The following is a 72,089-nucleotide window of genomic DNA, read 5'->3' as shown; positions in this document are numbered from 1 at the left end:
AAATATCAAATTTAGCGCGGGTCATATCGTCGCTAAAAAAAAATTAAATAAAAATACTAAATTTAGCGACGGGATAACCCCCGTTGCTAAAAAATAAAAATAAATTAAAAAATTAATTTAAGGTTATTTATAAATTTAATAAAAATTATTAAAAAATATTTAGTGATGAATTTTTTGTCGTTAAATAATAAAAAAAAAATTGATGACAGAATTTTTCATTGCAAATTCGTCGTTAAAATTTAGCGACGGATTATCCGTCACTAAGATGTCTCTATTTAGCGACAGGAAAAGTCTATCGCTAAATCTGTCACTAAATTATTGAATTTTTTGAGTGATATAGGTATTTCATTTCAAATATTTGTAATACTTTACATCTCTACCTTTTAATGAGCTACATATTATTACAAATGATTCACTTTCATTCAAAACTTTATGAAATGAAATCTATGTAATTTAAAAAATCACAAAAAACATGAACTTGTAATATATAACTAAAACTAATTAAAATGTTCATCCATGTCATATTCCAAATACATTCCTTCATCCATCAATCTTTTCTTTGTCATTGGAAGATCCACTCACACATCTACGTAGATACTCATTTTGTCGAGGAAAAACTATATATATTGGGGTGAGCTATACATTTATCAAGCATTGCATAAATATTTGAAATGTATTGTATTTTCGATAAATTTCAAATGCATCAAGACATTAACATATAATGTGCTTTTTCCAAAAATATCTAACAAGTATATACATAATTTTTCAACATTTTAATAAGATAATCAAAATAGTATTCATGTTATGATTTTAGATTGTAAACAAACTATCAACCACAGAAATAAACATAAAATTTAACATAAAAAGCCTAAATTAGGAAAAACTAAGCGCAAAAAGGAGAAAATATAAATATAATAATATTGATACAATAATAGTGATATAGCTACAATAATTTCAAGACATTAGCTATCTATTTATAGATCTAACACTCATGTATATATATATACAAAAAAAGATTTAAACAAATTAATGCATATTCTAATAAGAAGATAAGCCATAAAGAAAATAAATTTTCAATTGTAGATATACCTCAATCATAGTTAAATTTGATATTTTAATCACAGTCTAATTTAAAATCTCAATTATAGTCAAATTTAAATTTTAGATCACAATTATAAAATTTATAAAATCAAATTATCCTATCAAGTAATTCAAGAAAAGTTTTACTCGCATCTCTTACCTTAATAATGTGTTTGAAAAAGAAATTTTTCCTTAACCAATGCTCCTTCTCCTTCTCTAGTTGTATCTATATATTATTTATATTATAAATATATATGTATATTTTTTATTTTTGTTGCAACACTGTTGTGCTACAGTGTTGCAGCAACGCGTCCTGCGTACACCCCCTCCCCCTCATTTATTTTCTTTCTATATTATATATCAATAACTAGTATATCTAATACCAATTTAATTTCTCACTTCTCCACTAACTCCAAAATAAATCTTCAAGTCTCACCATTTCTTAATGGATACTATTATTTGATTACCAATTGAATTTGTCTTGTATTAAATGATTGTATTTTTCAATTCATTTTCTTTGTATTTCTTTGTAGTTTGTTTGCTGTATGTTCGTTGTATTAGTTAGATATGTTGTATTAATTAGATAGTGTAATACCTGAGATTTTTAGACTAAAATATGATATAATACTCGAGATTTTTAGATTCGGATATTTGAAGAAATAGAATATTTCAAGGGATTGTGGAAGTCTTGAGACAAAAATTCAATTTCTGAGCCAGGGGCAAAATCGTAAATATTGATGTTCGGGCAAAAGTGTAATTTACCTAAAATTTTGGAGTATTAGAGTAATTTATCCTTTTTTCAGGGACTAAAATGTAATTAAAAAAATAGTTCGAGGACCAAGTTGCAAGGGATCTAAGTGCAATTACCCAAAAGTTCGGACCACGGTGTAGTTTTTGAAACTTCGCAACTAGATCATTAGAGTAATGAACTAAGCCAACTAAACCATTTGAGAGTCATAATTGCGAATTTCAAATGTTATTAAATATAGCTTTGGATGTTAAATGGATTTCAAATCTAACTTTGGATCATTTTTGAAGTCCAAGTCCAAGTCTTTTGCTTAGCCGCCAAGTTTGCTTAGCCTCCAAAGTCTCCAAACCTTATCCCCAATGACACATGACAAGCAACTATTAACCACTTAGAAGATAAGATAAGATCACATGATAGTTCATAATGACCCTCTGAGGTGGCATTGCATGATTGGCCAGAAGAAACTTACTTAGCCTCCAAGTTTTTTAAAGTCTCCAAATCTTATCCTTAAGGACATGTGGCAAGCATTTATTGTCCACACATGGAAGGTAATAATGAGGCATAAGGATGATAGGACATGTGACAAAATATGATTGGCCAAAAATGTCTATAAATAGGCTTTAAGGTAGTTCACAAGTTTTAGAAGAATTTGGGTAAGGTTGAGAGAATCAGAAGAGAAGATTTTGTGATAGGGAGTAAGGGGAAAATTCGGCAGAAGGAATGAGCAAATTTGGTGTAGAAACGGGAGCAAAATAGTCTCGCCGAAAAATTTGGGTCTTTTCCAACCAAGTTGAGGTAAGTACACTATGAACTATTTACGAAGTTTAAGCACGCTCATGAATCATGTTTATATGGTCTCTCATGTTATGTTTCAAGCAAGTTTTATGTTCTCAAGCAAGTTACGGGACCGGGGTTTAGTAGGCACGGAGGTTCTTAGACTTGCAAGTTGGTAGAACCTATCGTGTCCCCTTATGTTATACGTTCATGTTACAAGTTCATGTCATGTTTAAATATGTTTGATAGTTCTCTTGTACTTACTGAGATTTACGTAATCTCACCCCTTATGTTCCCCCCCTCTCCTAGGTGATCATGAATAAGGAGATCGGGACGTGGAAGTGGAGCGTGGTGGCTCGTTAAAAACAATTTTCAAGAATTTAAGTTTTAGTTTCATTTTGAAACAAAGTTTTCTAAGGTTAAACTCTAATCTTTTTCTATATGTATGCCATAAGGCATGTCTTGGAATTTTATTTAATTTAAAGAAAGTCTGGGTTTAGTTTTAAGCTCCGAATTTCTCTATATGGATGCTATTGCTACAAAGCATATTCGCAAAGTCTTTCTTTCTTTTGTTGAAATCATGTTTTCTATGTCAAACTTTATATTTACACGAAACATGCTTTGAATTTTATTATGTTTGAAACTTTACTTAAGTTTATAAAAGTCTTGTTCCTCAAGTTTTACTACGCTAAACCTTGAAATTTATATGAATATTATTATTATTAAGCATGTTTTTAAGTTATGGGTGTCACAGATAGCATTCTTGTAATTTGACCTATAAACTTTGCTTTAGTATTTAAGCCGAGATCTGAGAATGGAATGATTGATGAGGTATTTTTACATCTTCTTACATTTCTGGTCTCGTAACATGGTATTAGAGCTCTCTTCTTTGATCTTCAATCTTCGGGCCCCGACATCGTCCTCTTCTTCATCGGTCTTCGACATCAAACCCTAGGTATTCCTTTTGTTTATTGCGTTTATCATTTTTCGTTGATTTTAACACCATGTTATTCTTCTCCGGTGACTAGTAATCGGTACGAATCTCTTTTGTTCAGAGATTTGTAAATCCTTTCTCTTTGCTTTCTAATTGCCTATGGAACTCCTTTGTTCGGAGATCAATTACCTCCATATCCTTTGTTTAGATTATCTATTCGTTGTATAGCGATGAAAAATCCAAATTTATCTTTTTCCTCATTAAGGCTTAACTCTGTCGTAGACGATGGTTCAAGTTCGTTTTTCTTGCATTACTCAGACAGTCCAAACCTTTACTTAAATATTACCTCTTATCATGCTGACTCTTTCCCAACTGAGGTTAACACTCTTGATGTTGATTGCTCTCCTTATTCTTCTATTCATCCTCGCAAATCTACAAGGGTCTCGAGGCCTCCTTCTTATCTCCAAGATTTTCATTGCAATTTATTATAAGAATCCTCCATCCTCTACCAATTCTTTTGTATCCTCTTGACCGCTTTATTTCTTACTCAAATTTGTCTTCCTCACATAAACATCTGCTTCTTAACATTTCTTCTAATTTTGAGTCTCAATTTTATCATCAAGTAATGTACTATAAGTACTGGAGGGATGCTATGACAGCAGAGTTAGAAGCTATGTATATGAATAATACTTGGACAGTTAGTCCATTACCTCATGATAAGTATGCTATTGGGTGCAAATGGGTATATAAGATTAAGTATAAATCAGATGGCTCTATTGGGAGGTATAAAGCTCGTCTAGTGGCAAAGGGATACAAACAACAAGAGGGGTTAGATTTTTTTGACACTTTTTCATTCATTGCCAAGTTGATCACTATCAAGGTTTTGTTAGCTTTAACAGTTGTTCATAAATGGCCTCTTATTCAACTAGATGTTAATAATGCCTTCCTCAATAGGGATCTTTTTGAAGAAGTTTATATATATCTTCCTCTTGGTTATACTCCTAAGATTGATGCTCTAGCTAAGGGGGAGCAGTTAGTGTGCAGGCTTCACAAGTCCATTTATGGACTCAAACATGCTTCTAGACAGTGGTTTTCTAAATTCTCATATGCTCTTGTTGAGTATGGTTTAAATTAGTCCAAGTCTGACTATTCTTTATTTACAAAAGGTGTTGGTTCTTCTTTTATGGCTTTACTCATCTACGTTGATGATATAATCATCATTGGTTCAGATGTTGTGGCCATAGCCTATCTTAAGTCTTTTCTTCATAGTCAATTCAAGCTTAAGGATCTTGGCCGCCTAAGATATTTCCTTGGTCTTGAGATTACACAGTCTTCTAAGGATATTTTCTTCTCACAAAGGCACTATGCCTTACAGCTTCTTGAAGACACAAGTTTCTTGTTTAGTAAACATGCTACTGTTCCAATGGTTGCCAATGTAAGGTTGAGTTCTGATGAAGGTGATTTACTTGAAGATGTGTCTGCCTATAGGAGGCTTATTGGACGGCTTCTTTACTTAACCATTTCTCAATCGGATATCACCTTTGTTATTCATAAGCTTAGTCAATATCTCTCTAAGCCTATGAAGCCTCACCTTGATGCAGCTGTTACGATATCTTAAGGCCTCTCCCAGTTAGGGCTTGTATTTTTCTGCTTCCTCTTCACTGCATCTTAGAGCATTTTTTGATGCAAATTGGGGATCTTGCTCGGACACTAGAAGGTCTATTATAGGGTTTTGTGTGTTTCTTGGTGATTCATTGATATCTTGGAAGGCTAAGAAGCAGACCACAGTATCTCGATGTTCTACTGAAGCTGAGTATAGGGCTCTTGTATCTACTGTTAGCGAACTTGTTTGGTTACACCAACTTTTATTTAATTTCCAGATTTCTATTGTAACTCCTACTCTTTTATTTTGTGATAATCAGGTTGCGGTTCATATAGCTTCTAATCTAGTTTTCCATGAGCGCACCAACCATATTGAATTGGATTGTCATTTTGTTCGGGATAAGTTGCAGGAGGGTCTGTTTAAGCTGCTATCTATTCAATCAGTTCATCAACTAATAGATCTTTTTACCAAGCCATTACCTATTTCTCAATTACAGTCTTTGTTAGCCAAGATGGTTGTGCTTAATGTTCACAGTCCATCTTAAGGGGGAGTATTAAATGATTGTATTTTTCAATTCATTTTCTTTGTATTTCTTTATAGTTTTTTTGTTATATGTTTGTTGTAATATAATGACTCGTTAGAGGGCTTAGGAGTTTATTAATATTTTACTTACGGAGATTGAAAATTTTTGCCCTATCAAATTAAATGTTAAGAAATATTTTTATGTGGCAAAATTTATGTAAATAAATTATGTATTAAATTAATGGATTGGGCTTTGGAAGCTTGGGTTGAGCCAAGAGGAGGTTTTATATATTTTAATTTTTGTAATGTTGTGAAGCCCATTAGGCTTGAGGATATGTTGAGGCCTTTTGAATGGGCTAATGGAAATGGGCCATTATATTTAATTGGGCCTTGTATGGGCTTGGTCCATGTGGTCAAGTGGGTATTGATAATGAATTTGATTATATATATTTTTGTGTGTAAAGTGTTTGATTAAAGTAAAAGAGAATGAAAATGAAATGAGAAATTTCTATAAAGGGCATGAGATATTTGTGTGTGTGTGTGTGTATTATGTGGGAGTATTATGGTAAAAGTAGTGGGGAAAGTGGTTGGCAAATCACTCTCTCTCCCTCAACTCTCCATGCCACCTTATTTAATTGCTTTCTTCTTCATCTCCCAATCCCTCTCTCTCGTGGCTTTCATTTCTCCTTCTTCTTCTAATTTTCCCTTCTTTCTTCTTCTCCATTTTTTATGTCCATTGAAGCTTGAAGTGAAGTTGTGGCTGGGTGCATTCTTCTTCTTGGATTTTTCTTCATCAAAAGCAAGTTCTCTTGCACTCATTTTTTTAATGGTTGTGCAAGATTTCTTATCTGTTATAGCAATGAAATGCTTCATGGTTTTCTCTTCCTCAATTTTTTTGAAGTATGTCGGTTGCGGTTGTATATTTTTGTTATTTTTTTCCTTTGATCCATATGTCATGTCAAGCCTTGTTGGGTTTTGTTGATGGTTTCGTTGGGGTTTGTTCACCCCATTCTTCATTCAAGGAATGACTTTGGTGGGTTAGGAAGCTAGAATGAGAGTTTTTGAGTGTTTGGTGGCCATTTTGAGTGTTTTTGGTGATTTTTTGGCCTTTTTTTTTCGTTCTCGGCCAAGTCGACTTGGCCGCAACTTGATTGCTCTGCGCATGTCTCGCTGTTTTAGTCATAACTTTTGATGTAGAACTTAGAATTATGATCCGTTCAAAGAGTTATAAACTAAACTTCGAGGGCTTCGATTTAATATATGATGTCATATATTTTAGTTGTGATTTGAGTTGGTTAAGGCTTTTATTAAACCAAATCAAGTAAAATTATCAAAGTAAAGTGTTTTAAATGCTTCCTCCTATACCTCTCAATCCTCTAAAATAATAAGATGTGTTTGAAGATATAGATATATATATATATATGTAAATACATGGGGTTCATGGGATAAAAATATAATTGTTTTGCATGAGGAAAAATAATAATAATCATTTGGAAGTTGTTATGAAATGTTTTTGGTTGGTATGTCTATGTGGTCTCATGGGCGATGCATTGCTAACACTATATGAATAATTGCCCTTAATTGATGTGGTTTCCATAAATGGATGTGAATGAAGTCATATGCAAGATCATGATGTGATGTGGCTTAGAATCTTAGTGGGTGATTTTAGGCATGTTGTTGTGAAGTTGTGAATATGTGGAATGTGTATGCATAGCATATGTATGTATGTATTGAAGGATCATCCCGAGGAAACATAGTGTGCAACGGAAGCGGTTTTTAAGAAAAAACCTTTCCTCGTATTGATTAGAATCTAGGAGACTTACTTTTTCGACGGATTGCCGGACGGAATGGAGCGATAGGAGGAGGATGAGCGGGAGCTTCTTCGCGTGGTGGAGACGACGGCTGTCCTGCAATCCTTCGGCTCTTTCGCATCAGAACTTGAAGGCTCTCTTTCGATCTTCCGAAGTATGACTCGAACTCGTGGCCTCTCTTTCGGTGAAGAAGAGTAAAAGAACCCTAGATGAAAAATAACCAAAGAGAGAATATATATAGGGAGAACCCTAGGGTTAAAACCCTAGTGGGCCAAACCCTAATGGGCCACGTCCATTTAATTAATTTTCTAATTAGGTTAGCCCAATTAATTAATTAAAAACTAATGAACTATTATTTTATTCTAGCCCAATTAATTATGGACCATTCTGAATAAAATAATTCTCTCTCAATGTAATTCACCCAACAAACCAAATATATTAAATAATACATGAGTTATATCGAGCTACCCCGGGGACCAAAAGACAAATTATTCACGGCTACTAAAATGACCAAAATATCCTTGCTACCTAGTAGCTATATTTTGTCATTCTAAGTGTTCCAACTATCACCATATGGTAACACTGACCCCACGAATAATTTTGCATATGCCATGTCTTTGACCTACTAGTGTAATGACGAAAATACCCCTCTGCGTAACACCCATCATTTAGAAAGGAATAATGTACTAACACCTCTCTAAATGATTTCTATCATCCTTAGATCACTAGTCCAATAATCCGTGACTACTCGAATGTACTTGCTTATCACTGGGAGCTACCCAAAAGCACACACTCTTAAGTCACGTTCCCAGGGCCCTGGATTATTTGATTATTCTTGGACAATCACAAGGGGGTGAATCACAGAAACTATCTTGTATTAGTCTGTCTTAGCTAATTAGAAACCATACTCCCAACTCAAAAGGTTATTGATCTTTGATAGACCTCACCTACAGTGAATCTAAGAATATAGCTCTAGGTTCACTAGACCACCAACTAATACTCAAGTATTAGAGTACTCGTCCACGTAGTAGCAGTGATAGACTAGCTCCATGATGATTAGTACTTTGTCATTAGCTTCTATCACAGGTCCACTCTACGCATTCCAAATGCGCTTATACAATTAGAGTAAACGGACTGTTTACTGGCTAAGGCAAGCCATCTTCCATTAGGATCTATTGCACAATGATCTTATCATGATAGAATGCCCAGTTCTATCAAAAGATCAAGAGTAATATTTTCTTGCTTATTAAGTACCCATGATTCATGCCTAACTGTGAAGAACGACCCATCACATGAATCACTTACTTAATAGCATGGACACTTTTCCAACAATTAAATGCAAATAATATATGTGCCATAAACTGAATAAAAGAAACATCATTACCATAAATTAAACAAAACGTGTCTTTAGGGCATACATTTCCAACATGTATGTATATATATTGCCTTTGCGCACCTATTATTTTGTGCGGAAGAAAGTAAGTGGATATCCCCAAGGCATACCATGACAAGAAAGGCAGTTTGTCCGCAAAGAAAGAAATGTGAAAGAAGGCGACTCATCTGCATGGAAGAAAGAAATGGAAATATCCTACCAAGGCAGCTCGTCCACATTTGTGTATATGTGTGCATCATGTATTTTCTCATGCTATGGATTATGTTGATTAAGTGTGTTGCACTATGGCGTCAAGTGTGTGCATGTTACTTGTTGTAATTGTGCTTGCGGTTGTGTTGCATTGCATTATGTAATCATATTGCAAAAGGCGGTGTATTCAGAATAGGGCGGTGTGTTCGCATTATTTTTGTGCTATAAGCTATGTTGATAAAATGGCTTTATGCCATGGTCTAAGTGGGTGAATGTATTCTTCCATGATGGTAAAGTGTGTGAATTGTGGTAAGAAAAGAAAGCATGGTATATATATATATATATACACACACAAATTGAATCATGGTTAGTGAGAAGGCATGACTTGTGTGTCATCTATGTTTATAGAGATTGGCAAGTGTCCATATGTGTCATTTATGCTTGATGCTTGGGTGTAACACCCCGTTTTTCTCTTACCGAGCATGTTACTATACTAAGGCCCAAAATATATATAAATTATTTTCTTTCTTTCTTTCTCGGTACATAACTTAAACCTTAAGTATCGTGTTCCAAACAAAACCCCCAGCAAATCATTAAAAATGCGGAAGCGATAATCGAAACCTGATATGGTACATAATCAATTCACTTTATTTATAACATAAGAATCTGTACCATAGTTAACATCATATCCTCAATATTGAAATACATAAATACATGGAGATTCCATAATATTCTAACAAGACTAATCATCAATAAAACATCAGCTAAAACATATCTGAGTCAGCTCGCTGAATCCATCAGTCACGCCATCATGTGCCGTTATATCTCAACCTGCTCCTTACCTGAGCTGCAGGTCTAAACTGGAACCACGCCATCATGTCCCAAGGGCATAACCCATTAGAAGATGAAACTTCTAGTGAGGGTCCAAACATATATGTATGAATGCATGATGCGATAACATGAATAACATTTGCCCTTAATGTAACTTCCCAGGCCCACCAGCCCGACACAGAATCCTAGGCAAATCCTGAACCTTTGTAGGATAAGCCTAACGTTATTCCATCATTGCCCTAGAGGAATTAGGGTTACACTCTGGGGGCGACATCCCATTCCCATGCACAAATATCAATGTGACAATAATATCGTGCCATGAAATTATCACGACTTTCCATGCAATATGACAAAATGAATATTGTATTTATAACAACATACATATATGACAACCATATCATGAATATAAGTTCTTATGAGAAAACCACTCACAAAACCATAGTTAGGATATGAAAACTCGCATTTGCCTTAAAGATCAAAACACCTTGAAAAGCGTGCATCACCTCGATAGTGAGTTTCCCTTGACTCTTTGTTATTCATACTTTCATATATGGTGCTTGTTGTTATTTCCCTTTTGCTATATATACTTACTGAGCATTGCGGCTCACCCTTGCTTCGTTGTCATTCCAGGTAAGTGGAAGATAAAGTGTTTGGGGCGAGTTCTGGTTAGATGTATACAGAGATGTCTAGGCTTCAAAAATCCATGGGTGTAGAGTGAGGGCATGATTAGAGGGTTTCATTTTGTATTAAAAACCTTGATGCCCTTTATTTATTTATTTTTTTTTTATGTAAGGGTTGTAAGCCTTAGCTTATGATGTAAATAAAGATGTATAATGTTGATTTTGGCTCCTGTTGATAGTGAGCAAATATGGAAATGAAAAGAATTTTTGGTAAATTCAGGGTAATATTTGTATCTGTATCCATTTTGAATGGACTCTCTCTCGAACTTCCTATGCTAGTAGGTAATCTGGGAGTGGGCCCTGACAGTAACAGTTAGATATGTTGTATTAGTTAGATGACATTCTTGTAATTTGACCTATAAACTTTGCTTTAGTATTTAAGCCGAGATTTGAGAATGGAATGATCGATGAGACAATTTTACATCTTCTTGCTCTTCTTGTCTCATAACATCTTGAACTCAAGTTTAAAACCTTTATTTAAGAAAAAATTCTAAAATTATTTGTCATAATAATTATTTTTTCCAAACCTCTCAAGTACTTAAATTTTAATTTATTCATCAATTACATCTATTTTACTGATTTTTCTCATAAATTGATATTCCTAAATGTTGTAAAATTTTGGGTGTTACACTTGCACCCCTAAAAGAATTTTGCTCTGGAAATTCAATTTTTGTTAATTATAGAGACATCTAACTAACAAGTTTTTTCAAAATTAATAATTCAAAATATTATAAAATTTTGGGGCATTAGAGATCCATGTAAGCTCACTTGCTATGAATCCAAGCAATTAAGTTCATTATCAATAAACCCAAATCTATTGTCATGATTTATCTCATTTCTTTCTTCGAATTACTGTCGGCGGCCTGCAATCAGTTTGCGTTAGTTGTTTGTTATTTTTTTTTTTTAAATTAGAGAAGAAAAGAGTAAGAAAGAGAAGAAAAAAAAAATAAAGGTTAGGATGGCCATTTAGTCTTTTTGTTTAACAATAAGGGTGGTTATTGGTATGTCTCAAACATCATGGGTAATTCCTGCAATTTTACTCAACCTTAGGGGTGTTTTTTTACAATTTATCATATTTATTATTAAAAAAAAATTGAAATAGGTCACCAGGCTAACCCAACTAGGTTAACTGGGGTTGGGCTAACCCCAAATGGTAGAGTTATTGATGGGTCGAGTTTGACCTAACCCCAATTTATAATGGAACTAGACTAAACCCCTTAAAATCATTTATTAAATGAAACAAGTCATCTAAACACTGAAACACCCCCCTCCCCCGCGGCTCTCTCAAATCAAAGGTAAGATGGGAACTTAGGTGCATTTGATTGATCAAATTTTTTATAGAAAATACTTATTTTTCGTTCAAATTCTAATTTTTTGAGTATTTGATTGTTTTTTTTAGACAATTTATTTTCCAACTTTTACTTACATGACTTGATTTTTCTTCAAAATATTGGAAAATATTTTCTCATGGAGAGCTAGTTTTTATTTTCTAGCCAACTCTTCACACTTCCCAACATTCTTCTATCAGTCTCGTCTAAGTCCATCTCCAACGGCTTCGCCATATCTGATTGCCAAGCCATTTGTAGCAATCCAAACCCAAATTTGACCCTCAAACGTTGCTCGCTATCGCCAAAATACTTTGCCAAAATATTAGTGAAGCTCAAAACCATTGCCAAGGTTGATGACCCAATTCTACGCGTCAAGCTTGGTTATCTCTTCCCATCACAACGACCATCAATGCCGAAAAAGGGTCGATGTATATGGGGAAGGCAAAATTGTTTGTCGATGAAAGTTATAGACGCGACGAGAGCAAATTCGATGAAGACATGATGAATGATTGGGAAAGGAAAAATCAGTTATCAGCAAAGACGTGCTAAATGTTTGGCATCTACTCTAGGCTGGATGGAGGTCAAGTTTCAAACATCATGGAACCTACAAAACATTCTCACTTCTTCCTATGCAAGCTCGATGCCAAGAAAGGAATGGAAATTGTCAAAAAAAATCAATGTGACACCATTGGAAGATAAATCTGTTAAAGATGAACCTATGGTGTATGATAGTAAGTTGGGAGCAAAAGAAGCATTTAAGGAAAAAGCTTAGGAAGAGCAAATTAAAGAAGATGTAGAAGGAAAATTGAATAGAAAAATCATGATACGATGTAGAAGAAGATGGATCAGATCGTGAAAACAGGGCTTAGTTGAAGAATATTGGTCAAGCTATTGAGATTTCTTGGGGATAAGAAATCTTTTAAGTGAGAGTGAATGTTATGACTCCAAAAATATAATGGTAATTATAGTTTAATTGTAATTCACTACAAGAAAAATAATTTTTAGTGGCCACTTTTAGTGACAGCCAAAAGATATTTGTCAAAAATACAACTATTAGTGGCAGCCATAAACTGTTTGTCACTAAAAATGCATGTTTAGTGGCGGCTGAAAAAATTGGCTACTAAAGAGCTCATTATTTGTGACGGCCATGACTTGTGGCCACTAAAATTGAACTATTGTGACAGCCGGTCATAATGGCAACTAAAAGTTTTTGGGGTTGATGTTTCTTTTGTGAGGAGCTGCATTAATAGTTACTGAAAGAAGATTATTTGTGACAGCCATTTATGGTGGCCATTAAAAGTGGATTATTTGTGACAGCCATGTGTGGCGGCCACTAAAAATGGATTATTCATAACAAAAATAAGCAAGCAAGCTTATTTGTGAGGGTCGGTATGGGCGGCCACCAAAAGTACATTATTAGTGACGGTCACGGGTGGCGGCCACTAAAAGCTTGGGGATGTGAAAGTCACTCAAACAAGCTTATTTGTGACGACCACCAATGGCACCCACTAAAGGTTCATTATTTGTGACGGTCATGTGTGGCGGCCACTAAAAGTGGATTATTGTAAGGGTTGGTTTAGGGGTCACCAAAAGTACATTATTAGTGACGGTCACGGGTGGTAGCCGCTAAAGATCGAGTATTTGTAACAGTCGAACATGGTTGCCACTAAAAGCTTGGGGATGTGGAAGTCACTCAAACAAGCTTATCTAAAGGTTCATTATTTGTGACGGCCAGAATTGGCGATCACTAAAAGTATATTATTTGTGATGACTTGAAGTGGCCGCCACTAAAAACTTGGGAAAGAGTTTGAGTCATTATGCTTATTTGTGAGGGCCGGGGTTTGCGGCCATTGAAAGATGACTATTTGTGACGGTGTACTGTGATAGCCACTAAAGGTGAATTATTTATGACAACCAAACATAGCAGTGATGTGGGAATTTATTCACACATTTATTGGTCATAATTGAATAGTATTTTTAGTATTTTATATGTGTTTTACCTTGAATTGTCTAGTATTTTGAGTTTTCTTTGAATATATTTAATTTTTAGTATTTCTTATTATTTTATAAGAATACTACTTGGTGTTTGGTTTAAAAGAAAATAAAATAAATAAAATAAAAAGAAAAAAAATTATAAAGTTAATTTTAAAATTAATATTATAACTTAAATAAAAAAATAAATATTATAAATAATAAGTATTATAATATAATTAAAGTTAATTTAATTAGTAATATATTAAATATTATATTTAATGTTATATATTATATTACTTATATATATGATATATTATATATTATACTATTTATGTATATATTATATAAAGCAACGTGAACATGGGTGATGTGTGTGCTTTGTGTGATATATATATATATATATATATTATATTAACTTATGAATAAAAGTGCCGTGAATGTGGAGTGAGTGAGTGCATTTTAAATTATAATATTATAATAATATAAAGGGAGATGTGGATTAGGGCTCTGAAGGGTGTGCGTGGAACTGCTTAGATAGATATATAATAAATTGAGATGTGAAACAGGTAAAGAAGGCTGGGCGGCGCACAGAGAATTGGAGAAATTCGGCAAAGGCGCACAGGAGAAGGATTTTGGAATTGGGCAGCGCCGCACGGACTGAAGGATTGGAGCCTGAAGCCGTGCACAAACTGCAAGGAAATTAAGAAGGAATTGGAGAAGTTTGTGGGGACTTCAGGAAATCAAGAAATAAAGGCTTGCGGCCCATTGGTGGAGTGACGGACAGCAGTTGGAAGCCAGATGCACGAACAAGAAGGAATTAATAGAGCCTGGTGCAGCGGACAGAGAGAAGGCAGCCACACGGAAAAGCAAAGCAACCATGAAAATCATTAACTTTGAAGAAGAATTCTCAATTAATTTTCTTGACTGTTAATTCTTTTGTTTCTGAATTAATTCTTGAATTTTAATTATATTTTTCTGGAATTTTATTATGATGATTTCTGTTATCATGGTTGGCTAAATTTATTGTTAGCTAAGGTAACGAGATAGCCACGAGACAATGTTGTGATTGATATTATTTTCGGTTAATTTGATTGATGTTTATTTCATGTGATTATGTGATATGCTTATTATTGTTTTGACAGCCTAATCACCTGTTAAATGATTTTATGAACATAGATGATACGGACCAAGTAATTTTATGTTAAACTTTGCATATCACATAACTTAGATTGAATATTGAAACGGACCAAGTATGAATATTCATCTTTGTGGTAACTTGAATTTGCTTGAATTAGTAATTTGAGTTAGTGAATTTCAAAGAACTTAATGCGTCGTTAATTAATTGATTTTACATGGACCAAGTGTAGAATTAGTGATTAGCGATAGTTTTGTTATACCTGGACCAAAGGATAATAAATAAGTTATGAAATTCCGCTTTCACATGTAAGTAAAATCTATCTAATTAACTTATTTGGTAAGAATTACAATATTCTCGTAGGTGAATCGAATACCTTAGCTATCCTATCTCTCTGTTTTAACCTGTCTGATTGTTCTTTATTTTGCTATTTCCAATACATCATATTCTTCTTGTTTTATTTTATCTTTAGTTAATATTATCTTTAATTCGATTTTTCTGGATAAAGAATAGGATTGCTCAGTTTCGGTACTTGTTTCGGCAGTCCCCGTGGGAACGATACTTTACTCATTCACTTTATTACTTGATCGACTGGTGCACTTGCCATTGCATTTTAGGCACATCAAGCAGCTACTAAAAGTTTTTGGCATAACTTTAATTTCAATATATTTATTTGTGACGACAGTCACTAAAAGTGAATTATTAATATAAAAAAGTATAATAATATAAAATATAATTAATAATTAATAAAAAATATTTTTATTTTTAATAACATTCTTCTATTATGTTTTTATTTTTTAATAACATTCTTCTTTTGATATTCTTAAAAAGTATATTTTTTATTTTAATATACTTTTATAATTAATTATTAATAATATACTTATTCTAAAAAAGTATATTTTTACATTCTTAAAATATAAAATATAATTAATAATTAAAAACAAAGTATGTTTTTATTTCATTCTTCTTTCAATATTCTTAAAAAGTATATTTTTTAGTACTAAAAAATTTACGAAAAAGAAAAGAGATATTTTGCTAATTTTTCTTTTCCTTTAAAATATAAACAAAAGTTTAAAAAATAAATTTTAAAAAATATCTAAAATTTACAAAAATAGAAAAAGATATTTTTTTATTTTTTTTTCTTTCAAAATATAAACAAAAGTTAAAAAATAAAATTTAAGAATAACTTTAAAATTTTATAATTATTTATAAAACTTTAAAAATAAACAAAATATATTTTTTATTATCCTTTTCTCTCCCGCCTCCATTTCCCTCCATCTCCCTCTCTGTCTCCTTCTCTCCCGCCTCATCATTCCCCATCGCCTCCGTCTCCACATCTTGCCTCCATCTCCTTCTCCGTCGCTGGCTCCAGCTTCAGCTCCGTCGCAGTCTCCTTGTTGCCTCAACACTGTCACTGCCGTCGTCGCAGCATCCGCTACCTCAACGCCGCCGTTGCATCTGCTGTCTCAACACATTAATTTTGGGGTATAGGTTTCTTTGATTTATGATTCTGTGGTACAGATCTTACAGAACCAAAGGTTAATCAATTAATTACAAGGATCTTCTCTCTAACATAAATGTAATATAAAGCGACGAGGATCAGAACACTACTATATATATTTTTTTTTATTTGGCTTTATCATCATCATTAACGGTCCATCTTGTTGGATTAACTAAGCTTATATTTACCTTTGCATTATGAAAATTAACGGACTCAACTCTGTAGTTGTTTTTTATTCCATGGCTTCTTTTAAGCTAATTCTATTCAGATGGCAGTATGGCTAAGAAATTAATGCTTTAATAGATAAATTAACGGACTCAGCTCTGTAGTTGTTTTTTATTCTATGACTTCCTTTAGCTACAGTTCTTTATACTGGCTTATTGCTAGGATGGATTTGGAAAATATGCCTAAATTTCTGGATTTATGTCTGTGTTGCTTTATACTGGCTTATTGTTGGGATGGATTTTGAAATTTCCTAAAGTAGTTAGTTCAATGCCTGAATTTTAGGTAAAACTTTTGTCATTCTGTGGTTTAGATAGGTTCGGATGATCTCCCTTTTAGAAGTGCCTTTATAAGTGTCATCTTTCACAAAACTTGGAGCTTGGATATTGAAGGACCCTCGGAATAATTTTGGTGAGAAATGTAGTTGCAATTCAAAGTAACTGGATTTTTCCTTTTGAGATTTTTTTTTGGTTTGGAATCATCATCTGCTTTGATGTGTGTTGTTTGCATGTTAACATCATAAGCAGATTCAATAATTGTTCATTTTAAAATTTGATGCCCAAGTATGGAAGAAGGATCCTCAGGAAGATCTCTAACCTGGATGATATTACACAATTCTCTGCAAATAGTTGGGTACTTGCAGATTTTCTGGAAGATCTATTTTAATACGTGGAATTTATTTTAAGATCTATTTTTAATACATTGAATTTATCAACTGTTGACTTCCTCAATTTCAGCACATATATGTGTACATTTTTCCTCTTTTTATAAGTAAATCCATAATTTCTGCATATTTATGTAATTATAAGTTCTGTAATATTGGGGCATTGGAAAGTTCTGGAGGCACTTAAACTTAATACCGCTGACCGGCGAGCGGGGCAGCCGTCCGCTGACCGGGCAACGGAACCCCCGTCGGGGGGCGCTGCCCCCGAACCCCAGCCTGCTGACCGGGCAGCGGGACACCCGTGTCGGGGGCGCTGCCCCCGAACCCCCGTATCCCGCGCGTAGGGGTCACATTTAGTTGGGTAACATTTCAGTATCCCTAAGCTCACGTGGGCGTACCCGGTGTGAGAAACAAGGGTCCCCGAAGTATTCGCCAACTCCAACATTCTCCCACTTGGTGGATACTTTTCACAAATAAGAGCCCTTCCAATATCATTCTTCTTCAATCCAATTGCAGCTGAGCACCATTCAAACTTTGCACCTGTGACAGCTTTAGTAAGGAAGTCTGAACTATTTTTTACTGTGTCAACCTTTACAAGTCGAACCTCATTCTTCTCTACTCTTTCTCTGATGAAATGATATTGAATATCAATGTGCTTTGTGCGTGAGTGAAACGCCAGATTCTTGGCTAAATAAATAGCCCCTTGATTATCACATCTCACCTCTACAGCACCTTGCTCAAAACCAAGCTCCAAGCACAACCGCCGTAACCATATGGCCTCTTTTCCAGCATGAGTAAGAGCCATATACTCAGCCTCCGTAGAAGAAAGCGCTACCACACTTTGCCTTTTACTCATCCAACTCAACGCAGCACCAAACAGTGTGAAAACATACCCGCTAGTGGACCGTCTACAATCAATATCTCCACCCCAATCAGCATCTACATGGCCTACGATATCAAGCATATTTCCATTCCCTGTACCTTCATAACGCAAAGAAAAATTCAAAGTTCCACGAAGATACCTGAAAACTCTTTTGATCGCATTCCAGTGTTCTCTACCTGGGTTAGACATGTATCGGCTCAAGACTCCCACTGCTTGGGCTATATCTGGACGCGTGCACACCATAGCATACATCAAGCTACCCACTGCACTCGCATATGGAACTCGGGCCATCTCTTCAGCTTCTTCATCCGTTTTAGGACATTGCTCCGCAGATAGCTTGGTCCCTAAAGGCATAGGGGTACCAACAGGCTTGCAGTCACTCATATTGAATTTCTTCAAAATTTCTTTGATGTATTTCTCCTGCCCTAGCCACAGCTTCCGTTTCTCACGATCCCTCCTAATCTGCATGCCCAAAATAAAATTTGCAGGCCCCAAGTCTTTCATTTCGAACTTCTTGGCCAGTAAACTCTTTACGGACTTCACCATCTTCATGCTATTCCCGATCAACAACATATCATCCACATATAGCGTGAGAATGACAAACTGATCGCCCGTCCTCTTCACATAAACACAATGGTTAGAATTTGAACGCACAAAATCAAGCTGGAGCATATACGTGTCAAACTTCTGGTACCACATCCTTGGTGATTGCTTCAGCCCATATAAGGACTTTTTCAATTTGCACACTAGATTCTCATTTCCTTTTACTTCAAAGCCTTCTGGTTGCCTCATATATATCTCCTCCTCCAAGTCCCCATGAAGGAAGGCCGTCTTTACATCCATCTGTTCTACCTCAAGATCATATGCAGCTGCTATAGACAGAACAAACCGTATCGAGGTCAACTTCGCCACGGGAGAGAAAATCTCGTCATAGTCAACACCCTCGATCTGAGAGTACCCCTTGGCTACAAGCCTAGCCTTGTACTTCTCTACAGTCCCATCCGGTTTCAGCTTTCGCTTGAACACCCATTTACACCCAATTGCCTTTCTATCCTTAGGCAATTTACACAAGCTCCATGTTTCATTTTTATCAAGCGACTGCATCTCATCTACCATTGCAAGCTCCCACTGATTTGCATCATCCATGGATCTCGCCTCTTTTATAGAACTGGGATCATCTCCAGTAATGCTCAAAGCATGAAACGTACTCAAAGCACTAAGTGAGTATCGAAGTGGTACCTTTCTTTCCCGCGTCGATCTCCTGAGAACCGGCATGCTATCTGTATCTGAGTCTTCATCCGAATCTACATCCTCAACTTCATTAACCAAGTCCCCTTGCTCCGATTCAGAATCAGATTCTACTGGCGTGCCTGGTGAGACCATCTCCACAGTTTCAGCTTTTGGACTTTCTTCAAACACTACCACTTTCTTAGGCTCGTCACTTTTTTGCGTGCCAACCTGGGATTGTGATTCACGAAAGACAACATCCCTGCTGTATACAATGGTCTTTGATTCTGGGTTCCACAGCTTATAGCCCTTGACCCCTTCCTTGTATCCGACAAATATGTTCTTCTCAGACTTATTGTCAAGCTTACCTCGTTTCTCCTTGGGTACATGAACATATGCATCACACCCGAACACCCAAACATGTGACAGATTCGGCTTCTTCCCAAACGCTGCCTCATATGGTGTATGATCCTTCACTGATGAGGTCGGTGACCGGTTCTTCAAATAACAGGCCGTAGCTACAGCTTCCGCCCAAAATTCTGGTTCCAAACCTGCCCAACTCAGCATGCATCTCGCCTTTTCTATGAGTGACCGATTTAACCTTTCGGCCACCCCATTCTGTTAGGGTGTATATGGAGTCGTCTTCTGCCTTGCAATACCATTATCCACACAGAATTGCTCGAATTTATCCGAACAGAATTCACCTCCGTTATCTGTACGAAGGACCTTGATCTTCCTGCCCAATTGATTTTCAACCAAGGCCTTAAATTCACGAAATTTCTCGAATACATCAGATTTACTCTTAATAAAATAAATCCAACTATATCTCGAAAAATCATCTATGAATGATACATAGTACCTGGATCCTCCAATAGATGGAGTCGGAGTAGGTCCAAAAACGTCGCTGTGAATCAGCTCGAGAACCTCAGCTGCTCTCGTACCGGTGTGTTGGAAGCTAACTCTGTTCTGTTTTCCATGGAGACAGTGTTCACAGAACTCAAAACCCATAAAGCATTTTGGAACTCCTTCTACCATCTGACTCGAAGCTAAGGTAGATAGCCCCTTTTCACCGATGTGCCCTAACCTCTGATGCCACAACATGGACATATCATGTCCATCTTCCTTGGCCTTTTCAGAAACAAACCCGCTACCAACAGTCACTATTTTCCCGAGCAGCTTGTATAATGTCCTGTAACGAACTCCTCGTGCAATCACAATAGAGCCTCGTGTCATCTTGCACGAATCCTTATCACAGCTAAAAATAATCCCCGAATCAGCCATTGTACCGACTGATAACAGATTTCTACTCATCAAGGGTATGTGCATCACGTCTGGAATAGTCTTCACAGTGCCATTACTCATCCTCAGCTTCACCCTGCCACGCCCGACAATCTAAACTGCAGTATCATCTCCGAGCATGACATCCCCACCATTATATTGCTCATATTCACAAAACCAGTGTCTATGAGGCGTCATGTGATATGAAGCACCAGTATCGATCAACCAGATATCCTTGTCTGATTGCGCCATACATGCAGCAGCCAGATACATATCTCCTGCATCGACATCCTTTTTACCCGAAGATGATTCAGCTTCTTTCTTAGAAACTGGCTTGTTTTTACAGTCCTACTTCACATGGCCCCACTCTTCACATCTCCAGCACTGTACCCTCTTTTCCCTACTCTTCGATCGCCCACGAGATTTGGACCTGGACCCTCTCCGATTCAGACTCTTCTCTGCTGGCCTTCCGCTAGCCGCCAATGCCTCTTTACTGGAATTTCCCGATCCCTTTCTTTGTGTCTCCTCCGATAACAAGGCAGAAACCACACTTTCATATGATAACTCCTTATCCTCACCACCGATCACCACAATCAAGTTATCCCATGAATCCGGCAGTGAGCAAAGTAGTGTTATTGCCTTATCATCATCTTGAAACTTAACACCGATTGATACAAGTTGACTAATCAACGTGTTAAAGTTATACAGATGTGCAGAAAACGAATCGCCCTCATGCATCCGAAGATTATACAGCTTTTTCCTCAAAAACAACTTATTAACCAACGACTTACTTTGATACAGCGACTCCAGTTTCTGCGACAGATCCTTGGCTGTAGGTTCGGTCATCACGTTCGTCAGAATCGAGTCTGTGAGACAAAGCCGAATCAACCCCTTTGCTTTTCGATCAATCCGACCCCAGTCTTCAATCTCTTTTGGATCCGCCCCTTTGGAAGACGTCTCGTCATCCTTCTCACCAGGCTTCACAGCAACAGGCCTTTCCGTTTCGATTGCTAACCAAAGATCTCGATCGCAAAGTAGATCCTCCATCTTCATCTTCCACAGATCGAACCGCGTCCCATCGAATTTTTCGATCTCAATCCGTGACCCTCCTGACATCTCTGATAAACCCTAATCTCTTGAACCTCGCTCTGATACCAATTGAAGGAATTTATCGCAACCGAGTCAGACGATCACACAAAAAACCAAGAAAAAATAAGAGAGACACACGAGATTACCCAGGTTCACCCCAAGTTAGGGCTACGTCCTGCAAAGAGTTTTTACTATATTTTTCGGTTACAGCAGATTCAACCACTTACAATTGAACAAAGGAAGCGAAAATATATATGCCTCAAAAAATGGGCCTAAAACCTAAAACAATATAAAAAACTCTTAAGTCCAACCATACGGGCCAGCTTATGTAAAAGCCCAAACCCGTAGAGGTTTCGGGGGCGCTGCCCCCGAACTTAATACCGCTCACCGGGCAGCGGAACCCCCGTCGGGGGGCGCTGCCCCTGAACCCCAGCCCGCTGACCGGGCAGCGGGACACCCGTGTCAGGGGCGCTGCCCACGAACCCCCGTATCCCGCGCGTAGGGGTCACATTTAGTTAGATAACACTTCAGTTTTCCTAAGCTCACGTGGGCGTACCCGGTGTGAGAAACAAGGGTCCCCGAAGTATTCGCCAACTCCAACAAATTACACCTGTGAATCAATTTGGCAAGCAGATTGCGTTATGCAAAAGAATGATTTTCCTATTAAATATCCTTTTGGCTGTCATCATCTGGCATAAGTTGTGACGTATTTATTATTTTATTTTATTTTTTTAACTTCTCCCCTCCTCCTCACGACACCCCTCAAAAAAAAAGAAAAAAGAAAACAGAGAATAACGCGTTGGTCTTTGTTTCTCCCTTAGCAACTAGTTCAGATACAGATATGGTAAATATAGCAAGGCAGGGAACTTTTCCTTAGAAATTGGTCAAAATTTGACTTCTCAACTAGCCAACCAACTACATTCTGCTTTCAGATGGAATGATGCAGATATGCTGCTGATCAGAAATCTGTTCTGAGTTGCCTTACCATCAAGTATAAAATGAAAGGGAATAGTCCCATTCTATTAATTTGTTTTGTTAGGAAATGGCTTGGCGAGGCGCTGGTGTGGCAATCCCCATGTTCTCTATTAGATCAGAAGCTGAGCTAGGAGTTGGAGAGTTCCTTGACCTGAAGTTAATTGCAGACTGGGTTGTTGAATCCGGATTTCATTTAGTTCAACTGTTACCTATCAATGACACATCCGTAATATGTTTGACTAGACTTCAGAAGTTGCTTGCTTTTAAAGTTTTTTCTTTTCCCCTCAGGAAGTGGAGTTTTCCTTCTATAAACCAGTGAATGTACCGGTATGTGATCTTTATTTGTCTCACTTTAACTAATCCCACGTGACATTTTACAGAATATCACAACTGGCTCAAAATTGTTTATAGGGCTGCAAACAAACGGACCTGAGGCATGTATCTGGCTATTTTTGCTCACTAGGTTGCAAGAAGTGTGTACGCTTGGCTCAGGCATGAGTCTTTCCAAAAATTTGTGTTTTCTCTTAGCTTGGCTACCAGATTGCATGCCTGCAAAACTTATATGCACTGTTAGATTTTATGCACATCTTTCGGGAATTCCAAATCTTAGTCATCGACTCTCCATGCCCTAATTTTTTGTGGTTGAATAAATGGGGTTAGTGATTGATTAGATTTTGTTACTCAAATGTGGCACTGAAAAGCTTTCAATTCCGAGAAGGCTTTTTTATCTTGAGAAGGATATGATACTAAACTCAAGCTCCTTCTGGAAATTTTTCTGAGACTGAGGTTATACATTTACAATGTCCTCTTCTATTATGGCTAGAATATATTTCTTTTTGCCCTTAAAACTACCTCATTGGGTGGTTCACTAAAATGTTTGTGAGCATAATTTTAAATGTTTATTTAAATGTCAATGCAATCTTTGACTCTTCTTATTTATCTGTCTCTATCTCTGATTCTTCTCATTGTCTTCTTGGGGCACCGGACAGGATTGGCTGAATCCTTATGCATCATTTTGTTCTCTTTGGGATTTTTTTGGAAACATCAGACAATAGTCAATGAGGTTGATTTTCTTCTTTTTCAAGTCATTTTAATTATTTAAAACATGATTATTATATTTAATCTTACATATAGGTTGTTTGTGCTCGTAATAGGTCTAATCGGTCAAAGCAAACAATGATTAAAACTACAAGCACTAGAAGTTTTGTTCTAGTTAGAGCTGAACAGGTATAATTTAAGTCATTTATACATCTTTCTCATTAACAATTTTTTTTTTTTTTGTTGATTAACTTATCTATTTAATACAGACTAAAATATTAGGACACGAACCGTTTGCATGAAAAATGTTTAAGGTGACACACAAGAAAAAAGATGGGTCAATGGTTAATTCAATATCAAAAGAAATAGTGATAAATTTTATTTTAAGCAATTTATGTTATTATTGTAATATATATTTTAGTATTATGTTATAATATATTTATTTTATTTATTATCAAATTTCAGGACAAAATTCAATCTTTAGTAACCCAAAAAGGTGAGGAAGAACCTTCTCAAACTATTGATGAAAATGAAATTTTTTCTAAAGTAATGGGAAGAGAAAGACATGGACGTGTTCGTGGGTATAGATTTGAACCAACTCCTTCTGTCTTTGGAAAGATTCCATCTCGTCATGAACTTGTTACAGAACTAGAACAAATGCGACAACATAATAATGGTTTGAAAAATGAAATGCAACTTTGAAAGAGAAAAATGAAGCGTTGTCGACAGAATTGGATCAAGTCAAAGAAAGGCAATCAATTTTTGAAGCTTTTATGAAAGATGTTAGGGCATGAAGGATTAGAAATAACAATTGACTAGACTTAATTGTTTGATGTCTTTTTTTTATGACAATGTGATTGTAAATTGCTAGATATTTTTTTTTTTATGACAATGTAAATATAAAGTGCTAGTCAATTATTAATTGACTAGAGTTGTTTTCTAAAGTTTATTGATAATTAGAATGGTGTTTATTTTGGATACAATGTATTAAATTAATAAGGTTTAAAATATAGAAAAACAAGTAGTGGGTTGTGAGAAAATTTTATAAAAATCACTTTTTGTGGAGGCCAACAAAAAATGGTCACTAAAAATATTTTTTTTTTGTGGCAGTCATGACTCTCACTAAAAGTATCTATTAAACACTTTTTGTGACAATCAATATAATGTGGTCACTAAAAAACGTTCATTTTTGTGGCGGCCAACACTATCACTAAAATCTTACTATTTGTCACAACCAGCAAAGCCATCACAAAAAATTCATTACTTGTGACAACGGTGGTCGTCACTGAAAAGTCATTATTTGTGACGGCCATGACCGTCACAAAAAATGACATTAGTGGCAGAGGACTGTGGTTGTCACTAAAAAATTTTTTGTGACCGTCACATTCGGCCGCCACTAAAGGGTATTTTTAGTGACGGCCAGTCAATAATTGCTACTAATATTATTTGTGACAGACTTTTTAGTGACAGCTTGTGACGACCAATTTGGCGGCCACTAAAACTTTTAGTGACGAGTTTTTATGCTTTTAGTGACGGTCTTGGTCTTCACTAAAAATTTTGTTTCTTGTAGTGATTATTATTTACAATTAGGAGTAGTTATTCGTGATGGGGTAGTTATGAAGTAGTGGATAAGTAGTGATAACCACTCTATAAAACTATTAGAGTGTATTTGATTGCATTATTTAGAATTTAATTCTAAATAATGTTTATCTAGAAAACAAAAATTACCTCATCCCCTTAGAAAATGAATTCTATAAAAAGAAAATTTAAATGTTTGTACCATATACATATTTTCATAGAAAAGTTAAGGTGTTTAATTGTTTTCATAGAAAATATGTATAATAATTACACATAATTAGATATTTTTCATGAAAAATATGTGATATCAAACACACCCTTAAATAACTTTATATATAAAACCATAACCCACAATGCTAATTTTCTTCACACCTGAATTGAATGAATATTTCATAATTTTAATTTCTTTTTCATTTCTCTATTTGTCCCTAGCTACTTTCTATCTATATCTCCTTCATTTCTTTGGGTTTCTCCCTTTCATTTTATCTGTCTCTCTCATTTTTTTTCTATTTCTCTCTCAATTCCAATTCTATATTTAAAGGAACCATTAGTTAGGATTGGGGCTAGGGTCCTGAAAGACAATTAATCAGAGAAATTCTTCAAGATTTGAGCACCGAAATGGCAGCTTTGTCCTCAGTTAATTCAAATATGTAACTTATGTTAACTGCACATATGAGCGTGAAATCATTCAATTCAAGATCCTAATTATGTCGTTTATGATAATCATCTAATAATTATGATGAATTAAGTATGTAATTTACACTTACTTGTGGTATCAAAGCATTGCGTTATGAAAAATTGGTTGATTTATGCATCAAGTAATAACGATTTTGCCCGAGTACGTTTCTGCGAATTCACACTTCCCTCTTCTCGACCAAGCAATTCAGATTCTGCCAGCATGCTCACTTGCCATTTTTATGTTTCCTTCCTATTGATTAAAGTATGTTTCAGTATATTTATTTACTGTTTATGATTCTGAATGTATCTCTTGCAAAATTGATACGCATATTATGCACATTGTGAGTGATTAATTAACACGAAAATCACACACATGCATACGGGTAGCATAGAAGGAAAGAGGCGATTGAGATTTTGTCGTCGGCATCGTCAATAAAGACTGTTGTGACTTCGATTGTGGCAGCGACTGAGTCTTTGTAATGGTCTGGGCTTCCTGACGCGGAGGCGCCGCTAGAAGTTGCGGGGATGTTACCGCAATAGGGTCATGGGCATGGGTGGCTTCCTAAAAGGATGAAAGGCAAGCGGTGGGCGACCAGGCCAGAAATTTTAAATAGGTGGATAAAAATAAAATAATATTAAAAAAAATATTAAAATTATTTTATTTTATTTTTTATTATTAAATTATTTTTTAAATTTTACGATAATTTTTAAAAAATTATCGTAAAATTTATTTTTTAATTATTAAATTAATAAATTTTGCGATTGTTGTTAACCACAGTAAATGTTAATTTTATTTTATTTTTACCCATTTAAATTATTTTATATATTTAAAATTTAAATAAATATATTTAATTAATGAAAACAACATCTTGGAAAAGGCCTTCATTTCTCTCAACACAATTCTTTGCAGTTTACACTATCAAGTACTCGTAAAGAAATTGAACTTGTTTGAACTAATTTTTTTTAAACATAAGATAATTCGGTAATCTATGCAAACAACAACTTGAATCAGCCTCGTCGCCACCGTTGGCCGAAGATTTCTACGATCTGAGCCTACGATTAGAACTGCCAAGCCAAAGAGGTTAATATATCTAAAAATAAACTAGATCTAATGACTAAATTATTGTAGATTTGGTTTTTAATTTTTAGATAGATTTAAAAAAAAAAACACACATTGCTAGTCGCTACTGACCACCACAGCCAGCATTTTCTAGCGATCCAAGGTCACTACTCAACTCCTTTACCCTCTTCATCTAACATACCCAAAAATCAGTAAGATTTAACGGTCGAAACTCCGTAAATCTAAGTTTAAAATTTCGGTCAAATCGAATAACGTATATATACATAAATACCTCACGAATCTATGTTAAAAGTAAAGCTAATAAAACTAAAAAGCTTACCTTTTTGTAGATTGGGATTGATTTCACGGTAATAATGTGATCGGATTCAAGATCCAACGATCGGATTTTGCAACATAGGTGATTTATAGACCTTTCGTAGAAAAGATAGAGAATGAGGAAAACAAACGAGAGAGAAGAAAAAGAAGAATAAGACATGTGGGTGAGTGAAATATGGAGACATGTGGGTGAGTGAAATCCGGAGACATGTGGGCGAGTGAAATCCGGAGACATGCTGGAGAGAAACATGAAGATGCCCTGCACTCTAATTGATCATGATTTACTTTTTGAATTAGGGGAATATTATTTGGACACAAGTTTGAATGATTAAATAATGGATCATGCTACTCTTACACCATTGTGTACACTTTGAGCTATACAATGGTGTAAGAATGTCCAAAATACCCCTACGTCTCATAGCGCCTCACAGTGAGACACATGGGTATTTTGGACATTCTTACACCATTGTGTAGTCCAAGGTGTACATAATGGTATAAGAGTAGCATTTTTCTTAAATAATATTTTTATTCAAAATAATATTTGGACGTAAGCTTGAATTTTTAACCCAAATTTAGACAGGAAAAAGTTGTCTGGCTTTGGGGCCCACCACATAAAGCCCACTTGCACTTTATTTTATTTATTTATTTTTATTTTTTTTGGTTTTAACATTTATGGGAGTACCAGTCGGGTTCATGTTGCAAGTTGGTGAGGCGGGAGGGGAGAGGGAACCACGTGTGAGAAGATGGACACGCGTCAACTGTGAATTTGTAGGGTGCTAAGGAAAAAAATTAAAAAAATAAATAAATTATATATATACAGTAACAATTTTTCAAATTGAAGGATGGGCAATTACAGCCCCTAGTGGCTCGGTATTCAGAAAAAAATTAAAAAAAATAATAAAGTACATATATACTGGAAGGATTTTTGAAATTGAAGGTTGGGCAATTGCCCACCCTTGACTGGGCGTAACTCCTCCTCTGTTGCCAGTGATAAAAGTTTTTCAGTGAGTTACAAAGAGATGTGAAGGGGTGGCAGGTAGATGAAATAATGTAAGGAAAAATAAAAAATAGTTTTAGGGTTTAGAAGGTGATGGGTTGAGTTTAACCATTGAATAAAGAAATAATTAAATAATAAAAAAATTATTAATAAAGTTAAGTTTTGATCAAATTAAGGTATCAACAAACATAATTTTTGTTTTGTTTTATTACTACCAAGTATTGCAATTAAAAAAAAAAATTGCATTATGAAGAGTTATGAATATATATTTAGGCAGCATTTGTTAAAATGACCAAGATAAGAGTATAAGAGCCCACTCTCGAATATTCCCGCTAGCATAGGATAATCGAAAGAAGGTCATCACAGAGATGATATAGAACAAACCATATTAAATAATTAACTCAACTCATTACTAGCAGTAGAAACTTAAATAAATGTTCGGTTACATTTCCAATATCTCATTAGACTAGACTCGAAGGCCATACAAAATAAATAAGAGGCTCTAGTATGACTTAACAAAATAAAATTATTTCATTTCTGTTGTGCCATAGAATTCCCGAGCGTCCACTTAGGGGTATTTTGGTCATTAGGTCAAGGTGAGCCAATTCCAAAAGTGGTCTCAAGCCATGACGCATTTTCCAAGAAGAAATCATGAGAAAACAACCAAAGAATCATTAATAATAGCTAAAAGTGTGATTAGGCAAGGCTTAGGGGGTAAAAGTGTTATAAGGCAAAAAATGAAAGTCTCCCCCTATAAATAGCAAGGTCAAAGGGTAAAAAAGATGGGGGATGGAGGACTATTCATTGTCTCCCTCCTATGTGCGCTCTCTCTTTCTCTCCATCTCTCTCTTTGAGAGAGATTCCGTTCTCTCAGACAGACGCCTTCTCTCTCTCTCTCTAAGAGAGATTTTATCTCTTGAAAATACGTCTTCCGCAGCTCCATCCCTCGGTAAGGCGAGGCCATCTCTCGACAGCCATGGAAGGCCTCTTGGCCAGCCTCTCTCGGAGAGGTTTGAAGCCTCTAGGAAAACCCCCGCAGCTACAACTCTCCCTCGACGAGTAGGCCATCTCTCGACAGGTCGATAATGGCAGCGTGTGGGTCATCTCGGAGATGAGTGATTCCTCTTTGCCACTGCGACTTTCTCCCTCGGTCGCTCTCTCCGTAAGATAACCTTGCAATTCTCTTGTCCATGGCGTGTCTCTCTCCGTGATAGCATTTCCTTCTCTCCGCTAGTGTTTTCCCAAACAGGCGCGATGAGCCTCGGTCGGTTGTTTCTCAAGAAGCTTTCTTCTCAAGACGCTTCTCTCCGCGAGGCTTTCTTCCTTACACTTGCCTCTAGTGTGTATATCATATATATACATATATGTGTGTGTGTGTTGCATGAGTTTCTTCCCCTATTTCTCTCCTCCCATTAACATATGTATGTTTGTATATATATAAAGATTGTATACTCGCGTGAGCTGTAGCCAAGTAGATAGATACATGGGCTGTGATGTAGTGCAATGGTATGCATACCCTTATGATGTACCCTCAAGCTCTTGTATAGTTACATATTCCACAACATCATATATATAACATAGTTGTGCCAGGTGTGATATGTTTATATTAGATAATGTAATATGGTGGCATCCGCGTATTGCGATATCTCTCGTAGGGGAGCAGTGGTCAAGTAAGTCTCACTCCAAAACATCTCTCACCAAGTTCGAAGCTGCACCTAGGCAGGTCCTTTAGGGGCCAAGACCTTGCTTTGGCAGTATGCCGTGAGGCCCAACTTCTCCCAGAGGACCCTTTAGGTTGTCTGGCCTCTGGGGTGGATTCTTCTCAAGCTTGTCCAAGTGCTGCTGACGTGCATGTCTCCCCAGCACCTTGTGACAGTACCAAGACTGACCCTCTCTCGTCGGGAAAGGTATCACTGTTACATATTCAATAATAGCATGCTTTACTTGTCCATCGCTTTTCTCTCATATCAGTACTAACTTAAGTATCAGAGGGCATACGTGGGTGAGGAATCCCCGCTTGCCTTCTAACTTGTGCCTGTGAGCATAGATATGCCCCAAGCACACATGAGGTCAATCCTGAGTGATACCGAAAATGCCCCCAGGAGATCATCTACGACCCCGATCAAGACATCGAGGACCGAAACTATCCGACACTTATCTCTATTAGCAGGATCCTGCCAACTGTCCACCTCGCTCTACCTCAGCTCTAGCTTTCCCTAATTAAAAATTCTCTTATCGTAGTTTTTGGGCTACAACAATTCCCAGCCTCACTGAAATGCTACTAAGGATCTTCAAGGTAAGACGCGTCTCCGTACACCACTATCACTAGGCTGTAGTTCTACTGGAGTCGCCCCCTAATAACAATATTTTCTTTACTTGGAATGACAAAGAAGATTAAGTGAATCACAAGACTCAGCAAGTTCGAGAAACAATAAATAATGAATAGGATCCAAGAACATGGTGACACTAAGAAGAGTAATCAAGGACTCCATAGTTAAGTACAAGATTCATAATTTATGAATTTATCAATTCAAATTTAAATATATCATGCCACCATGTACCGTTATGCAAATATGTATAAAATTTCAATGTCAGTATCAAATCTCGCAGGCTCGCAAGCCATCAATCAACACATGAAAAAGTGCATCATTTCAGTATCAGTATCAAATCTCGTAGGCTCTCAATCCATCAATCAACATATGCAAAAGTGCATCATGTAAATAGAATCACATAAATAAATATGAAGCTAACCTGTCGGGCTATGATCACCTCGTCCATCTCCAGGTGCTCTAGGGTACCCTTTCCCTCCTCGCAAAATAATAGGTGCACAAGATATATATATATATATATATATGTAACATGTACATGCATGCACCATGTATGCATTTTGCTAACCACACATGCATCTCAATATTCATACTTTGAACACCATTTAACCATATCAGGTATTTTATCATCACCAAATAATTCAATATATCTTACTTCATAATATTTACCACATTCAAGATGTAAATTATAACACAGAGATAATTTTAGGAGATATTATTTAAGGTTAATGTTTGATTCAACATTTGAGGAGTATTATAGATTTAATATGTTATTTTTTCCATCTTATAATTTCCTTGAATTTATTTAATTGGTGCCAGTATACAATTACTTGCATTCATGCTCATAGCTCAATCATAAGAAAGAATGGCAACCCAAAAAGAATTTCATATCAACGATTCCTTAAATTTAAGATTTGTTTTGGGGTGATTTCAAAGGACTAATTTGGGTTCGATATTTGATCAATTGCCCTAAATTTTTTTTTGAAATTTAAGTTTAAGAACTCTAGTTTCAGGAACATCAAATGGATTCACAATCGGAATTATCCACCAAAAGTTATCCTACAAAAACTACCACAATGAGGAATTCAAAATAGTAAAATTTCATATTTTTTCCCAAGATTGACGGGGCCATTATGGACTAAATATGAAGCCAAATAATGCGAGTAATATATCAAAATGAAGCTTAGGATGTCTAGATTACATTACAATAAACGGATCTTAATTCGAAGATGGGAATAGAAAGTTGTAGGCCAAAGAACACAAGGTGGTAATATTACATGAAAACATAAGCGACGAATTTCTTGGTAGAAATTAATTGGGTTGTTATAGGCTCAAAACATAACCAAATCATTCGAATAATACATCGAATCAAATCCTATGAAGTCTAGTTTCCAACACATCAAATGGATCTTAAATCGGATATCATCACAAGGAGATATACCTAAAAGAATGAAGTATGGTCAGATGGGCATGGGGCATATGTTTTTATATGGGTGTTATTTGGATGGATCAAAAGGCATTCGAATTGATTGGAGTAATTTGGTTGAATTTGAAACTTTTTCAAAGGCTATTCGGATTCTACAATATCTTATTCGAATCATTTCTTTGAGTGATTCGAATTGGGGTGTATTTATCAAGATAGGCTATTTTGACATTATTTGGTAATTTGGGCATAACTCTCTCTTCCAAGCTCCGATTGAGGTGATTCAAGATTCTATGGAAATCTAAGAAAAATATCTACAACTTTAGTGTTTTGAGTTTTAAGATATTCGGGTTTTATCAAGGTCGAAATCAGGTTTGAAGTTATTGCTATTGCGATACATTTGAATGTGATTATATAGTTTCGACAATGTTTGGTATTCCAGGAATAACTCTTTCGTCCAAGCTCTGATTTAGGTGATTCAAGATGCTATGGAAATCCAAGAAAAATATATGCAACTTTTGTGTTTTGAATTTCTAGAGATTCAGGATGAATAAAGGTCGAAATTGGGATTAAAGTTTGCTGAAATGGATTTCTTTCTTTTTGGATATATCTGGCACATATATATATATATAAGCTATCTGAATCAAACAAGTATAATAACAAGGGCTATTCAAATCAGGGTATATATGTATTAGGGGCTATTCGAATCTATGAGTGTATATGTATGTGAGGTCTATTTGAATCACGCATATGACCGATCCAAATTAGTCAAGGAGTATACATATAAAGGTTATTCGAATCAACGATGAATGGATATAAGGCTATTCGAATGAAACGGTGGGTATGCATAAGGTTATCCGAATCATGTAAGAGGGCTATTCGAATCAATCATGGTATGTATATATTGGTTATTCGAATCAATCAGGGGGTATATAAACAAGGGTTATGCAAATGAACATAGAGAGAGTAAGAGCTCCCATTCGAATGGCTGGGCTACCTATTCGAATGGGCCATATTCCTATCAACATATATATATATATATATCATCACTTACCTCATAGAAGTAAATAAAGCTCTTGTAGGAAATAAAAATATGCCATTCCAAAAATAAATTTGGGGGTAGAGCAAACCCCACTTCAAAACATTAAGAGACCGCAAGGTTGTTTAGCAAGAAAAATCAAATAAAAGAAAAAATAATACTATAATAGGAGAAGAAAAATTATAGTAACAGATATGTATATATATGTATATATAGATTTACAGTCAGGATGAGGAGATGAATAGGAGCTCTCATAAGAATGAGATAAAATACAAGGAAACTTGTAGAATTTCAAAAGAGAGTACGGAAGGAACTTGTTTGATGAGACTCCTCCGGTGAAGCTCCAGTAGTGAATAGACAGTGGGAGAAGAAGAAAAAGAAAATGGAGAAGAAGAATGGATAGAGAAGAAAATGAAAGGCAATGGAGCAGTGGGGGGACAAAGGAAGATATGCAAATCGGCACTGAAATGGAAATAATCCATAATGCACAGAAGAAAAGAGGGGTTGTGGCCCCAGGTCTGTATGCCAGCCTTCAAAAGACTTAATTGCCCCTACTTTTTCTGATAACAAACAAATTTTTTAGGGTATTTTTGACATTTGACACTTATTTTTATTCTCATTCTTCTTTTTCTTATTTCGCATAATTAAAAAAGCTAAATTTCCTTTACTAGGCCTAACCCCAACTCAACAATTTATTGGCTTACCTATAAACCCATGAACTCATTAACTAATTAATGTGGCCCATTTCATAATTTCACAATTTCTTAAAAATCAGACCCATACACTTATTTTTTTACAATCATGTGAACCGTAAATAAAATTATACAGTCTAAAATTATTTCAATGCCATCAAAACAAATTTATCATTAAATATTATAATACTTAGACCCACATTTAAAATGCTATTAAACTGACGTTAAGTATTAAAACACCTAGACCCAATTTAAGTTTGTTATAAAGAGAGTATTAAAATAAGATCGGAATACTTTCCAGAACAAAATATGAAATGATCAAGATAAATCTGAGAAATATTTCAAAATTTTCATCAAACTATTTGTTAAATTTTTTAGAATGCACTTGAGGACACAGGCGTAATTTTTTTCTTATCTGTAAGGATTAATATATTCTTATCTTGAGGAAGGGGGTAGATAAGCATATCTGAAAAAATGAAAATAAGAAATCAAGTGACTTTTTTTTCAATGGTTATCATATAAGTTTAACAGATACATTGGAAAGGATAAACATCTGGAATGCTTCTCATATTTAACCTTTTCTATCCTATATTTTAGTTAACAAACACTATCTTAGTAATTATGTAAAATATATTTATTATTATTATAATTTGATAGTCACCAAAGTGACTGTTTAGCATGCATAAATAAGAATTTATTCATAATATTAATGAAATGCTTATAAAAAAACTGAATTGATAAATTGAGTTTACTAATCATTAGAATTTGAGAGTTTGCCCAAAGATACATCATTATTCATGATTAGTGGATATAATTGAGATGTATTAGTATTTTTTATAAATATATTTATTTATCCAAAAATATCAAATATATCTAGTTAGAAATATTTTAGTTACCTAACAAAGTTAATATTTGCTATTTATTTAGATAACATTTATTAAAATGAGTAAAATAAAGTAGCATCAAGATAACTTATCTGTAAGGTCCAAGATAACTTATTCGAAGGGGAAAAAGATAAATTTATCTGAAAAGTTCAACATAAGAAATTACATGACTTTTTTTTAAATAAATTTAACAAATATAATGAAAAACACTTTTGCTCGGGATACTTTTCATATTCCACTTTTTTCGGTCTATATTTTGATTAACAAATACTACTTTATGATAATATATTATAATATCTACCCAAAGGAGAATTATTGTATATTTTAATAGTTTTATAATTAAATTCATTTAAAAATTAACTATGAGCATTTATTGTCTATAACTATGATAGTCTATTCACAAGTTTCATTTGTTACTCTTTTTAATGGATTAAACTTCTCAAAATGAAGGGAACAAGTTAACTTCCACTTATGGGTTTTAAACCTAACTTGCTCTATTGGAAGAGGAATTTGTTGTTATTAGATGAGTTAACTTGCTCTAAGTGCGGAGATAGGATTTTTTAGGGGGGGGGGGGGGAGGGGGTTCAAATTTTTTTTTTCAAGCCCTAGTAGTTTACTATGAGCTTGGCTTTCCTTGAGCCTTCTTAAAAATAATGTCAAAATGTCAAATTGTTTAAAAGAAAATGATCTAATTGTTTAAAAGAAAATGATCTGCAGATTTGGAGGGACAATAGATTTGGAGGGGGAGGGGGGTAGAGCCCCTGTCCATTGTTCCATCCCTGATAGTCATATCATATAGCATGGAAACAAAATAACAAATTAAACCTTACGTTTCTAAGATGATTATTGCTAGCAACATTAAATCAACTATTCCACGGATAGAAAGTGCAAAATGAATTCATGTAGTTTGTGGAAGAATGAATTTGTTCCACAAATAAGTCACGTAGTGGTACTCTAATGGTAAACCTCACGATCATAAAGTTTAATGGGTTGCGAAGAGGGCCGTCTTAACAATATTTATGAAATGGGCTTTAGATAAGAGTTATTTGGTGGCTCTTTAATAATATAAATAAATATTAAAAATTATTTAAATTTTATTTTTTTTATTTTTTGAGATACAAAATCACTAATTAAATTTTTATGTTTAAATTTAAAAATAAAATATTTTTTAATTAACAATATAGGCAAGAGAAAAAGATCTAAAAATGTAAGAGTTGAAAAAGAAAAAAATATGGAGAGTCCACAGTCAAATCTTGTAAATTAAAAAATTATCGATTTACTATTTTTTTTCTTTAATGTTCAGATCAATGCAGATTCTTCAGATGAAATTTATGCCATCCAAAAAATCTTTTTATCAAATTATTCTCTTAAAATAACCACACTTTTTGTCTTTTTTTTTTTTTTTGTTACATTACTAGTTTACATATTACTATTTATTGTCAAATATTAGAAAATAAATTGTGGACTTGAGGAGTTGGGGGCATTTTCGTCTAAATGACATTTCACTATTTATTATTTAACATTGAAAAATAATCCAAGTTTTAGGAGTCTCCTAGTTTAAATGATACCTCATTATTCATTATCTAATATTAAAAAATAATCCATAGATTTGAGGAGTTAGGAGGCTTTATTGTCCAAATGAAAAAAATAAAATAAACAGAGCATAAATTTAAACAAAAATTATCATGAAATAAAATTGAGCAATACTAGAAGTCATGACTGATAACGGTGTATCGTATTCTCATTGGAGGAGGTAATAGACAAAGGAGATAATAGCATATTGTTTTCTTAACCTCCTCAAATAAGAAGGCACCCTCATTAGTCATAACTTTTAGTATTATTATTCAATAAAATTAGTGATTTTATATTTTAAAAAATATAAAAATAAATTTTAATTAATAATCAGAATTAGTGATTTTCGATCCTTACACACCTAGTGGCCCGTGCCTTCAACGGACACTATTTGCAAACTATGCAAGAGCATATCATCAAGATGACCAACCTTGCAGATGACAAGGTTGGGTATAGTTTATTTTGAACTCATTAGTTTTTGCACACTAGCCATTTCAATTTAACTAAAACACTATAAAAGATAACAAGAAGGTGAATGAATTGGCCAATATCCTTGTGTGTGGACGGATCAAATGATTCATCATTTAAAATTATGAATTATTTAAATTCAAATTTTATTATGAATTTACATTTAAAAATTAAAAGATTTCTAATGACTACACAAACATTCAATTATTCATTAAATATAAAATACTTTATTCTTATCTTAAAACGCATATATACGTAAATATATATATACAATATATATATCTATTTTACATATGTATTAGAGTAGAGTATGTATAATTTATATATAGGCTATTTATATTTTGTAAAGTGTATATATATATATATATATTCATATTTTATTCTTATTTTAGTTGTATATATTTTTATTTAGGTTTTAAATTCTAGCGAGGTGGCAATTAACTCAAAAATGCATGATCTATGGGTGTAATCAAAACAACGAAAAATTCAGCTAACTACACGAAAAAAATATAAAAGTATAAAGACAAAAATATGGGTTTGACCGTGTATTATAGGGATAATTTGGATATTTCAACCCACATGTATTACACGTACAAATTCAATTTTAATGAGTTGTGTAATTAATTTAAAAAATAAATAATTTAAAGGTGTAATCGAAATAACGAAAAGTTCAAATGATTACATAAAAAAATGTAAAAATATAAGAACAAAAAATATAAGTTTGGCCAAATTCAGTGTGTACATATGTATATATACACCTGTGATCCTATAAATGTATGTATATATATAGTTATGTATGAGTATACTTATAAATGTATTGTATGTATACCCATCACTAATTTGACTGAATAATTTTTTTTTAATTTTTTATATTAAAAATTATGTTTACAAAAAGACTTATAATTTTTTATTTGTGTTTTTTCTATTTTTAATTTCTTATTTTTTAAAAATATTATTTTTTCATTTTGTATCTGTCTTCTGTTTACTATTTGCGTGAAACCTAACAAAGAAAAATGCAGTAAAAGGTAAAAAAATTATAGGTATTTTTGTTGAGTTTGGGTGTGAGACCCAACCCGTTTTTAAATGGTTCTGGGTTGGGTCTCACTGTGGAGGGTCCGGGCCGGATCTGGCCCATTGATATCCTCCTAACAGACCAGCCGGCCCTTTCTAATTTGGCTGGGCCGAGGGCTTAAGCCCTCTCTCTCTCCATTTACCGCCGACTAAAGCAGAACACACGGCAACCAGCGGAAGGTCGGAGACCTTTATTGTCTTTTATTTATTTATTTTTTTTCTGTAAATGAGAGACCTTTATTGTCGCCGGCAGTGACTTCCTTTGATCTCTAACTGGTCCGAAAAAGTATTAATCAAGAACGAAGGGAGGGTTTTCACCTCTGCTTCGGTAAGTCCTTCTTCTTTAGCTCACTTTCATCTCTGTTGTCTTTTCTAAATTTCGGATGTTACATCTTCATATGTTTTTTCTTGAAAAATCCTTTGTTTGTCGTGTATGCATGCAGGGATGTTTCAGTATATGTAGTTTTGTAGAATGCCCTTGAGGTATTTGAAGAAAAGACTGATCAGAAATTAGGATCCTGTTGTTATAATATTAGGGTCTTTCGTAGGAATTTCTACAACCAAGTGTCAGTCCTGAGCTTTAAGTAGTATTTCAATTGCCAATCAAGAGAATTCATAGAATTGCGCTTGCCTTTTTACAGCACTGTACTCTATCCTCCTGCTTTGGAACAACGATCGGCCCTATAGTTTCAGTTTACCACCCACCATTCAGGACAGCTACGTCTGCACAATATGGGGAAGGCGTCAAGGGATAAGAGGGTGAGTTTTTTATTTGTACTATGAATTCTCTTGATTGGTAATTGAATTCCACAAACTTATATTTGGAATGCATCTAGAACTGAAGTTTTGTTTGGGAAAGAAAGGATGTTGATGGGGAGTTTTGTACACAAAATTTGCTTGTTTGAGTTTTGTGGAATTCATTTGGAAATGGCACCTATTTTGATAGAATTTAGTTTAGTTATGTTCAATTCCATTGAATTGTATTTGTAGAATTGAAAGTATATGCTCCTTTTTTTTTTCCATTTGAAACACAAAAATTTGGAACTGGAAATGAATTCCACAAATGTAAGTTTAGTTTAGTTATGAACAATTTCATTTTTAATTTTATCTTTTCTTGAATAGCCACTCATCCATCTCGATTATGTTCATATTTTGCACATATTGGTGCTTTATTGCCCAACATTCTATACTATACAACAAAGCTAGTCTTATAGTTGTTTAATAAAATTTTCCTTTTCACTTTAATAGAATCTTACTATCACATAAAACTCTAGATGCACCTTTTCATTTTAGCCACCATGCTTTAATTCTATGGGTAACATTTTCATTAGTCTCCCATCTTTTTGGATGATTGATATGAGATATCTAAATTGATCCTTTCTTGGTGTGAATTGGTCTTCCAATTTTAGCAAAACATCATCCACACTTATACTTCTACTAAACTTACATTCCATATATTCAATTTCACTCTAATTAATTTAAAACCTTTATACTCTAAAGTATTCCTCCATATCTCAAGTTTAGTGTTAATGTTTTCTTTTTTCTCATCCATCAATTCTATGTCATTTGCAAATAGTATGCTGTGTAACACCCTTGCTTGGGCAAGTTTAGAGAGTTCATCCATTACTAGGGCATGTAGGTAAGGACGTAATGCAAATTCTTGATGTAATCCCGTTGTAATTAGAAAAGACTCAATATCTCTCCACATGTTCTGGCAAATGTCTTTGCTCCATGATACATGTATTTTGTAACAAGTAAAAATAATGATTATTGTATGATAAACCATGTTTTCTTTTCTTTTTACCTTGTGAAACCTCGTTGTGCTATTATCTTGTTTGCCCCTGTCTCTTTCTTTACCCATACCCATTAATTTTTGGACTCTTGTCCCATGTGAATAAGCCTTTTACTGATGTGAACTCTTCTTAAACCTTTCAATGTAGGAGGGGATTTTTCTCTTTTCAAGAAAAACGTTATGGTCCATCCATTTTAATCTTGGTCCAGACTATGTGGGGGCTGTGTGTTCGGTTTTAAAGAATAGGAGCTATATGTTTTCAGGCTAAACAGCCTTTTTTTTTGTGGGGGGGGGGGGGTGTGTGGATTCTGTATTTATCTTTGGCTTCTTTTTTTGCAATTTCTAGAGTTCTCCATTATGCTAGCTTGTAATAATGGGTAGATATTTTCACAGGACATCTACTATCGTAAGGCAAAAGAGGAGGGTTGGCGTGCTCGAAGTGCCTTCAAACTCCTTCAGATTGATGAGGAATTCAACATATTTGAAGGTGGGTTTATTTATTGTTTATTACTTTTTGAGGTCAGCTCAAGAATCAGACATTTCTCATCTCTTTTGCTTCAATTATTTAAGTTATGAAAGAACTCTCTGTACTTTCCTAAAGTGATTGATACTATCTTCTTTTCTTTATTTTCATCTTTCTAGGAATATCACAAGGAAAAGCAGCAAAATGTCTTCATTTAGTACATTCATGTGAAGACTCTCTTGCTTATATATATCTATACCTACTTAATCAGTCTATAGACCTACTTAAGTCACTTGATTTTAGCTTGATATTTTAGAAAATTGAAACCCATGGAGACTAGGTGTTTTACCCTTTTTATCTATCACATTATTTGTGTTTCGTAGAATTTCTCCAGGTTTATTGATGCGGTCACCAATCAAGACCCGGCCCAAAACTGACTCTCGACCACGCCGGAACAATATTTTAATACTTCTTAAGTTTTTAGAATTCTACTTGATTTAGGATTCAATTTCATATTTCTACTTGATTTAGGATTCTACTTCATGTTGGATTAAGATTTATTTCTATTAGGATTCTAGTTGGATTTTGTTTTCCAAATATTAGATGGATTTGGATTAGCCAAATACTATAAATATGCCTAGGATCTAGAGTTTGTAATCAAGTTTTTCTTAATCAAATTTCAGCAATCTATTTAGGTTTTCTTAGCAAAACAGTCTTGTTTTTGCGTCTTCTTGAAAGCCAAGCTTCGGCCATTGAAGTTTGCTCTTTCAAGGGTTTATTTTGGTGTGTTTTCTTCACACTCGCGCTACACGCTGCGTCAGGTGGTATCAGAGCGGTTAATCAACCAATCAGATGGCCAATCTTGAAGGTAACGGTAGCAACCAGCCTCGTGACGGTGATCAGGGGTTGTCCGCAGTTTGGAGAGCAATTGAAGAACAGCGGGAAGTAACTCGTACTATCCAGCAGCGATTGGAGCAACATAGCAACCAATTGGGCACCTTACTACGAGTTGATGATGACAGGAACCTGAATAATGGGGTGAATCAAGCCGGAGCGGGAAGACCACCTATTAATCATGTCCTTGTTAATCCTAGAAGACCAGTGATTGAAGATAGCGATGAAGAGGATGATTTTGGTCGAGCAATAGCTAACCTTGGTGGTAGAGGGGTTAGGAGGAATGCGCATCAGCACAACCACTGGAGCAACGATGAGTATAAACTAAAAGTTGATATTCCTACCTTTAGTGGAGATCTTGATATTGAGGGGTTCCTGGATTGGATCACTGAGGTTGACCGTTTTTTCGAATACATAGAGATCCCAGATGAACGACAAGTAAAGTTAGTGGCTTACAGGTTGAAGGGCGGTGCATCTGTTTGGTGGGAGCGATTAAGAGAAACGAGATTGAGGGAAGGCCGACAGCCAGTTCAGACATGGAGACGAATGAAGCAACTGTTAAGAGGTAGGTTTTTGCCCCCTGACTATGAACAATATATGTTTGAAGCTTATCAAAGATGTGCACAGGGAATGAAGAGTGTGAATGAATATACCTCTGAGTTTTTACGATTAGCGGAGAGAAACCAATTGTCAGAAAGTGACAATCAACAAGCAGCTCGTTACTTGAATGGATTGAAGCCTGCTATTCGTGATAAAATTGGAGTTCAGATGGTTCTAAGTGTGCAAGAAGCAAGGAACTTAGCTTTAAAAGCTGAGTTAATGTTGAGTGAGAGATCTCATAATGACACCTATCGTCGGTATAATGGGAATGAAAATAAACAACTAGCTTTTGATAAAGGCAAGTCGGTTCAAGGAGCGCAACCCTCCAATCCACCCCATACAGTCAACCCTAATAAGGCTACAACGGGGGGAAACATTCGAGGTACTACTTCTAATCTTCCAAAATCCCCTAATCCTTATGCAAAGCCTATTCTTTTAAAATGTTTCAAGTGCAATGAGGTTGGGCATCGATCTAGTGATTGTCCAAGGAGAAAAACAGTTAACATTGTTGAAAAGGAAGAGGAAGATGTTGCTGAAGAGGAAGTATATTGCGGGCCTGATGGGGAGGATGATGAAGAAGATTATGGACATGGGCAATATACCTGTGTAGTGAGGAAGTTAATGCTATCTCAAAAGAATGAAGATACTACTCAACGGCATAAGCTTTTTCGCACGAGGTGTACGGTGAAAGAAAAAATCTTTGAGTTGATTATTGATAGTGGAAGTCAGGAGAACATCATAGGAAGAGACGTGGTGGCAAAGATGCAGTTAACTCCTGAAAAACATCCAAGCCCTTACATGATTGGATGGATCAAAGAAGTTGGTGGCATACATGTGAATGAACGTTGCAGGGTGCCTTTCTCTATCGGTAAGTACTCCGACGAAGTCTATTGTGATATTGTTGATATGGATGCTTGCCATATTTTATTTGGGAGGCCTTGGCAATTTGATGTGGATGCTAAGCACTCGGGTAGGAAGAACACATATCAGCTTGAGAAAGAAGGTGTGCGTTATACTTTGTTACCCATAGTGGAAAAGAATCAAACCAAAGCTTCTAAAGTGGAGGGGCGAAATTTTCTTACCATTACACATAAACACACAGAGTTTGTGAGGGAGTGTAAGGATACTTGAGAGGTTCACTTATTGGTTATCAAGGGAGAGAGTGTGAGTGAGCTACTGAAGGTAAATCAAATTCCAGTGGAGGTGCAGGGATTGTTGGAGGAATTTCATGATGTGGTTCCTGAGGAGTTGCCTAATGAGCTACCTCCTATGAGAGATATTCAACACCACATTGACTTGGTTCCTGGTGCTAGCTTGCCTAACCTACCACACTACAGGATGAGTCCTAGGGAGAATGAGATTTTGCGTGAGCAGGTAGAGGAATTGTTGAGAAAAGGGCACATTCAGACTAGCATGAGTCCATGTGCAGTGCCAGCATTATTGACACCAAAGAAAGATGGGAGTTGGAGGATGTGTGTTGACAGTAGAGCCATCAACAAAATTACTATTGGGTACAAATTTCCAATTCCTAGGCTCGACGACATGCTTGATCAACTTGATGGGGCTGTGATTTTTTCCAAAATTGACCTTAGAAGTGGTTATCATCAAATTAGAATTCGACCTGGAGATGAGTGGAAGACAGCTTTCAAGACAAGAGATGGGTTGTTTGAGTGGTTAGTCATGCCCTTTGGACTAACCAATGCACCAAGCACTTTCATGAGACTAATGAACCAAGTATTACGCCCTTTCATTGGTAAATTCGTTGTGGTGTATTTTGATGATATTTTGATATACAGTAAGTCTATTAATGAGCATGAGGGGCATATTCGAGAGGTGTTGAGTGTGTTGAGGGAAAACAAACTTTATGCTAATTTGAAGAAGTGTACTTTTATGAGTGAGAGCTTGTTGTTCTTGGGCTTTGTTATAAGTAAAGAGGGCGTAAAGGTAGATGAGGAAAAAGTGCGAGCTATTAGAGAGTGGCCAACTCCTAAAAATGTCAGTGATGTGCGAAGTTTCCATGGGTTAGCAACTTTTTATAGGCGGTTTATCAAACACTTTAGTAGTATTGTGGCTCCAATTACTGAGTGTTTAAAGAAAGGAAAGTTCCATTGGGGTGAAGAACAAGAGCAAAGTTTCACCTTGATAAAAGATAAATTATGTACCGCTCCTGTCTTAGCTTTGCCAAGCTTTGACAAATTGTTTGAGGTTGAGTGTGATGCGAGTGGAGTGGGTATAGGTGCTGTGTTGTCCCAAGAGAAGAGACCAATTGCATTTTTCAGTGAGAAGTTGTGTGAAGCCAGAAGAAAGTGGTCTACTTATGATAAGGAGTTTTATGCAGTAGTGAGGGCTCTTAAGATATGAGAACATTACTTGATTGCCAAAGAATTTGTTCTTTACACGGATCACCAAGCTCTTAAGTACTTGAGTAGCCAAAGGCAATTGAGGAGTGATATGCATGCTAGATGGTCTGCTTTTATTGATAAATTTTCATATAAAATTGTACATAAGTCGGGACAACATAATCGAGTGGCAGACGCTTTGAGTAGGCGTGTGGATTTGATCAAGACCCTTAGTGTTGAGATTGTTGGGTTTGAGTGCTTGAAAGAATTATATGCGACAGACGAGGATTTCAAACATGTGTGGGAACAATGCATGTCTCAGCAACCATCAGGAGATTTTTATGTGCATGATGGGTTTCTCATGAAGGGAAATCAGTTGTGCATCCCTTGCACATCTCTTCGTGAGCAAATTATTCGGGATTTGCATGGTGGTGGCTTAGCAGGGCATCTTGGCAGAGACAAGACTATTGAAGCTGTTATGGGAAGGTATTATTGGCCAAGAGCAAGGAGAGATGTTTCTATTATTGTGGCGAGGTGTTATATATGTCAAACAGCTAAGGGGCACTCTTCTAACGCCGGTCTTTACATGCCATTGCCTGTTCCCAATGCTATTTGGGAAGATTTGTCTATGGACTTCGTGTTGGGTCTACCGCGAACCCAACGAGGTATGGATTCTGTTTTTGTAGTGGTTGACAGGTTTTCCAAGATGGCGCACTTTCTCCCATGCAAGAAGACGGCAGATGCAGTAGCTACAGCCAAACTGTTTTTCAAGGAGATTGTTAGACTACATGGAGTCCCTAAAACTATTACTTCGGATCGTGATACAAGGTTTTTGAGTCACTTTTGGATTACCTTGTGGAGAATGTTCGATTCATCTTTGAATTTCAGTAGCACAGCACATCCCTAGACTGATGGACAAACAGAGGTGGTGAATCGTACCTTAGGAAATCTGATTCGCAGTGTTTGCAAAGACAAGCCAAGACAATGGGACCTAGTCATAGCTCAAGCAGAATTTGCCTACAACAACGCCATACATAGCTCAACAGGAAGATCACCATTCTCTATCGTATACATGAAAGTTCCTAATCATGCATTGGATTTGGTAAAATTGCCAAAGGTACCAGGTTTCAGTGTTGCAGCCAGTGACTTAGCCGAACACGTTCAAGCAGTTCAGGAAGATGTCAGGCAAAAGTTGCACGAGGCGAATAAGAAGTACAAGGCAGCAGCTGACAAGCATAGGAAGCACAAGGTATTTGCGGTTGGAGATGAAGTCATGATATTCTTGAAAAAGGAACGGATTCCTACAGGACAACAGAACAAGCTCAAGCCAAAGAAGTATGGTCCTTACAAGATTACAAAGAAGATCAATGATAATGCTTATGTTGTGGATTTGCCAAATCATATGGGTATTTCCAAAACATTCAATGTTGCTGATCTTTCTTTGTATTTGCCGGACGTTGAGTTGTCATACCCAGATCATAATTCGAGGACGAATTCTTCTCAAGTGGAGGTGAATGATGCGGTCATCAATCAAGACCCGGCCCAAAGCTGACTCTCGACCACGCCGGAACAATATTTTAATACTTCTTAAGTTTTTAGAATTCTACTTGATTTAGGATTCAATTTCATATTTCTACTTGATTTAGGATTCTACTTCATGTTGGATTAAGATTTATTTCTATTAGGATTCTAGTTGGATTTTGTTTTCCAAATATTAGATGGATTTGGATTAGCCAAATACTATAAATATGCCTAGGATCTAGAGTTTGTAATCAAGTTTTTCTTAATCAAATTTCAGCAACCTATTTAGGTTTTCTTAGCAAAACAGTCTTGTTTTTGCGTCTTCTTGAAAGCCAAGCTTCGGCCATTGAAGTTTGCTCTTTCAAGGGTTTATTTTGGTGTGTTTTTTTCACACTCGCGCTACACGCTGCGTCATTTATTGGTTGATCCAATGTCATTTGCAGGAGTGAAGCATGTGGTAGATCTATGCGCAGCTCCTGGCAGCTGGAGCCAGGTAACTATTTTGTTGAGTACCATATTGAGGGGGCATTTTACTTCCCTTTTAAAGGATAAATCTTTTTTTTTTTTTGTTTGACTAATGACTATCAAGTGCAGTTAATATTCTCATACTCACACAAAGAGTATTTATTCACCTCTAGTATGGTTTCTTGTGATGCTCTATTTCTTTCTTATCTAACCTCCACAATATGGCAGACCTGGGATACATGCCTAAGCCAATTCTACTTAAATAATCTATCTGTTTTTGACAATCTTTTGTCTGCTGTTTCAATTTAACGACTTATGTAGATATATCCTGTTCAATGCTGGGTGGCAATGATCTGTACAACAGTCCATGTACCTTCTATGCCCTTCCCTCAAGAGAAAAATAAATAAATAAATAAAATTGAGAAACAATGCTGAGGGGGTCAAGATATTAGATTTATTGTGTTCTTACTTTTTGAGGCTTATATATGCTGAGTGTCTGTTTCTCTCTCTGATTATTTGGATGTTATTGTAGGTCTTGAGTCGCAAATTGTATCTGCCAGCAAAGCTGTCACCTGATGCAAAGTAAGTTCTGTCCTTTGAGTTATTTCTTGCTTTTGATAATGACTAATCCAACCCCTCAAAAATACAAGGGCCCTACCCCTCAAAAATACAAGGGCCCTAGTCGGTCCACACTCTAAATGTGGATGAAACCTACAAGAGAGCCTATGTGCTAGCTAAGCCTCTTGTAGGTGATTTAAGCTATAATAGGTTCAAGGAATAGAACCCAAATCCAAAATAGACTATCTATTTGGATTGGTCTACTATTCTAGCAATGAATGAATCAAGGAGAAAATGGGAGCTGGGTTATGGAGGTATTCAAGGCACTGGAAGAAGAGAAGAAGGCTGAGGCTGAGAGAGAATGCTAAAGCAATCAAATTGCAATCAGCAGAAAAGGCTAGTTCTTCTTTACCCATGCCTTTTATATCTAACCCCAAAAATCCTGAACGATCCAAATCTGGACAAAACAACAAGGAAAGAGAGAGAGGGGACAAGGGAGAGGCGTGTTGGATGCATGCCGTCCTTCCTGTCGTCCTCTCCACCATGCGTCCCAAATCGGTTGCAAAAACGACAAGAGATCGTGTCGAATTGCTACCCTTACTGTTAGAAACGGTCGATTGGTTTCGAGGAAGTGGTCGATTGAATTGTATCGTTAAGAGTTAACGGAACGGGTTTAGATTGATTGGAGCAATTGTCAAGTGTTGACAGGTATGTCGTTAAGAGTTAACGGGGGCCTTGGTTTCATTATGAGATAATGAAATGACTATTAAGTGTTAATGGCAGATCTAGATGCAATTAGCAAAAAATTGGAACAAGGGAATAAATCGCTTGACTGACCTTGGAGGCGGTCAACTGGATCAAGGCTGAACCGGTCAACTAGACCTTGCTTGCAATTTCCACACCCACTCATATGTCTGATTCCTCTTATGTATAATGCAAATAAGTTGTGCCTTACTCATTTGTTTGCATATTGGTAGACAAACAAAATGAATGTTCAATCAGCTCAAGCATTTTTAACAGTGGTGTCTAGAACTTTTGACTTGCTGTTTATCTTTGATTTGTGGAGGGAGGTAAAGGGAAGGGAAAATATTAGAGAATAGAACAAACAAATAAGCTATTTTTGCCCGTTGTTTGATTGGCTTGAGTAATGTGAGCAAAAACAATAGTGAAAATACTCTCTCTCTCTCTCTCTCTATATATATATATATATATATTTCCTATATTCGTAGAGGAAAATTCATTTCCCTTTTTCTTCTCTTTTCATTTACCAATTTAAGATCAAAATATAACATAAATAAACAACCTTAGGTGAAGTCTATAGAATAGCATATGCATATATTTTTTTTCAACTTCATGGGACCCTGTAATGGAAAAGCTGAATATGGGTCTAATTGCAAATTCTCTGTTTCCTAGTGTTTCTACACTTTGTAGTATTTAACATGGATGTTATATTAATCATTTGACCCTTTCTGGAAGTTTAACACTGTGAAAGTGATTTCTAGAATTTGTTATGTATGTGGCATGTAAGTTGATTTAGTTTTGATGTATGCAAAATTGGGAAATATTCTTTTACTGGGATGTCTTTTTGAGGTTATGTGTGAAGCCACTCAAGTTTTAATCTGACTTGATCCTATTTGAACTTTGAAGTAGGAGCAAAGTAATAATCTGTTAGATTGAGTTAATGAGAATTCATTGGTTGCCAACACAAACAATTGTTGCATAACCTGGCCATCCACTATGCCCCTAGTATTTGTGTTCATTTTTTAGTCCTGTATTTTTATTAGTGTGAACGTTTGTTTATCTTCTCTTGTTATATCAAATTCTCATAAGGTGATTGTAATATGAGCCCCCTTCTCTCTCTAAAACATTGTAAGATGTCAAAATCATTAAATAAGATCATAAATTGACCAAGTCCTTGCAACATTCCTTCTTCCTTTTTTTTTTTCTTTTTCTTTTATGTTGGGCTGGTTTACCATTGATGTTATGACATTTTGCCTCTGGAGTTGAATATCTATGAAGTCTAAGTGGCTAAGTGCCATAAAATTAATGCACAATACAACATTCTGTTTCAGTACTTATTATCCTCTTCATGTTTAAAACCTAATGGTCAAAAGCATAAAAAGTTTTCCTCCACCATAATTTGCAGGGATAGCGAGCTTCCACTTATTGTGGCTATTGATTTGCAGCCAATGGCTCCAATTGAAGGTGTTATTCAAGTGCAGGGTGATATTACCAATGCTCGAACAGCTGAAGTGGTGTGGACATCTTTTTTTTTTTTCAAATCTTTTGTTAGCTATTATTTGTTTGGCAATATGAATAGAAATACATCATATGCATTTTGAAATTGAATATGTAAATAAACTCATTGTGTAAGTCCTGGTGTAGATGCCATCTTTAAGTGGCTTTGTGAGTACCAACGGAGAGATTGCTGTTAAGGTATCAAGAGTAGAATATTTCAGTGATCAGTGTGTTTCTGGAATTGCTGCAATATGAATGGACTTTTTTATGGCTGGCGAACTAGCCTCTCAACTAATGTTTTCACCAGTACTTCATCCTTGAAGATCAGTTGCTTTAACTGTTAGATTGGGGGATAGTTTGTAAATTTTCTGTTAGTATAAAAGAATATTATGAAAAGGTTTGCTTGACATTGTCAAGCATGACATTAGACCTGATGAGATACTGGTGCATATGGATGTAGATGTGGTAAAATATGGCAAAATATAATTGTCTTCTGTTGGGTGATAATCTGGGTTTTGTTTGTTAAAGTTTACTGATCTCTGCTATTTTCTAGTTTTTACCTGCTATTTTAAATTTGTTTTCGGGTTGACACATAGGGAATTGAGCATTGTATCACTTATATAACCCATCGCTTTGATGATAAGTGTTTAGTAGAAGTCTTGTGTATGGTTTGTGGTGGTAATACATCCCCACTCAATTATGTTATATTAACCTTATCATATGATATGCTCGTTAAATCCTTTCTCAGCAGAATAGTTGGTAAAGTAGCCGTTCAGTAGTTTTCTTCTTCTTATTTTTCTTCCTTTTGGTATTATTATTTTTTGGGCCCAGGTCATTGGACATTTTCATGGTTGCAAGGCTGATTTGGTTGTCTGTGATGGCGCTCCTGACGGTTAGGGAAACAAAGATGATTCAACTTCTTATTCTATGATTGCCCTTTGCTATCTTGTTGGATATGATCTATACTTCCTGAGCTGGCCTTTTTCATGTTTTGCAGTTACTGGCCTCCATGACATGGATGAATTTGTTCAGTCACAACTCATTTTGGCAGTAAGTGTTTAGACTCCTTGTTTAATTAATTAATAATATCCGAGGGCAATCTCTACCATGAGTAGTTTTGAGTAGGTATTACCTCCAAAAGGAGTATTATTGCATAAGACGTGCATTTTTTGGTGCTATAGGACTCAATCACCCCAATTGGAAGTAAATTAATCCAGAGTGAAAATCTAAATATAATTACGATCATGAGGTGTGTGCATTTTATGCTAATTTGGGAGTCAGAGAGTTCATTGTGGGTTGCCTACTGTGCATGGACTTCCATTACAATGTTGTGCAACTATACACCCATTTTTTAAACACTGAATGTTAGCTAGAACAAAGGAGTGGTTTCTTTGCTTTTTTTTTTCTCCTGTTTTGTGTGTGTTGTTTATCTGCAGGAGGGGGATGTGGAACAAATATCTGAAATCAATCTTCCTCTTAGCTTGATGTGCTTTTTGGTTTCTGGAAGTCTGTAGCAGCCTTTTTCTTTTCTGTATGATTTGAGGCTTTTTTACTATCTTTATCTTCTGCTTCCCTGCATGGATCTCCCTTTTCAGCTGTCTTTGCCATTGCTTTTAGAAGTGTGTTAAGAGAACCTTCATTTCATGTATCTTTGTGTTGCCCTTACTATCAGTGACTTGTGGATCTTGCTCCAGAGTTTATTTCAATTAATATCACTTAAAACTTACAGGGCTTAACAATAGTTACTCACATACTTAAGAATGGCGGAAAATTCATTACAAAGATATTCAGAGGAAAAGATACAAGCCTCCTTTACTGTCAGGTAGGTTACATATTTGTTAAGTATTTTTCTTTGAAAATGAATTTGTTATGTTTAATGCAGACTTCACCTAAATTCTTGTGTTGACTTAAAGATGAGAAATCTTCTTCATGTTCCTTTTGTCCATATGAAATTTGTGATCTTCCTTGTCCTTTCCAAGCAAATGGCCAGGACCCCTTTTTAAAAGTGGAGGACTAGATATTCTCTTGAATATCAAGAATAATAAGAACTTTAACGGAATTATTTTTGATTCAACCACATATTTTCTCAACATGCCTGCTTGAATCATCTATTTCAAATACCAACTAATATATCAGTTTCCTTATTAATTTAGTTACCTTATTGTTAATCAAGGATTTAAGACAGCCTTAGGTTACCTTCTTGGAATAGAGAAGTATTGAAGAACATTCGACTTATCTGACCACATTTGACCCAAAGCATGTTAAATAGTGACAACATTAGTATCAGATATTTTCTTTTTTTTTTTTCTCACCGTCCCTCCCATTGTTCCTTGTTATGAGGAGATGCAAATTGATAAGTCAACTCTCTCTCCCTCTCTCTATTTTGAATTCAAACTTACTAACAACAAATTGCTTTGGGCCAAAACTTTTTGCAAATTTATGATGCGTTATCCATGTTTTGACATGCCAAAAAGCATTTCCTTTTATACTTAAAAGAGTTACTTTTTCTTTCTAAGATTTGTACTGTGGCCATATGCTCAAGTATTATGGAATTTGGTTACTGATGCAGTGTACCATTAATAATGATAGTGTAATTTACAAAGACCACCCTTGATGTTTCGAAATAGCAATGAGTGGCTTCATTTAATTAGATGTTAAGAGTGAATTGAAATGACAAAATTGCCCTTAGTTTTAAGATTGTTGTAAAAATAAAAATAACACCAATGGTAAAAATAAAAAGAACACTAGTGGTGGCCATTGAAACCTACAGTGCAAAGATGTAGATGAACCTTTGAACCCAGAACACACACACACACACATAGATTGTCAAACCTAGATGCATTTGGGTTCGATGAATAGAGCCGGGGGGGGGGGGGGGGGGGGAGAGAAACTTATCGAGATGGTGGTAGCCAATGGTGAAGAGAGGTCAATGATAGACCCCGCCCACACATCAATATTCACGATGGTACCAAACCCCATTGGCAATGGGAAAACCACATTTCTTTTAGGGTCATTGCAAAACCCCAACAGATATGGGTTGCCCTTTTATGATGGGGTTTTTTCCATCTTTGCAATGACCCTAATAGAGATAGGGTCGACAATGGTCAAATAGAGAAAGAAATGAGGAGGAGGAGGAGGAGAAGGCATCCTTTGCGACTGCACTGGAGATGTGGTTATGCTATAGCTAAACCCCATTGACGACGAGGTCCTTCCATGGTGACCCCATTGCCAATAAGGGTTCATCCAGGGTAGAACCCTATTGACGATGGGGTCTTCCATTGCTGATGTGGCTAATAATTTGGAAGAAAGAAAGGGAGAAGAAAAGAAAGTTTGTTGCCGATGCTTGATTAGAAATGAGAGAGAGCCTCTCATCAATGTTTCGTCAAAAACGAAAAAGGAGAAGAGAGAGAGGAAGGGTGAAAGAGAAAAGAAGAGAGAAAAATAAGGGTTTTTAATGTGTGAGCGCATTTTGGTCATTTTGAAATATTAAATTTCAGTTAACTAATAGTAAGGGAAAGTGCAATTGTGATATTGAAGTACAAGGGTATTTGTTGTATTTTCTCAAACATCAGGGGTACTGCCTACAATTATTGTTAACCTCAAGGGGACCAAACACATTTTTCCTTGAGTTTTCTCATACTTTATCCTTCTTTTTGCTCGTGCCTTTCACCTTCTTTAACTTGGCTAAATTGAGTAATTAACGCAAATAAAAATGAGTTTCATACAATTTCTAATAATGACTCATAAAATCAGAGAACTGTTAGAAATAATGTTAGATCCTTGATATGATAAAGGGAATTCTCTCTGATTCGAGAGGGAATTCGCGAGAATAAGGGAGGAAATGTAGAATAGGGAGAGAAAATAGAAAGAGAGAGAGACAGGGAGAAGATTAGGAGGGAAATTTCAAATTCCAATTATCAAATCATGCCTTCACAATGAGTTGAGCCGATCTCTTATATGGCCTCAACTTGGGATTATCATCAAAATGGTTGCCAAGTCCCTTCTAGAATCAGTCAAGTTGCCTAACGGTTTACATACAACTTGCACTGGTCGGAACCTTCTACCAGCAGGCTAAATCCCTCCAAAATTACAATAATAGCTATGAATAGCAACAAAGTAAAAGGTTATAGCCTCGGTACATGATAGCTACCCCTTCCATCAATCATTTCTTGTCCTCAAGAAATGTGTAGCAGGCTGGCCAAACTGGGAAATTGCCTCAGCAGATCAGGCAAGGACTCCCAAGTGTTTGACTATCGGGAAGACCACTTGACCAGCACATGGATAATTGGTGCCCCTTGTCTATGGATGATTCTCCTGTCCAAGATAGCAGTAGGAACGACAGGTCCTGCTTCCTTGTTGGCACTAGAAGGAAGTGTGTGGCTAACTCTCTGTGAGTCCACTCTTTTCTTGAGCAAGGATACGTGAAAAATAGGGTGTATTTGGGAGCCCTCTGGTAATTGTAATTGGTAGGCCACTAGCCCTACTCTTGCCAGCACTAGATATGGCCTAAAAAATCTAGGGCTCAATTTAGACTCCGGTTGCTTGGCAAGATATTTGAGTTGTGGGGAGTTAGCTTTAGGTATACTTCCTCTTCGTCGGAGAATGCTTTCTCACTTCTTCTCCGATCAGCCATTTGTTTCATTCTATTTTGAGCCTTTGTTAGTTCAACCTTCAGTAGTCTCACAACCTCCTGCCTTTGCTGCATATAAGCTCCCATTTCCACCATTGTTGGTGGCTCTTTTATTGCCGGTAGCAATGCTGGTTTGTAATCGTATAAAGCCTCGAAGGGACTCATATTTATGGAACTATGGTGGCATGAGTTATACCACCATTGAGCGACTGATAACCATTTATGCCACCCTCTTGACTGCATAAAACATAGACACCTCAGGTAGAATTCTAGACACTGATTCACCCTTTCCGATTGTCCATCAGTTTATGGGTGATAGGCAGTAGACATATGTAGTTTAGTGCCTAGGGACTTAAGTAGCTCTTTCCAAAATGAACTGGTAAAGACTTTGTCCCTGTCTGATACTATGGATTGAGGCACCCCATGCATCCTCACTATGTTGTTCAAGAAGACCCTCGCCACCTCTTGAGCAGTGAAAGGATGGGAGAGGTCTATGCAATGGCTGAATTTAGTAAACTGGTCCACTATCATGAGAATGTAGTCTTTCCCTTCTGACCTTGGTAGTCCCTCAACAAAATCCATAGTTACATTGGTCCTAGCCCCTCCTGGTATGGGCAGTGGTTGTAGTAGGCCTGGTTGAGCTATGGTCTCATGTTTGCACCTTTTGCACACATCACAATTCATCACAAAGTCAATCACAAACTTCTTGAGCTGTGGCCAATAGAAGGTTTGTCTTACCCTCCTGTATGTGTTTTGGATTCCAGAATGACTGCCCAGTGGGGAGCTATTAAGTGACTGGAGGATCTAGTTTCTTAAAGTCATACTTTCCCCAACCACCAATCTTCCCTTGTATTTGATCAGTCCATTAGATAGAGCATAACCGGGCCTACAATTTCCATTCACACTCAACTATTCTAACAACTCCTTGATCCATGTCCTTTGCTCGTAACTCTCAGTGACCTCCTGGACCTAATCCGGTACTATTGAGGTGGTAGTAGCCAATGTTCCCCCTTCATGGCAGCGAGATAACGCATCTGCAACCACATCTTCTTTTCCCCTTCTATACTGTATGATATAATCCAGCCTCATCAATCTTGCCATACCCTTTTTTTGGAGATGAGTGAAGTTTCTGTTGTGAGAAGAACTTAAGGCTCTCGTGGTCGCCCTCCTTTTAAATAATGTCTCCACTTCTCCACTACTGTCCTTGTCATATATATTGAGCCCTTGGTGCCTAGGGCTTAAGGCTTGGCTGAGAAAAGCCAAGGGCCTACCCTCCTGAGAAAGTATTGCCCCTATGCCCATCCCATGGCATCAGTCTCCAGAGTGAAAGGCTTGCTAAAATCTAGTAGCCCGAGTATTAGGACCTTACTCATGGTCCTCTTGAGTTGTTCAAATGCTTCCTCCACCCTCCAATCCCAGTTAAACCCATCATTCCTTAGCTGATAAGTGAGTGGTTTACTGATCGACCCATAGTCTTTCACAAATTTACAATAGTTTCCGGTCAGCCCCAGAAACCCCCTCAAGGCTCAGATATTAGTGGGTTTAGGCCAAGCAGTAATGGCCTCAATCTTCTTATGGTCAGTCCCCACACCTGCTTCAGATATAACATGCCCTAAATACTCAATTTGTGCTTGTGCAAAAGCACACTTAGACCTTTTGAGATACAACCGGTTGAATCGCAAAACCTGAAAAGTAGTCCTAAGGTGTTGGTCAAAAGAAGAGCTGTATATCAAGATGTTATCAAAGAATACTAAGATAAATTTTTTGAGATATGGTTCAAAGATTCAGTTCATTAATGCTTGGAAAGTAGCAGGGGCATTAGTAAGGCCAAATAGCATCACTGTAAATTCATAGTGCCCATGATGAGTTTTGAAAGCAGTCTTTGGGATCTCAGATGGGTTCATTCTTATTTGGTGGTATCCTGAGCGTAGGTCGAGTTTAGAGAAAAATTGAGGCATGTTTGAGCTCATCAAGTAGGTCCTTAATGATAGGTATTGGAAATTTATCTTTGATGGTGATGGTGTTTAGTTGCCGATAATTGACACAAAAACGCCATATTCCATCTTTCTTTCAGATCAAGAGGACAAGAGAGGCAAAAGGGCCACAACTTGGTCTAATAATTAATTGGGAAAGCATATCCCTCACCAACTTTTCAATTTATGTTTTCAGTTTGGGAGGGTATTTATAAGATCTTATGTTGATAGGTTCAGCATTTGGTTTAAGGGAATGGAATGGTCTAGGGGTCACTTAGGTTCTACAAATAGTCGTGATATTCAACTAGTAATAACTCAAGTGAGGTCAAATCAGATACTTGCCATACCTCATGTGGCTGATTTTGGCCATTTCTTGAGTGATCTCCCTCTGTCTCCTCTCTGTCTTCCTCTTTTTCTTTGGCCTCAATTGAGAACAAATGTGCCACTTGGGATATTTTCTTCCGGAGAAGCTGATGTAGCTTCTTCCCTTTTATCATTCTGCAGGACCCCATCTCCATTTTGCCTTGGAGGACCACCCTTCTCCCTTCCTTTTCTAAGGAAACTTCCATCTTATTAAAATTGAAACTGATTGGACTCACCCCTTTCATCCAATCCACACCCAAAACTATGTGACAACCTCCCAGCTTCAACAATCTCAGATCAGCTTCAAATGTCTCACCTTGCATCTGTCAACAAAATCCCAAGCAAGCTGATGTGCTCAAGACCCTATTTATGTTGGCCACCGTCATAGAGAATGGTTGGGTATTGGCCACAAGGCACTTCATCTTCTTTGCAGTACCCTCATCAATAAAACTGTGGGTACTCCCACTGTCAATCAACACCATAAGGGTGCCTTCTTGTACCTTGGCCTCAACTTTGATTATTTTGCTACTGACAGTCCCTTTTATAGCACGTAACGAGATTGCCTCATTATCCTCTTCACCTGCTTCTTCTATCATCGTGAGACCCTTCTCATCTTCCTCTTCTTCTCCTTCTAGTAACAACAATTGCTTACTGCATTGATGCCCTACGAAGTATTTATCTTCACACTTGAAGCATAACCCAACCTGCCTTCATTGTTCAATAATTTTGTCCCTCGGTTGTAAGTTAGGCCCTAGGGGTGGTAATGCCTGATACCGGGTCCCTGTTCCTCCCTTTGGAGGTTCTCGCCCTGTGAACTTACCCCCATATTGCATGGTACTTGGCATCCCTCCTTTGTTTTGCCCTCTCTATTTCCTCATTAGGGCCTCAAACGTTAACTCTTGCAAGGAGGCTCCCTTTGCTACCTCTTGTACTATCTTGGGCTTCGGTATCTTCACCGCCGATCTCAATTCATCATTCAATCCTCCCACAAAACTAGACACAAAATACTCCTCGGTGAGGTAGGGGTTTTTGCTCAACACTAGGGACTTCAGCTCTTCGAATTTCACTTGGTACTCCATCACCGTTCCTTCCTGCCTTAGGCGATTAAACACTTCCACTATGTCCATCATGCCTCTTTCCCCAAACCTCTCACAAAGTCCTTTAGAGAATTCTTCCCCACTATAGGACTTCCTCACCTTGGACCACCCCAGGAACCAAATGTCCCCGGAGTCATTGAGGTAGGCAGAGGTTAGGGTCACTCTCTAGTTCTCGACCACTTGGTGGATCACAAACATCTTCTCACATCTCCTGATCCACCATTGGGGTTTTTGTCCCTCGAACATCGGCAATTCCAACCTCGGCACTAGAAATCCAGTGTGGTTTGACTGAGTAGTGCCTTCATGTCTACTCTTCCACACATTCTCTTCCTTTGCGGATAGATCCATTTCAACCTCCGATGGCCCAACATTCTTGTTTCTAGTGCCAATTCCTGGTAGAATTGGTTTAGTACGTTTCTTAGGGGGGAAATCAGGTGAAATTCTTACCCGATGTTGATCGGAGAACATGATCATGAATTGTTGCAGTTGATCGCGCAACACATTGCCTTGCTCGCGCATCCCCCACATCTCTTCCCAAATTTGGTCTTGCATGTCATCCTTGATCTTCTCTGCAATCCCCTCCAATTTTCGATCCACCACCAAGCCAATCTTATCCTCCATCGTCTCCACCTGAGCTTGGACTTTCGCCATTGAAGCGGTCACCTGTTTAATCTGCAATTCCATTTGCTTCATCCTCGTGCCATCAGCCATCGTCTCCTTGGTTGCGAATGCCGGCTAGGACAGTGCTCTGATACCAAGATCTCAGATCCTTGATCTGACAGAGGGAATTCTCTCTGATCCAAGAGGGAATTTGCGTGAATAAGGGAGGAAATGTAGAATAGGGAGAGAAAATAGAAAGTGAGAGAGAGAACGAGAAGATAAGAAGGGAAATTTTGGATTCCAATTATCAAATCATGCCTTCACAATGAGCTGTTTGGCCTCAACTTGGGATTGGCATCAAAACGGTTGCCAAGTCCCTTAATCAGTCAAGTTGCCTAATGGTCTACATACAACTTGCACTGGTCGGAACCTTCTACCAGCAGGCTAAATCCTTCCAAAATTACAATAATAGCTATGAATAGAAACAAAGTAAAAATATCAACAAAGTAAAAGGTTACAGCCTCGGTACATGACAAATAATTATAACTTTCACTGTCTTTTGGTGGTTTACAAATTGATTGCTAGAATTGTTTTTACTTTATCTTAGCTTGTGAAATCTCTATTTTCTAATTTTCATTCTTCTTTCTGCAGCTAAAACTATTTTTCACAGACGTGACATTTGCAAAACCAAAAAGCAGCCGTAATTCAAGCATAGGTGAGGGTTCAACTTCTTGTCATAGTTTGAGCTTATATTGTATTCTAGATAAATCTGCTTCAGAAAAGTTTGACTTGCTGATCATCACTTGTATTTTCTCTGAACATGGCTTTGAGGATTCAATTGTGTGTGTATTCTGGTGGTATGTGGTTTTTCCCATAAGATTCAGTGGCTTAATTCTTTCTTGCGGACTCAAGTTACTTCAAGATAAAATAAAGGCACTGCAACCTTTCTGTTATTCCAGGATAATCTCTTAAAAGATATGACACAATACAAGTTTGAAATTTGAAAATATACGTAAATATATAATATGTTTACATATTATATATATTATATGTAAATATATTATGTTCTCTCTCTCTCTCTCTCTCTCTCACACACACACACACACACACACCCACCCCCCCACACACACCCATGCACACATTGGTGACATCGTGCACTTGTCTTTAGAAAGAAATCCAGGAAATGTACAAGAAAATCATCCAATTCTATATCAATCCTATCTCCACCAAAATTATACCTGATCTGAACCTTAATTAAAAATTGACTGGAAATTAGCAGCAAAAGTAACATACACATCATTTTCACTGTTCATATTATACAAAGAGCGGTTACTGTTGACTAAAATTTTATATGAATCCTATCTCCACCAAAACTATACCCGACCTGACAGCCACAAATTTACCTTATTTAAAAATTGACTGGAAATTAGCAGCAAAAGTAACTTACAATCATCTTTCACTGTTCATGTTTTACAAAGAGCAGTTACTGTTCATATTATACATGGATATGGATTTCTTTTCATTCAATATCAGAGTTTCAGATGGGGTTGGCACTGCACTTGGTAGAGCTGAGGCAAACTCATTTCAGTTATTCTAACCAAGTTAACTAAAATTTTACCAAATGCCTTTGTCATGTCTGTCTAATTAGTTTGCTGTTTGCAATGCAGAGGCATTTGCAGTTTGCGAAAATTATAGTCCCCCTGAAGGATTTAATGAGAAAGATTTGCATCGGCTCCTAGAAAAGGTTGGCAGTCCATCTGGTGTAGATGATCTAGGTAATGGAAGTTCTTTGATTTTGATGTATTTCTGTTTCCACTTAATTGGTAGATCTAACATCCAAATGAATATATGAATTAATAAGTACATCCATATATGCTTTTTTCCCCAAAAATTATACATGGATTTTGCAAGGTATTAATTTTCCAAACATAAATCTGCCGCCTCACTGCCCTTATTGTCAATTAGTTATCCAATCTCTCCTTGTATATCTTATAGCCACATAGAGTTTATGCATGAACTAAAGAAACTATAATTCTTGATCTCATATTTTGCCCACTAATTTCCCTTTTGGGATGATATGAATAGGACAAATTGACCATACTAACCATGACACCCCCTGAACTTTGGCCCTTTGAGGAGGTGCTATGTCTAATTTCGGAAAGTTCGAGGATTGATTTGGCAAATTTTAAAGTTCAGGAGGTGTCTCAGCCAAAGGGCCAAAGTTTAGGGAATGTATGGTCAATTTATCCAAAATATGATGTTGTGTCCTCAAATTTTACAAATGAGTTTCTATTTTTGGGGTAATAAGGTCCTTCAATGATAAAGCCAATATGATTTAGAGACAATTTATTAAATTTACTTATAAAAGTTGTGGATGGCAGTGGGTTAGTATTGGTCCTCTAGGAAGTATTTGGAATGTATTGCCTCTGACAAGACCACTAGATAAGAAAGGTGGGGAGGCAAAGACAATCAACAGAGAGGGAATTGCTGAAGGAGTTTCCAAGATGGGCAATCCATTACTGGGTCATGCATTGCTGATAGTCGTAGCAATTTTTGGAGATAATGCAGGTAATAGTGGTAATGATGACATTATTTCCTCATTTCATCAGGCTATCTTCAAGCACATGGAAATGTGGTTAATGGTATGAGGGTAGCAGATAACATCTGTAGTTGAAAATCTGTGTGTTTGTGATTAGCCTAGGCAGAGCCCCTTGATGGAACTCGACTCCAGCTATCAATTCACAAGTCTCTATAAGAACTGCATATGGAATCACTAGAACTCTTGCATCGACCTAGGTTGTCAAAAGGCTTCCTATAATTTGAGATTTTACTGGGTATATTTGGTGGAATTTAAGTGTGGCTTCTCCCGGAGTTGCTTGCATGTCCAAGAAAGAAGTTGGGGCAGAGAATGCCATCAGTTAAGGCAAGAAAATGCAGCAGAGTATTGTTATAGAGCTGGCTCATAAGTAAAAAGAAATTGTCATAGAGCTGGCTTAATTAAGTTTGATATAGAGAGGAGAGCTGTGGAGGCATATCATTTGTCTGGTGTCATCACGCCAGGCTTAAACATAGGGCTGCTCATGAGGCAATTGTTGACATGGAGATAACAAGGTTTGTCATTTGCCTGAAGATGATGTGTAGGTACACCAAAAGTTAAAATAAAAAAGAAAAAAATACAACACGTAAGGTTGAGTTTGGACATGGTCATTTGACCACATTATTTGGAATTTGGAATTCCAAATTCATTGTTTGAGTACACTTCTGCAATATGAAAATCCTCGATTTAGACCCAAAAAATTAGAAGAATTTGAAATGATACCTTACATAGTTGTCATTTCAAAAGACAAAATTTAAAATGCAATCATTTCAAATTAAAAATTTTGAATAATTATTTGCAATTACAAATTTTGAATGACATCATTTGAAATTCCTTGACCTAGATGCCACTTAATAGTAATTTATGACTGCTTATGTAAACATAGACTTGCTAGAATGAGAGAGAATACTTATACATTCAATAATCAAAATGTTCTAGAAATTAAAGTTTGCAGTTGATTAGTTCAATTGCAGTGGAATTAAGGCAATCTATGACACCGTATAATTTGAGTTGACTAAGATGAGAAATCTAGCAATGCTCTATTTCAGTTTTTAATGAAGTTTTTATTTTTATTTGGGTTTACCGCATTTCCAATATTTTTTTGTTAGACATTATCAAGAACAGAGGAAAGAAAACCCTCGAAAAAAATACTCTGTTATTCATCGAAGCTGCCTTGCAGCAAGCTTAAATACAAAGGGGATGAAAAGATGAAAATAACCCTGCTTACTCTTAACTGTACAATAGCAAGAAATACAGGAAACATAAAAACTACAAGAAAAAAATAACCAGCAATATTGTTACTCCCCCTCAAGATGGACCATGGATGTCAAGTATGGCCATCTTGGATAACAAGGATGAGAGCTGGGCTGCTGGCAGGGGCTTAGTGAGCACATCAGCTAGCTGGTGCTGAGTGCGTATAGGGAGTAACCGAATAAATCCAGCAACAATCTTCTCACAAACAAAGTGACAATCCAACTCAATGTGTTTCGTACATTCATGAAACACCGGATTAGTGGTAATATAAACTGCTGCTTGGTTGTCACAGAAGAGGAGAACAGGGGTGGAAGCCTTGATCTGAAATTCCAATAGTAACTGGGTGAGCCAGATAAGCTCACTGGCAGTCATGGCAAGAGCCCTGTATTCAGCTTCAGTTGAAGAACAGGAAACAGTGCTCTGCTTCTTACTCTTCCAAGAAACCAAAGAGTCACCAAGGAAAATACAGAAACCAGTAGTAGACTTCCTTGAGTCTAAACAAGATCCCCAGTCAGCATCAGAGAATGCCCGTAGCTGAAGAGAAGAAGCAGAGAAGAACAAACCTTGACCGGGAGTGCCTTTAAGATATTGGAGAAGGTGATGAGCAGCATCTAAATGAGGCTGACGAGGCTGAGACACAAATTGACCCAGCTTGTGTACAACAAATGTAATATCAGGCCGAGAGACCGTGAGATACAATAACCGACCGAGTCTCCTATATAAGGATGGATTTGCCAATAACTCTCCCTCAAAGGAACAAAGTTTGGAATTAGTGATCATAGGAAAAGATGTCGGCTTTCAAGCTAGAAAACCAGTGTTCTCAAGAAGTTGGAGAGTGTAATGCCTTTGTGAGAAAAATATACCAGTAGAAGATTGAGCAATTTCTAGCCCAAGAAAATATTTCAACCGGCCAAGATCTTTCCACTTAAAACTGACTATGAAGAAAACGCTTGAGAGAATTGATAACTCCAACATTAGGACAAGCTTAAATAGCAAAGGGGATAAAAAGACGAAAATAACCCTGCTTATTCTAACTGTACAATAGCAAGAAATACAGGAAACATAAAACTACAAGAAAAAAATAACCAGCAATATTTGTTAAGACATTGTGTTTCCTATATTGTTTTCGTGTAAAATCTGCTATTGCAGATTCTTTATTTTTTTTTTTGGGGGGGGGGGGGGGGGGGGGGGGAGTGTTTCAGAAAACTCAACAAGAATGGCAAAAGTTTGAGCAAAAATACTGGGTGGGTTTTTGCTTTAGAATGAATGAAATACAAAAGTCCAATCATCTTTATAAAAATTTATAAGGAAAAAAAAAAGGAAATTATATCTGTATAGGACTCTCCCCAGCTAGTGTAATTAAGGCTTGTGATTGTTTATTTATTTGTTTAGCACTCTGCCATTACCTTTTCTTGTTTCTTTCTTCCTATAGTTAATGGGAGCCTTCTTTACATGGCAGACTGCAGTAGTGGGTGGCTGGAAGGGCCAAACAAGGTGTATATCCCTTTCCTGGCTTGCGGGGACCTTAGTGGATACGATTCTGACCGATCATATCCTCTCCCTAGAGATGCAGAAGGCGCATACCAGAGCTTGGATCCTGTTCAGCCACCGATAGCGCCCCCATACAAGAGAGCTCTTGAAATGAAGAAAGCCTCCAGTCATGGAATGGGAGATTTCAACAAGCTCTCCCTTGATTCATGACGGTATTGTTAATACCACTCGCGCCATTTCTGCCTTGAAACGACGTCTATAGATCAGAATGGATACAACCATCTTTTACCATCTGCTAATGAGAACACTGGCTGGCCGGACCGATGGAAGACTGTTCATGCGCCAAGATTAAAACCAATCTTGTACCCGTTTTAGGGGTTTATGAAGATGATTCATTATCTAATGATGCTGTTGGGGAAGGTCCTTATCTCCATTACAAACTCTTCTTGTTTAATCTTGTATTGTTGGCATCATTTCTGTGCTTAGATATCTGGAAATGTATTTCAGGAATTGGACTTATAGGATGAACTATATATATTTCTGGATTCAATTTCATTATTTGTATGGTGGGTTAATGCTAAAATTCAGGACGAAGCATTTGTTTAGGGTTAAAAGATTTGAGGAAATTAAGCAAATGCCAAGAAGGGTATATGCGCTTGGCTTGCGTTGCACTCTCCTGTGAATTAATGTTGGTGCTGACTTGACTTGTAAATCTATTAAATTACCAAAGAGAGCCGTACATTTCAATGAGTTGGATGGTAGTGATATTTGATTACGAAATTACATAAAATATGATGAAATAGGAATAATGACAGAATGAGTTTCCTTAATTTCTTGGAAAAACATACTTGGAAGCCATCCAATCCTACAAGAGGTAATACAATCTCCACAATAACATATGGCCCAGTGGTGTGGTGGGTGGTATGGTAGTATTGTTGAGTTAGAGATTTTAATTTTAAATTTTACGACTCTTAGATCCTTTTTTTGTTAAAGATGTCAAAATAACTTGGAATACTAAAAATGATGATGTTAAGGGATTTGCCATCTGAAAGTTAAGTTCTTGAATTAGGAAAGTCCAATTTTGAAATGTAATATAGTGGTGACGTTTGAATAAGCATGAAACATGAGTTTATATGGGCAAGAAAAAAATGGATAAATTTTATATAAACTTATTCTACTTTGGGAACACTCTCAATGATTTTAAATTGGGTTTATTTTTTTGTAAGCAGTTTCTTTTATTATTATTATTATTGTTAAATTGTAATAAAAAAAATAAAGGAGAACAACTACATGATTTTGACATCTACATGAACATATGTGTTTAGGTTTACTAACGCGTGACAATATTAACTTACCACTTAGTGGAAGGTGCCGTTTGAAAATCCAAATTTAAGTAAAATCCAAACCATACTAAGTTTATGTAAGGTACCCAAAATTATGCATGATTGTCGAATGAGTTGGCCTTAAAGAAAAAGGGCAAAGAGTTCACACGAACTATAATTTTACCATGCAAATTGATGTTGCGACAAATGGGACATAAGCGCCGCCGTTTTGTCATGTACAAATTGATTTCTTCTGTTCTGCCATGAACAAACGCACGTTTGCTTAGCAAGAAGAATTAGCAGAGACCGAGTTCGATCTCTGCAAAGAAGAAAACGAAGAGGAAGAAGAAGAAGAAGAAGAATTCAAGAACTCGATGCAATCCTCTATGGCTTCAACTCGATGAGAGTCGATTATCTCTGCATAAGACCGGGATCTCGCCAAAGTCAAGCTGGACGAAGAAAACTTGCGAGAGGACCTTCCAATGGACACAAACCGGAAAGCCTTCACAAACTTGGCTTCAATACTCCTCAGCAATCCCATTCCCGCCGGCGAGATGCCTGAGTTTCTGGGCTGCCGGAAACCCAGTATTCCAATCACCATCTTCGTCTGCCGGCCAAGTTTGGTGCCATTATTAGTGTTCTCATTATTATTCACGTCTGGACTGAAACACACTCTCTTGCTCGCTTTTCTTGACATCATCATGATCCTTCAGAGAGAGAGAGAGAGAGAGAGAGAGAGAGAGAGTTAAGGGGGGAAATGAAGAGGAGGGAGAGAAGAGAAGGGTGAGAAGACAAGAGAAGAGAGGGCTTTTATTACAGTGGAGTGGGGTAGTAATGTTGGTGAGTGCTTCTTCTGCTGCTGCTGCATGCTTTAATTAGGCTTTGTAGGACACTTGGAATTGTGAGATAATAGAGGCATCAACATCATGAAGCTGCTAAACTCATTAAATGGCTTGAGCACGGTAATTATCTTGTTTGTCAGATTATTTACCATACTTTAGATTCTAACAATTTCATATAATTTTAGACCCCAACTCCAGATTAATTGAATTGAGTTGCTTAATTTGTTTTGCTTTTATGATTGAATTGATTTTTGATTTAAAATTATAATATGGATCATAAATTAGCTCAAATTCAAATTTATACATATTTGAAATCAACTCGACTCATCTCATCATGATAAGAAGTCTTGTTATTACTAGGTAGCTAATTAGAGGTGATGAACACATGACATCCATTCATATGCAACAGTAGAAATAAGCGATCCGTCACAAAATAAAATGTGTGGGATTGTGTACCACTCTTTTTAAGACAGGATTAAGCAAAATAATGAGTGCTAGTTCAGGGAAATTAAGAGACAAAGTGGGGGCAGAAGCAATGGAAAGGGAGGGACAGAAAGGGGGGGTGGAGGAGGGTGAAAATGGGACAGAAAGAAACAAGCGTTGCTTTTGATGTGCTATTCTTCTTCTTCTTCTTCTTCTTCTTCTTCTTCATTATTGACCTCACACTTACACTTACCGTCGTCCTCTTTACCAAATTTGGGCGACGTGGCAGAGATTAATTTGGTCAGAAATCCACATAATAATCCCCTAGCTGTCTTTCCCTTGATGCCATCTTTAAAGAATCCGAATTTCTAGATATTCCCCATTTCAATGCATTTTCCAGTTTGAATCTTTGCAGGGTGGGGGGAACAAATTAAACCTGTCTTTGGCTTTTCCCCACCTTTTGATTTCTTTGACCGGACTGAGCGATAGTACCGTGTCGCTTACTGTTGAGAAAGTGAAGAGATGCTTCCTGGGAAATGTGCCAAAATCAATCAAACAAATTAGTTAATTAACTGTTGTAGGATTTAGTTGGAAGTTAAATGATAAAACCCCCCCAATAAAAGAGAAGTGCTGGTGGACTGGTGGGAGAGTGGAGTGGTCCAAATGCAATATTGCAATCAGAATTCAGAATTCAGAATTCAGAGGATTGGTGGGTGGATGGATGGATGAGTCGCGAGAGAGAAACAGAATGATGGATGATTCTTAAACCCCTGACATTTGCCAATTACGCTACTGTGTCTACTGTCTCAAGCAGCTTTTTTTAACACTGTCCCAAACACATGGGTCCCACTGCCGGAAATGCTTTAGTTCAGCTTCTCTCTCTCTTTCCCTATCTCTCTCATTGTTTCTCTTCTTTATTATTATTATTATTATTATTATTATTATTATTTGAGTTGTTATAATTTGATGTTTCTTGGTGTAAGTAACAAGACACATTCAATTCTCCAGTTTCACTCATATTTAATGTAAACAAGTTGATTTGGTTTAAATTTTCATTAATTTAATTGACATTGAGTTAGGTTTAGATTAAGATCATCAAACTTAATTATGTAACCAATCCGACTACTCGACTGACTTTATATAAATAATATTAAATTTATGCTATTTATTAATAATAAAATTGGTTTAATTTAGTTTTGCAATTAGGCTTGTTTTTTAGTTTAAAATTTTAAATGCCACCTTAATACATTTGGGTTCAGGGAGATCCAAAATTCAAATTAATTTTAAGGGTGATCACTCGTAATTCTTAGATCATATCATACATATATTTTTTAAATAACAGTTTGGGGGTTGTTTGGGAGATCGGAAAATGTGGTAGCAACGCAGGTGGGGGCATCCCATGAAAAAGAAAAGAAAAGAAAAGAAAAGAAGAGAAAGGGTTAGATCTAATGCATCTTCCATTTTCATACCATTCATTTTGAGAATTTTTTAAAATTAATATTAATTTTGAAATATTTAAGAAAGTAGCACTACCTTCAAACAATTTTCCATGCTGGTAGAGATTAAGTGAGCAAAACTCACTGCTCCCAGAAACTGAGTTCTACTTGGCTGTTATACATACACTACTTAAATTGCTTCAGCATTATTATACATACATAGCATAATAACTCGCCACTTTAGATACCAAGTTAAGTATTGCCACGCAAAGTAGCAAGATCATTAAAGTCCAAACGACATCGTTTGCCCAAGTTAAGTCTTCCATTTTGGCATCTCTCCATCTTCTCTTTCGCTCGGCAATGGACTTCAAAAATGATCTCACCAACACCTAAAGTTCCCCCCGCCCTTGCCATCCTGCTAGAGTTTCCCCCCCCACCCCTTCTTGCCAGTGACTAGACTAGAGTTCCCCTCCTTGACAAACTGTGGTTTTAGTCTCTCTCATTCCCTACCTCATGCACTCTCACTCTGAAGGGGCAACAACCGTGGGTTTAGGGTCAGCATCCACTTACTAGCAAGTCTATCTATATCGATGTCATCCTCGTTGCTGAAGCTAGGTGTTAAAATCGGGAGCACTGAAAATCATTCTATCATGCCATATACAGCCACACACACGGTTTCAATCCACAACATAAATTAACAAGAACATAATTGAAAAGACGAAGAAAGAATACGCAAACTATACAGAAAACACAACAATCCTATCCTGTTTCAGATTGTCAATAGCAATAGGGGTGTGCACAGTCCGATTTGATTGATTTTTGACATTTTTAGTACGCCAAACTGCTTGTGCGATTTTTCTGTTAAACCAAACCACGTGGTCTGGTTTAGTGCACGAAAATGTGGTGTAGTTTTCACAGTTTTCCCAAAATATTTAAAATATTAATTCACATATTTTTGTGGTGCAGTTTTCACTGTTTCATAAATTGTTTCATCAATCATTTAGCCCATAAACCAAAATAAATAAAAGATTGTATATAACCAATCTTTTACTTATTTGTATATAAATAGATTGTACATAAACAGAATATATATAAACAATCTGTTTTGGTTCATGTATATAAACATCATGAATCATAAACAGTTTTGAACCGAACCGAGAAATCATCAAACCATGCAGTTTGCGGTTTGAGAATTTCTCAAACCGTGCTGAATCGTCCCCCTCAAAAAATTACGTGGTGCGGTGGGGTTCAGTCGGTTTCCATAGTTTGTCAATTTTTTTGAACACCCCTAAATAGCAATCTTATATCCAACCTCTTGTCCCAAGAGTAATCCACTAAAAAATCAGAATATCAGTACAAGATCCTCTCTTTCACGAGTACATTAATCATCACAAGATTACAAACCACTATCACAACTAGGCTTTCCTCTTACTTTACTACACTCGTTTAGAATGAATGGATAATGATAATCAACGACTACCCCCCATGCTTCTTATTTATAGACAATTGGGGCGGACATTACAAGGTCTAAAAAGAGTACACAATTTCTAAAATACCCCTTATAACTCAATTATAGTTAGAGGGAATAAAACTAACTAATTATTGTCATTTGACCAATATGGTTGTACTAGTTTCTTCTAAGTCTTCTAGGCTAGACTCGAGCAAAACCATAACAATTCTCCACCATTTTGCCACGAGTGATGCCTGAAACTTTGACTCTTGTTTTGCTCTCCTCAAGACTTGCAATTTTACTTGATCATTCACACAAAGAAACCTGTAAAAGTTTTAAACAATTGTGTAATTTAGATATAGGGATTGTCTTAGTGAACATATCAGTTGCATTTTCTTCTCCTACAACTTTAATCAGATATATTTTATTTCTTTCAAATACTTTTATGATAAACTGGTACCTTACGTCAATATATTTTGTTCTCTCATGATGGGTTTGATTCTTAGCCAAGTGTATAGCACTTTGGCTATCACATTTTAGGATAGCCTTAACATTTTTTCCTACTAGTTCACTTACTAATCCTTTCAACCATAGAGCCTCTTTTATAGCTTTAATGACAACTATATACTCAATCTCGGTGGTTTAAAAAGGCACCACAGATTATAAATTTATTTTTCAACTAATGGTTGAGTTTCATAGCTTGAAAACATACCTTATAGATGACCTTTTTTTTGGTCTAAATTTGATGTATAATCAGCAGTAGTGAACCCTAGAATGTTAAGCTCTTCTTATATACTAGCTCCACCATAAACTAAAACCATATTGATTAATCCTTTTAGGTATCTAAAAATTCACTTAACAACAACCCAATGATCTCTTCCCAAATTAGCCATGAACCTACTTGTAACACTCATGACATGGGCTAAATTCGGCCTAGTGCACACTATACAATATATAACACTTCCTACAACACTTGAATAAAGGATCTTGCTCATTTCTCTAATGCTCTTTTCATCACTTGGGGATTGCATGTGAAATAGTTTGAAATGCTAAGCAAAATGAACATTCACTACCTTTGCATCAAGCATGTGAAATTTCTTAAGTAGTTTCTCAAGATAGGACTTTTGAGATAGTTGGAGGAGTTTTTACCGTTGATTCCTAGATATTTATATCCCTAAAATCTTTTTTTCCTCTCCTAGCTCCTTTATTTCAAAGGTTGATTTCAACTTCAACTTTAAACTTTTAAATTTCTCCATTTGATTGACTTGCAATCAACATGTCATCAATATAAAGGAGGAGATAGATTAAGATCTTAGCAGAAATACGATTTACATAAACACAACAATCAAAATCACTTCTCTTAAACTCTTAATTAATCAAGAATATGTCAAATTTCTTATACCACTACATAGGGGACTATTTAAGTCCATATAAGGATTTTTTCAACAAGCACATTTGCTTTTTCTTACTCCTAATTTCAAATCCTTTAGGCTAGTCCATTAGAATATTCTCTTCTAATTCACCATGAGAAAATGTAGTGGTCACATCCATCTGCTCTAGGCTTAGGTTTAAATGGGCGATTAAAGCAAGCAATATTCTAATGGAAGTATGTCTCACAACTGGTGAGAAAACTACATTAAAATCTACCCTAGCTACTTGGATAAAATCTTTTGATACTAGCCATTACAAAAAAGTGGATATTTTGCGATGGTTTTAAAAATGCGCAAAACATGGTATTTGCGACGGTTTCTTTAACATTTTGAGACGGTTTTAAAAAATCATCGCAAAATTTAAAAATTTTAAATTTTAAAATTAAATTTTACGGTGATTTTCAAAAAATCGCCGTTAAATTTAGAAAATAATTTAATAATTAAAAAATTAAATTAAATTAACATTTGCGACTATTTTGAAGAATTGTCGCAAAATTTATTAATTTAATCATTAAAAAATTAAATTTTGCTTCAATTTTTGAAAAATTATCGCAAAATTTAGAAAATAATTTAATAATTAAAAATTAAATTAAATTAACATTTGCGGTGGTTTTGAAGAACTACCGTAAAATTTTAGAAAATAATCTAATATTCATATTAAAAATATATAAATTTATAATAATTTATGAAAAAAATTTAAAAAAATATGTTAAACTCATATTTTTATTTTTTAATCAATTAATTTATTTTATTTAATTTAATTTATTTATTTTTAATTTATTTCATTATTCTTTTAAAAAAATATTTTAAATTTAATCAATTAATTAATTTTTAATTTATATTAAAAAAATATAAAATGTAATTCTAGAAAATAGTGGTTGGATTAGTTTATAATTAATATGCGCAGGTATATAACAAGGAGACTTTGCATATTGGTTGGCTTCGCATGTGTACGCGCATACGGGTGGTCTTGGGATCAAAACTAAGGGAGGCAATAGCTGGAATAAATTAAAATCATTGCCACGTGGTGTGCAAGGCGGTGAGGCGAATAGCCGTGGGTGCACGGGCAGCCAGGCGAGTAGTAGGGCGCAACCAAAAGCCATGCGCACGAGTGCACGCCGGAAATAGTGATGGTTTCAAAACTACAACTAAAGTTCAATGATTTTAGCGACGATTCTGAAATAGTAGCAAATGTTACCAACTGCTGCAAAATCTATTATTTCACAATGGTTCTTAATCCGCCATAAAAAAATATAACTTTGTGGTAGTTACTCCAGCAGTTGAAAACTACCGCTAAAATTTGAATTTTTTGTAGTGAGCTTTATACTTAGGTTTTTTATCACTACCTGCCTTTTCTTTAATTTTAAAAAACCACTTACAGCTTACTACACTTTTATCTAAGGGTTTATCAACCAAGATCCAAGTATGATTTTTCCTCAATGACTCTATTTCTGACTCCATGGTAGCAAGCCATTTCTTGGAATCTTTTGATCTAACTGTCTCTTCATATGAGAAAGGTGCATTTGACAGTGCATGGGATACCAAATCAGATAATCCATACCTCATATGAGGTCTAACCACTCTCCTTTACCTATATCTAGCTACATTATACCTTCCTAGGCTCGAGTCACTTTCAAAACTAAAGGAACCAGCATTATCACTTTGTTGGTCACTATCTAAGCTAATGGAACCAACCTCATCACTTTGCTGGTCTGCTGCTTCTTAACTGTTAAATTCAGTATCATGAATATCATGACTTTCAATGGCTGCATAAGGATTTCATCTTGTTGTTTTATTTCAATAGCCTTAGATTTTCCATTTTCATCATCTATCTTGTCCTTTTTTATGAAGAAATTCTCATTAAATGTTACATCCTTACTTACTATAGTTCTATAGTTTGTATCCCTTAACCCTTGTTGGATAACTAATAAATAGGCATCTTTTGGCTTTAAGCTCTAATTTGCCTTCCTTTACATGGGCATAAGCTATACATCCAAATACCTTTAGGTGATCTAAACTTGACTGATGGCCATTCCACATTTCATAGTGTTTTGAACCTTATAGCTGTCGAAGGTGACCTATTTATTACATATGAAGCTGTAGATATAGTTTTTCCCCAAAAAGACTTAGGCAACATAGCATGGATCATCATGCATCTCACTCTCTCTAGTAGGGTTCTATTCATCCTCTCAGCTAGATCATTTTGTTTGGGGTTTCCAGGGGCTGTTAGGTGCCTAAGGATGTCACTTTCACTACACATTAGGGCAAAATCTTTATTACAAAACTTTAAACCATTATCAGTCTAATC

The 72,089-nt window shown here is 36.1% G+C and overlaps 2 protein-coding genes across 3 annotated transcripts; one reads left to right on the top strand and one right to left on the bottom strand.

Moving 5' to 3' along the window:
* The first annotated feature begins 38,103 nt into the window (after window positions 1-38,103).
* On the top strand, window positions 38,104-63,451 carry LOC127788528 (putative tRNA (cytidine(32)/guanosine(34)-2'-O)-methyltransferase). 2 transcript variants are annotated; one of them, XM_052316919.1, is made up of 13 exons: window positions 38,104-38,184; window positions 38,258-38,332; window positions 38,646-38,763; window positions 40,190-40,283; window positions 46,057-46,106; window positions 46,611-46,660; window positions 48,783-48,891; window positions 49,706-49,766; window positions 49,872-49,924; window positions 50,604-50,696; window positions 58,189-58,252; window positions 59,205-59,312; window positions 62,820-63,451. In XM_052316919.1, exons 3-13 carry the CDS (start codon window positions 38,737-38,739, stop codon window positions 63,086-63,088), a joined length of 978 nt encoding a protein of 325 aa, XP_052172879.1. In that variant the 5' UTR covers window positions 38,104-38,184; window positions 38,258-38,332; window positions 38,646-38,736; the 3' UTR covers window positions 63,089-63,451. The 2 variants fall into 2 exon arrangements, with proteins under 2 accessions (XP_052172879.1, XP_052172880.1); XM_052316920.1 differs by having other exon boundaries at window positions 38,141-38,332; window positions 62,847-63,451.
* A 1,032-nt stretch (window positions 63,452-64,483) lies between these two features.
* Window positions 64,484-64,801, bottom strand: LOC127788046 (josephin-like protein). Its single transcript, XM_052316168.1, has one exon. It carries the CDS (start codon window positions 64,799-64,801, stop codon window positions 64,484-64,486), a length of 318 nt encoding a protein of 105 aa, XP_052172128.1.
* Window positions 64,802-72,089: the final 7,288 nt, after the last annotated feature.

This window comes from Diospyros lotus, chromosome 13 (assembly GCF_014633365.1).
Source record: "Diospyros lotus cultivar Yz01 chromosome 13, ASM1463336v1, whole genome shotgun sequence".
In the NCBI taxonomy this organism is placed as follows: Eukaryota; Viridiplantae; Streptophyta; class Magnoliopsida; order Ericales; family Ebenaceae; genus Diospyros; species Diospyros lotus.
The sequence above is the reverse complement of the archived record's forward strand: the minus strand, read 5'-3'. Positions and strand labels throughout refer to the sequence as shown.

Coding starts and splice junctions, on each gene's coding strand:
- LOC127788046 (XM_052316168.1), bottom strand. CDS start 64,801: ATGGTGATTGGAATACTGGGTTTCCGGCAGCCCAGAAACTCAGGCATC.
- LOC127788528 (XM_052316919.1), top strand. CDS start 38,737: ATGGGGAAGGCGTCAAGGGATAAGAGG. Junction 48,892..49,705: donor ATGCTCGAACAGCTGAAGTG/GTGTGGACATCT, acceptor TTTTGGGCCCAG/GTCATTGGACATTTTCATGG. Junction 58,253..59,204: donor CAGCCGTAATTCAAGCATAG/GTGAGGGTTCAA, acceptor TTTGCAATGCAG/AGGCATTTGCAGTTTGCGAA.